This window comes from Bidens hawaiensis, unplaced genomic scaffold (assembly GCF_021521415.1).
Source record: "Bidens hawaiensis isolate Kalapana, Puna unplaced genomic scaffold, B.hawaiensis_p1.1 tig00042692_1, whole genome shotgun sequence".
In the NCBI taxonomy this organism is placed as follows: Eukaryota; Viridiplantae; Streptophyta; class Magnoliopsida; order Asterales; family Asteraceae; genus Bidens; species Bidens hawaiensis.
In genome coordinates this window covers 1-71,553 of record NW_027505795.1, presented here as the reverse complement: position 1 = coordinate 71,553, position 71,553 = coordinate 1, and the positions used below count along the sequence as shown (strand labels likewise).

The 71,553-nt window shown below is 35.9% G+C and overlaps 5 protein-coding genes and 2 pseudogenes across 12 annotated transcripts; 3 read left to right on the top strand and 4 right to left on the bottom strand.

Annotated features, from left to right (window-relative positions):
- Positions 1-24,861: 24,861 nt before the first annotated feature.
- LOC143615370 (uncharacterized) lies at positions 24,862-29,956 on the bottom strand. Its single transcript, XM_077088505.1, has 11 exons — positions 29,360-29,956; positions 29,224-29,278; positions 28,714-28,813; positions 28,395-28,620; positions 27,451-27,504; positions 27,228-27,373; positions 26,444-27,044; positions 26,166-26,280; positions 26,028-26,077; positions 25,790-25,939; positions 24,862-25,231 (listed from the first exon to the last, which is right to left on the bottom strand). Exons 1-11 carry the CDS (start codon positions 29,954-29,956, stop codon positions 24,983-24,985), a joined length of 2,343 nt encoding a protein of 780 aa, XP_076944620.1. The 3' UTR covers positions 24,862-24,982.
- An 11,160-nt stretch (positions 29,957-41,116) lies between these two features.
- LOC143615372 (uncharacterized) lies at positions 41,117-44,435 on the top strand. 4 transcript variants are annotated; one of them, XM_077088512.1, is made up of 6 exons: positions 41,117-42,673; positions 42,748-42,826; positions 42,910-43,352; positions 43,448-43,546; positions 43,988-44,173; positions 44,262-44,435. In XM_077088512.1, the coding sequence occupies exons 1-5, from the start codon at positions 41,195-41,197 to the stop codon at positions 44,048-44,050; spliced, it is 2,163 nt and encodes a 720-aa protein (XP_076944627.1). In that variant the 5' UTR covers positions 41,117-41,194; the 3' UTR covers positions 44,051-44,173; positions 44,262-44,435. The 4 variants fall into 4 exon arrangements, with proteins under 4 accessions (XP_076944627.1, XP_076944626.1, XP_076944625.1 ...); XM_077088511.1 differs by having other exon boundaries at positions 43,982-44,173; XM_077088510.1 differs by having other exon boundaries at positions 43,439-43,546.
- A 1,122-nt stretch (positions 44,436-45,557) lies between these two features.
- LOC143615375 (phosphatidylinositol transfer protein PDR16-like) lies at positions 45,558-50,748 on the top strand. Of its 2 annotated transcripts, XM_077088514.1 has the most exons (6): positions 45,558-45,585; positions 46,619-46,704; positions 47,313-47,489; positions 48,297-48,395; positions 49,010-49,255; positions 50,205-50,742. In XM_077088514.1, exons 2-6 carry the CDS (start codon positions 46,627-46,629, stop codon positions 50,496-50,498), a joined length of 894 nt encoding a protein of 297 aa, XP_076944629.1. In that variant the 5' UTR covers positions 45,558-45,585; positions 46,619-46,626; the 3' UTR covers positions 50,499-50,742. The 2 variants fall into 2 exon arrangements, with proteins under 2 accessions (XP_076944629.1, XP_076944628.1); XM_077088513.1 differs by lacking the exon at positions 45,558-45,585 and having other exon boundaries at positions 46,619-46,722; positions 50,205-50,748.
- A 622-nt stretch (positions 50,749-51,370) lies between these two features.
- LOC143615374 (uncharacterized protein At1g01500-like) lies at positions 51,371-53,682 on the bottom strand (annotated as a pseudogene). The gene is made up of 3 exons (XR_013150463.1): positions 53,505-53,682; positions 52,339-53,068; positions 51,371-51,787 (listed from the first exon to the last, which is right to left on the bottom strand). The product of XR_013150463.1 is annotated as an uncharacterized protein At1g01500-like (transcript).
- Positions 53,683-54,052: 370 nt separating this feature from the next.
- Positions 54,053-58,428, bottom strand: LOC143615373 (glycine-rich domain-containing protein 1-like; annotated as a pseudogene). The gene is made up of 5 exons (XR_013150462.1): positions 58,242-58,428; positions 55,325-55,466; positions 55,121-55,238; positions 54,795-55,040; positions 54,053-54,717 (listed from the first exon to the last, which is right to left on the bottom strand). The product of XR_013150462.1 is annotated as a glycine-rich domain-containing protein 1-like (transcript).
- Positions 58,429-60,212: 1,784 nt separating this feature from the next.
- On the bottom strand, positions 60,213-64,685 carry LOC143615368 (S-adenosyl-L-methionine-dependent tRNA 4-demethylwyosine synthase-like). Its single transcript, XM_077088504.1, has 8 exons — positions 63,758-64,685; positions 63,538-63,653; positions 63,093-63,268; positions 62,232-62,422; positions 62,057-62,143; positions 61,779-61,936; positions 61,073-61,283; positions 60,213-60,988 (listed from the first exon to the last, which is right to left on the bottom strand). The coding sequence occupies exons 1-8, from the start codon at positions 64,628-64,630 to the stop codon at positions 60,848-60,850; spliced, it is 1,953 nt and encodes a 650-aa protein (XP_076944619.1). The 5' UTR covers positions 64,631-64,685; the 3' UTR covers positions 60,213-60,847.
- A 1,792-nt stretch (positions 64,686-66,477) lies between these two features.
- On the top strand, positions 66,478-70,712 carry LOC143615371 (uncharacterized). Of its 2 annotated transcripts, XM_077088506.1 has the most exons (7): positions 66,478-66,688; positions 67,557-67,765; positions 68,659-68,795; positions 68,872-68,982; positions 69,072-69,173; positions 69,332-69,441; positions 70,279-70,712. In XM_077088506.1, the coding sequence occupies exons 1-6, from the start codon at positions 66,505-66,507 to the stop codon at positions 69,432-69,434; spliced, it is 846 nt and encodes a 281-aa protein (XP_076944621.1). In that variant the 5' UTR covers positions 66,478-66,504; the 3' UTR covers positions 69,435-69,441; positions 70,279-70,712. The 2 variants fall into 2 exon arrangements, with proteins under 2 accessions (XP_076944621.1, XP_076944622.1); XM_077088507.1 differs by lacking the exon at positions 70,279-70,712 and having other exon boundaries at positions 69,332-69,898.
- The last annotated feature ends 841 nt before the right edge of the window (positions 70,713-71,553 follow it).

The following is a 71,553-nucleotide window of genomic DNA, read 5'->3' as shown; positions in this document are numbered from 1 at the left end:
GATGATAATCTATGTCAATGGCGTTAATCAGAGGTCGTTTTGGTCCGATTTGAGACCCCGTTCATTCAAACCCTCAACACCCACTTTTCAAACTTGTTTTCACGTGGTCGTAATCAACTTGATCGTCTAGATCTCCTTAAAAACATGTTTTGTAGAGTCCACAATCACCAAATTATCCAAATCTCACGTTGTCTGGCATTCTAACCTGTTGCCGCTTCAGTTCAGGCGAAGTTACAGTTTAGGCGAAGTTATCCTTAACTTCGCCTAAGGTTTAACTTCGCCTGTGCTTTATTAACTAATTAATCTGGAGCGAAGTTGTTCAATGGCGAAGTTATGTTTACGCGAAGTTGTCCTTAACTTCGCCTCATACCTAATTTCGCCTGTTTACTTATTTCATTTGAAATTATATTAACTGTTATCAGGCGAAGTTGTAGTAAAGGCGAAGTTATTCACAACTTCGCCCTTTCCCTAACTTCGCCTACACAGAATCAATCATAACTTCTCTCATGGTGACAGGCGAAGTTGTGATCCGCTTTGACGATTCTCTAACTTAGACCGTTTGTGGTGCAGATATGGCAGCTGTTGCAGGAGCCGGTGGTGCTGGTGGTGACGAAGGGGGAGATAACCATCGTCAGTTTTTCCCGGGGCATAATATGTACATCACTTTGGACCCGGATGCGAGCGGCGTTGATGATTATCGCGAGATCATCTCTTTTCTTATCCGCTCGCGTATCTTCCACGCTATTACTACAACTCTGCCCATCTCTTTACCAAACATAGAAGATTTCTGGCAGACGGTTGAGTATGATTGCAGAGTCGAGCCCCCAGTTATGCGTGCAACGGTTAACAATCAGGAAGGGCAGTTCTCGTCAGAACAGATACGGGTTGCTTTACAGTTTGGGGATGAAACAAGAGATGATCCTACCGACTTCGTGGCTCCATTCAGAGATGGTGCTTTTTTAAGAATGGGCTATTCTGGTCCATTGGGGGATACTCAGAGACGCAAGGGATTTTTATTAGACCAATGGCGCTTTCTCATGCACGTGATGATCGTGTGCATGTCGGGTAGAAAGGCTGGTACGGATGGAATGGGTGCGACCATGCAGTCGGCAATGACAGCACTGACTTACAACAAGCGTTATAGCTTCAGTCAGATGGTGTTCTATGAGATAGACCGTCAAAGACGAGCGGTGGTGCGTGAGAGATTTTTGATGTATCCAAGATTCCTACAAATGATCTTGAATCACGTGGCTCCCACGTTACCTCAGCGCCGTCCGATTCGGTATGTGGAGAGTGTCAGCAAGAGAATCTTCGTCCAATGTAGATCATCAAGTGCTAGAAGTAAACCAGAGCTCTGTCCTCGACATACTCCGTTATTTGGGTACTTGATCAACCCGGAGTATGTTGCAGCTCGTGGGGACGAGTTTCGGGATCCGGCACCACAACAGGCTGGAGTACCTCAACCACCACCTGTGATACAGCAATCTATGCTTGCTGCTCCTGTTGTGGCACCAGAGGAACACGTTGACCTTGAAGCTGCTTTTGGCGGCCAAGGATTTTTCGATATGGAACGTGTTGATCCAGAGGAAGAGGTACATGTCTCGTCTGCATAGGTTTCAAGTGTGGATGTGTCGATGGCAGCTACGACTGTGGCTGATTCTGAAAGAACTGATTCTGATTCCTCAAATGATGATGTTGCTGAAGCAAGACAGATTCTGATTACTCAAGAAAGAATTCATGGAAAGAGAAAGAAAGACACAGATGACAGTGAATTAGATTTTGAGGAGGATTTACATCGGTTGGTTCGTCGAGCGAGAAGGGAAAGAACGGGTGATGGATCGGGAGCTGGTGAGAGCTCGAGGGTGGTTCGTTTTTCTCCACCCGCACTGTCTGGTATGACTATGGTCCCTACATCGTTGACAGTTACAGGACCGATCACCTCGGGTGTTCCCGTGTTGACTACCTCATCCTCCTTTGGCATACCACCCATTACATTTCAACTCTCGGCTCCAGAGATTGTGTCCTTGCCACCTCCAACTCTTACTCCATCGGAGGTCGTTGCAAGATTTGTTGAGTCGACGGTTGTTGCCCGCGGGATTATCTGTTACGATACCACCTGCGGTTACGTTTCCGCCTATTTCTGATGTTCCGACTACTTTTGGAATCCCTCCTCCGTACGCTCAAGACATTTCACATATGAGTTTTGACTTTGACGCAACTTTATCTGACTCAGACAGAATAGCAGCTCTTGAAAGGGTCGTGGCGGAACAGTCGAGAATAAATCTGATCCAGACTCACGCTATTCAGCGCCTTGTTGCAGAGAATCAGATTCAGCCGTCCCTCCTGATTGAGCACGGTAAAATATTTGATGCCTTGAAACAGTTCTTGGCATCTCAGGGGGAGACGAGCTGCAAGGGCGATGAGCTGAGGACGAAGAAGAGGAATGATAGAGACGATGATCCCAATGCATCGAAAGATGCAGGTGGTGAGTTGCCAAGAACTGAACAAGCTCTTGGGACTTCCACATCTCAGGGGGAGTCAACTGGTATGACAGGTGGATCGGGGGGTGATGATGTGGTGGTAGTGGATGCTGAGGAGATGATGGATGATGATATTGTAGGTGACGACGATGTGTTACCGGTTGAAGAGATTGAGAAGATTGGGGCTGAGATTGTCATTGATAGTGAGATTGAAGAGGGAGAGATTGTGGAGGAAAACGTTGAGCACGAGATTCCGGAAGTTGATAAGTCAGATATGGGTCAAGATATGGGAAGCGATGAGACGGAATGGGAAGAGCAGCCAAGATGGAAAGAAGGCTACGCTCAATGGTTCGTAAAGACAAAGAAACCGGTGGTCCCTACTATGTTCAAGAAAAGTTATAACATCAAAGGGTATGCTGAATCGAAAAAGGGGATTATTTGCTGGTTATATGATGAGCAGTTGAGGCTCTTTGTGATTAAACGTTATGATGGGGTTCAGTATTTCAAGAGATTGTTGAGGTCGTTGAATACTTTGCCTGAGTGTGAGGTGAAGGACTTAGCCAAGTTGGGGTTGATAAACAGGAGTGATGACAACATAGCTAGGATTATTGGAAAGATAGTCTGGAAAGAAAGCATAAAGGAGAAAAAGTTCGAGCTGTTGAAACCGCAGAAAGGAAAGCTCGTTGAAGATAAAGACAGAGGAATGAGAGCTGATGGCAAGCTTTGGATGATAATGAAGTATAAGCCGATCTGTTGCTTAAAATAAATGCCGATGAAACAAATGCCCAAGGATGTGCTAAAGGATCTGAAATGGTGGTATGTTGATAGTGAAACGGCTGAAGCAGTGATGGAGGATGAGGATGAACAAGAGTTGCTGAGGGTGTATGACCCTATGCACTTGGTGAATTTGTCTCAAGCAGACTTGCAGGTGCTGAACGAGAAAAAGATATTTTATATTCCTGCCTGGAAAGAAGAAGCCAAAAAATATCAGAGAGTAGTTTCGGTTTGTGTCAGAGAAGGAATACATGCTTGAAGATGGGTGACTCGAGTTTTGGGATTACAAGACACGTGATTGAAGATTGAGATATGAAGCTACTGCCAAGGGGGAGTCTGTTGGTCCATGATGTCAGTAGTTCAGTATCTAGTGTCTGTAATCGTGTTAGTTTGAATTGTATTAAGGTTTTAGTTAACTTGTCTCACAAGTTCGCCTGATATAAGCGAACTTGTGGACAAGCGAAGTTATCAACAACTTCGCCTAGTCTGTTAGGCGAAGTTGTCGATAACCATATAAGCTAGGTTACGGCTTGTATTGTGAAGTTAAGAGTTCAGTACGTGTAATTGTGATCGGTGAATCACTTGTTAAGGTTGCAATACAACGTGTCTTTTGAGTATTGTAACGTGTGCTTGTGCTTGGTATTAACGTATATCGTCTCCTACGCTCGTATCGTCTTACGTAGAGATTCCGCACCAACGTACTACGAGATATTTCCGTGTAGATCCGGCTGGGAACCTACAAAGTGCGTGCCAAAAGTGTTGACGTCTCGAAAGGCGTGCCAAGTGTGGAAGGAAGTATTGATCAAGTAAAAGTTGATAGGCGAGCGGCGTCGAAGTTCTGCCCAAGTGTCAAGGGTATTTCTAAGCCGACAAAGGTAGGCATAATGCCCGACCAAAATAATATTAAAATATTATAAAGGCTTAATGCCTAAGTCAGAATTATACTCGATGAATATAAAAGAGAAACGAAAATAACAAATAAAAGAAAGAAAATAAAATATATATATATATATGAGTATATATATAAATATATAATTATTCTTTGTTATAGAATATATTATTTAAGTATTATGAATATACTTAAATAAAAGAAATATGTTTCTTAAAGAAGAAGAACGAAGGTGGTATACCGGCACTCTAACTACGGATACTGCTAATTCCCGTATCAACAAGGAAGGACCCTCTCACAAACCCAAGATGAGAGTTACAATGCCATATGAGAAGATCCACATGCCGGCAATGACCGAAGAAGAACTTGAAAAAGAACCGAAGGAGGAACCAGAGGAAGAAACTGAACCTGAGGAGGAGACAGATCCTAAGGAAGAAGAATTCCCAGACAATCCAAATGAAGTAACTACACCGGAAGAAGAGCAACACTCCACCCCAAGCTATGGTTCTGTTGACCCGTACATGAAATTTCTCCATGAACTCAATGGTAAGGCATCATCAAGTTTCCCACCTTACCAAGGCAAGATTCCGTCCTTTGAAGAACAGGCAAAAGAAATTCAAGAACAAAATGAGGCTGCCAATGCTTTCTTCAATTACCAATCTGATGAAATGGCAACTCCATACCTTGATCCCAAGAACCACTACGATATTGTGACGATGGGTTACCGTGACCCACCTCCAAGATACGGGTATCCTACGGACATACCGCAGTCCCAGGAGGAGCATTTGGATCGAGCCTTGCAAGAAACGGATGAGTTGAAAAAGAAGATTGATGCTGATGGAAAGAAGAAAAAGAAGATGGGAGACAAACTTCTTCGCAAATGCAACAAACTTACCAAAGTTGTGAAGAAGTTTATGAAAGATTGAGAAGATAGTGGTGTGTGTACAAGATGATGAAGTTTGTGTGTAATATAGTTTCTATGATATGTGTGTATGATATGTATCATATGTAAATGTAAGGATATGACCTTATATATCGTTGAAACGATATATAAGTAAGTTGTAAAATAATATACATATCATTTATGATATGTATATGATTGTGAAATAAATAAAACTTGTATAATAAGAAAAGAAATGTGTTAAATTTCAGATAAAAGAAAATATTAAAAAGAATGTCTAGACAAAGTGATAATCGTGAGGCATCCCGAAAGGAAGCCGAGAAACGTGAAATGAAAGGTAAAGGTCCCGAGAAAGAACGAGAGGAACCAATTCCCGACAAGTATATGAATCAAATACAACAAATGATTAGAAAAGTTGTTCAAGAAGAATCTGAAAATAGATCTCGTTCTAGACAAACAAAACATACTCAATCTGAAAATCCTTCCCGAAAATCTGTTTCTAAACCCCGTACTCGACCTTCACGTGAGGAAGAGAGTGAGCATGATTCAAACGACAATAAGGGTGTTAGAAAAGAATTTAAGAAACTTAAGATAAGTGGATGCTCGTTCAAAGACTTTAAGTACTACGGGCAAAAAGAATTTCACGGCGACAAATGAGCCATCACCACGGTTAGGTGGCTCGAAGAGATGGAAACGATCGTCATTACAAGCAAATTTCCGGACGAGGAGAAGGTACAATACTCTGCCTTGATGTTCAAAGGCGAAGCGCTTGAGTGGTGGAACACGCTAGTAATGAGTAGAGGAAGGTAAGTAATGTACAAATTGACGTGGAATGAGTTTAAAGAGTTGGTGATGTCGAAGTTCTGTCCGATGCACGAGACAGATCAAATTCAAACAAAATTCTTGGCTCACAAGGTTATCGGAACAAACCTTCGTGAGTATAACACGAAATTCCACGAATATTGTCGTTTGGTACCCCAGCTAGTCACACCCGAGTCTAGCAAAGTTACACGTTACATTTGGGGTTTGCCACGAGAAATTCGTGACATGGTAAGGTCACACCTACCACAAACCGTTGACTCCGCGATTGAGTTGGCTGGATATCTGATGGGCAGAATGATCCGCAACAAGGAGGAGGATAAGAAGGTTGTGCCAGTGTAGGTCCCCCCGGGGCGTCGCTGATCGATACGAGATCCGCACGAGGTCTAGGAGTGCGGAATCCTCCTAGACTCGTTTATTGGTGTAAAGATGAAGAACACAAACACGTACACGAACAAATACAAGAACGGGATAATCAAATCTGCAGATTCTTATATAATAATCAAAACACTTACATACCAAACATGAAAACAAATGACACGGCCGACCCGAGGTGAGCTCTACCTCGGGCCGTCCCACACGGCTCACTCTCTCGGTTTCTCTCTAGCTAATTAAACTTATCACACAATACTCTGATTTCTGGATTACTAACCCTAAACACGACACACATATATATATATAAACTTCACGGGCTTGGGCCTGTAGGCGAAGTTGTTACAACTTTGCCTATGGCGAAGTTGATATAACTTCGCCTATGGCAGAAGTTGTTATAACTTCGCCTATGGCGAAGTTGTTCTAACTTCGCCTGTGGCGTTCCGCTGGTCAGAATTGCATAGCGACGGTCACAAAATGCACCAACAGACTCCCCTTTGACCGTTGCTCACAATACTAACAAACACGAAAGATCATCTGTTACAAAAACATGCACCAACAGACTCCCTCTTAACTGATGATCTTCTGTTTGCCCTTCAACCAGCCGTGTCTGAAACTGTCATGTAGCTTCACAAATCTACCAATCACCCAGCGTCTTCCATATCAGATCTCCCCTTCAGTGTAAGCTTCTCCGACTATAACGATTGAGGTCTTTGAAATGCATGCATCCTCGTGCCAATAGATCATCTCAACCAATCACGTGAGTCCATCTGACTTCACCAACACGTGAAGTTGGGCTTCCTCCGCAACTTCACCAACTCGTCGGCATACGATAAGGTTTAATCTTCAACTACTCAACATCAAGTGATCAATTTCATCACAAAACCACCTTGACAGAATCTAACACATGACCATTAATTAATCCGAAGCATCTTCAATCACCAGGGATAACGATCAAGAACATAAACACTTTAGTTCCCGATTAAATCCAACTTGTTCCAGAATTTTCACTCTAATAAATAAGCATCACGTTTCAGGATCCAATTCTCGAACGCCTTGAAAATAACATAAATAATATGCTCTGACCGCAATCCAGTAATGACAAAAACCTTCAGTTCAATTTGACTTTCTTCAGTTGGTCAACCTCGAACAACAACAATTTCATTGCCCACAAACACCCAAATATGTGTCAATATCCAGTTTCAATCAATATCCCACTCACAAACTCAACTCCATATCCAGAGTTGACACGTATTTGTTCACACGTAAGACCCAGAGATAACAAGTTTCACTCGTTGACGGAACAACATCTCCGGTTTCACAATAATCGTGTACACCTGGCCATACAGACGAAAACACCAAAATACTCTTTTTTTTTTTTTTTTTTTTTTTAAACTCGTTAACTTCGCCTAAAGTTAACATCGCTCCTCCTTAACTTCGCCTGTCCATAACTTCGCCTGGCTGATAAGCGAACTTGTGAGGTAGGCGAAGTTGTGGATAACTTCGCTTAACCTTATATCTTCGCCTAAACCCTACGAACAGTGACGGCAACTTCGCCTGATGAACAATAACTTCGCCTGCGGCGCTGTTGGGCCAGAAACGCACAGAAACGTGCCAGAAACACCAAAACGCAGATCTCGAACCATAGCATAAGAGCCTAAGGCTCTGATACCACATGTAGGTCCCCCCAAGGCGTCGCTGATCGATACGATATCCGCACGAGGTCTAGGAGTGCGGAATCCTCCTAGACTCGTTTATTGGTGTAAAGATGAAGAACACAAACACGTACACGAACAAATACACGAACACACGAAACGAACACACGTTATATATTATAACTCAAACACGTGATGTAATATCACTGTTACAGACTCTCGTCCTCACGTTACAATGAACTCGAACAACTGACACGAACTTAAACAACGATTACAAACCAAGCCGTAACCTAGGACAATTTATACACGACAACTTCGCCTGGCATGTTCAGGCGAAGTTGTCCATAACTTCGCTTGACTAACAAGTTCGCCTGTTAAGCGAACTTGTCAGTAACTTCGCTTAAACATACAAAACATAATTAAACATTACAGACTCGATTACAGACACTAGACTATGAACTACTGACATTATGCACCAACAGACTCCCCCTTGGCAGTAGCTTCATATCTTGATCTTTAAGCACTTGTCTTGTAATCTTCAATCTTGTATCTTCACGCATGCACTCCTTCTCTAACACAAACTGACACAACTCTTTGATACTTCCTCGCTTCGTCCTTCCAAGCAGGAATATAAAAGATTTTCTTCTCATTAAGCATCTTCAGATCAGCTTGCGATAAGTTTACCAAATGCATCGGATCGTAAACTCTTAGGAGCTCTTGTTCATCCTCGTCTTCCATCACCGCCTCTGCTGTCTCACAATCCACATACCACCACTTTAGATCTTTAAGCACATCCTTGGGCATTAGCTTCATCGGTACTTCTTTAAGGCACCGGATCGGTTTATACTTCATGACCATCCAAGGTTTTCCATCAGCTCTCAAACCTCTATCCTTGTCTTCAACAAGTTTTCCCTTCTGCGGTTTTAACAGCTCAAACTTCTTCTCTTTTATACTCTCTCTCCATACAATTTTCTCAATGACTCTAGCCATATTATCGTCATTTCGATTGATTAACCCCAATCTGACTAAGTCTTTCACTTCACATTCCGGCAGTGTATTCAACGATCTTAACATTCTTTTAAAATACTGAATGCAGTCATACCGTTTAATCACAAAGAGCTTCAACTGCTCATCATAGATCCAGCAAATAATCCCTTTCTTCGCTTCAGCATAGCCTTTAATATTGTAACTCTTCTTAAACATTGTAGGGACCGCTGGTTTCTTTGTTTTGACGAACCACTGAGCATAGCCTTCCTTCCACCTAGGCTGCTCTTCCCATTCAGTCTCATCGATTACTGTCTCATTACCCATATCTGCTTTCTCCACATCTGGAATGTCATGCTCCACATTCTCTTCTACTATTTCACCTTCTTCCACATCTTCTTCAATCACAATCTGAGCTCCAATCTTCTCAATCTCCTCAATAGGCAGCACATCATCATCAAACATCACATCATCATCTAGCATATCATTATCTAATTCTTTCAAAGCATCAATCACATCATCTTCATCATCAACCAACACCACCTCATCACCACCAACTGCACCTGCAGACTCCCCCTGAGCTGTGGAAGTCCCAAGAGCTTGAGTAGTTCTTGGCAACTCACCACCTGCACGTTTCGATGCATTGGTATCATCGTCTCTATCATTTCTCTTCTTTGTCCTTAACTCGTCTCCTCTACAGCTTGTCTCCCCCTGAGATGCCAAGAACTCCTTCATAGCATCTATAATTCGCCCATGTTCAACCAGGAGGGACAACTGTAGTTGATTCTCTGCTACAAGGCGCTGAATAGCCTGGGTCTGGATAAGATTCACCCTTGATTGTTCAGCCATGACCCGCTCAAGTGCAGCTATTCTCTCCGAGTCTGAGAGGGTTGCATCGAAATCAAACCTCATGTTAGATGTGTCTTGAGTATACTCAGCAGGGATCTCGAATGTAACCGGGACATCAGAAGTAGTTGTGGACGTAACCGCAGGTGGTATCGTGACTGACAACCCTGCAGTTGCAACGACTGTCGACTCTACAAATTGTGCCACCACCTCTGAAGGAGTAAGCGTTGGAGGTGGTAAAGATACAATCTCCGGAGTCGTCATCTGTAGTGTGATGGATGGGATGCCGACAGCTGATGTAGCCACCACGGGAACTTCCGCGGCGCTTAAACTTGTAACCTGTACAGATGTAGGAACAATCGACATACCTGACAGTGCGGATGGAGCGAAACGTACAACTCTTGAAGTCTCTCCAGCTCCCATACCTGCACCTATCCTTTCCCGTCTTGAACGTCTAATCAACTTGTGAATATCCTCTTCTTCTTCTTCTGACTCAGTATTATCAACTGTCCTCTTTCTCTTCCCTAACGTCCTTTCTCGTGTCACCAACATCCTTCTCGCCTCATCCATAACATCATCAAGATCTGAGTCAGCCACCGTCGTAGCTGCTCTAGTAACATTCACTTCCCGAACCTGTGCAGCAGAGACCTGCACCTTGTCTTGCGGATCAAACCGGTCCATGTCGAAGAATCCTTGGCCGCCAAATGCAGCATCAAGGTCTACATCCTCCTCAGCCGACACAACAGGCACAGCAGGTACATCTCGAGGTGCTCCTACCTGTCGTGGTTGAGGGTCTCTGAACTCATCCCCACGAGCTGGCACATACCCCGTGTTTATTAAGTACCCAAAGAGTGGAGTATGCCTTGGACGCAGTTCAGGCTTGCTCCTCGCACTGGATGTGCGGCATTGAGCGAAGATACGTTTGCTCACACTTTCCACATATCGTATTGGACGTCGTTGAGGCAACGTGGGAGCAACATGATTCAAGATCATCTGAATGAATCTTGGATACATGATGAACCTTTCACGAGCCATCGCTCTCCTCTGTCTATCGATCTCATAAAAGACCATCTGACTGAAGCTATAACGTTTGTTATAAGTCAGAGCAGTCATTGCGGACTTCATGGTCGCACCCATCCCGTCAGTGCCCGCCTTCCTCCCTGACATGCAGACAATCATTACGTGCATGAGGAAGCGCCACTGATCGAGTAGGAAACCCTTCCTCCTCTGAGTATCACCTAATGGACCAGAATAGCCCATTAGGAGAAACGCTCCATCACGGAACAGAGCCACAAACTCTGTAGGGTCATCCCTAGTCTCCTCACCGAACCGTAAAGCCACCCGTATTTGTTCAGATGAGAACTGAACCTCTTGATTGTTGACGGTTGCTCGCATAACCGGGGGCTCAACGCGGCAATCGTATTCCACAGTCTGCCAGAAATCCTCGATATTGGGTAAGGATATCGGCAGAGTCGTTGTGAGAGCGTGGAATATCATCGAGCGAATGAGGAATGTGATTATCTCGCGGTAATCCTCAACACCACTCGCTTCCGGGTCTAAGGTGATAAACATATTGTGACCTGGGAAGAATTGCCTCTGATTATCTCCATCGTCACCTCCAGCACCTCCAGCACCTGCTACTGCAGCCATATCTGCAACAAACGAACCAAGTTAGATAAACGTTAAGGCGTACCACAAGTTCGCTTGTTACCATGTGCGAAGTTGTGATAAAATCTGTATAGGCGAAGTTAAAGTTGGGGCGAAGTTGGGAACAACTTCGCTTCATCTTTAAGTTCGTCTAATAATTAAAAAATTAAAAGGTCCAGGCGAAGTTAATGATAACTTCGCCTCACCACAACATCGCCTCAGGCGAAGTTGAGCCTCAGGCGAAGTTACGGATAACTTCGCCTAAACCTTAAGTTCGCCTGAATCTGAAACGGCGACAGTAAGGATTTCGAATGACGTGCAGTTGGCGATTTTAACGATTGTGGACTCCGTAAAACTCGATTTTATGATGGTCTAGACGTTCAGGTTGTTCACAACCACGTAAAAACAAGTTTGGAAAATGGTTTCCAAAATCCGACGGTCCGAGGTTTCGTAACGGTTCGACACGTCCTTTGATAAAACACCAATGACAAAGATTATTAGCTTTGACGACACTACGAACCTTGAATCGGTAACGGAAACTGAGAAAAAGAACAAAGATGAAATCGAAAGACAAGATCGCTTGTTTATCGGATAAGTTCGCTGGAATTTTCGGAATAAGTTCGCTGATAATGAAAATAATGAACGAATGACTTTAAGTATTCTTTATATAGGGGCGGTGTTATACAGGCGAAGTTACGGTTAACTTCGCCTAGGCGAAGTTATTCACAAGTTCGCCTGTTTAACAACTTCGCCTATATTTACAAAATCAAACCTTATAATTTGAACATTTTTCAATTAACTTTTAAAACTTCCCTTTAAGAATTAAATGACACGATCAAGTCCAAGTAACCAGATATAAAATCATAAAACTACCTAAGTACGAAAAACTTTTAAAAATTAAAGTACAAGGGATCAAATTTCAGTCTCGATAGGGACTACTACGTTTTAGAAAAGATCCGAACAGGAATCATACTAATTACGTGACTGTCACATAGATCTGTGTTTAGCTGTATTATGACATAAAGAAACAGGTTGTAAGCAGGTAAATAACTTAAGATGGTTTTCATCGTTTCTTGTGATACGAGTTAGGTTCAATTATGCCTCAAAATTTAAGTGGGCAACAACTCAGAGATTATGATGCCTCCTATCTATTCTCAAAGCATATTTGGCTTTCCCCAAGTCACCCCGAATTGACCTCGACCCATAGTGTCTGATTAAGTTTGTAAGTACTCTTCATCTGCTTCCTGTTCTCTTTCTCACTCCATGATTGAGAAGTCTTGACATTTTCAGCTCTAGAATGTTATCATAACTCATAATTAATTTAATTTTTTATTTTTTATTTTTTTTTTATGATAAACATTTACATAGACTTCAGAGTAGTAAACAACTGCAAGTCCCGAATCTGGATCACTGCAGTTTCTTGAAACGCTATCTTCACGGGAATCAGAACACTTACGGGCTCGTGTATGACTGGGTAATCGCTTTTCTGCCTATCATGCGGAAAGATATATATGAAGACATGCAAAACTCGTAAGGAGTTTCCACGTAAAATCAAGTAGATTTAGTTTGTATCACATCTACTTTTACGCACCATAAAAAGCTATCATGACATACAATAACTGTCCTAAAGCCTTTTAAGCCTAATAACTTCACTAGTTAAGCACACAGAATCAGTATATTTATCATTTTCCAAGGTTGGATCAATTTTCTGTTAAACATAGCAAACGAACTTCTTACGAAGTAGCAGACTTGAAAAATAATTTCATTTCCCTTAAAAAAACAAATTTTAACATTAATCGCCCCGACCAAAACAAAGTCTTCAGGTAAACGGCTATCCCGAAGATCCAATGGATCAGCTGGACCGACCACATACAAGTATGTGTCCTTCTAACTAAGTATGATCGACTAATTTTAAGCGAAAGAATGAAAACTCATCATAAACCGCCCCGGTCACTTTCAGTCCTTTGGTTAATGGCTATCCTCAAATTTTACAAGTAGAAAATGGGGACCATAACATATCCGAAGACAAGTCCTTCAAACTGAGGCAACCGACATATTTTTAAGCGATAGTGACGTTTTTGTTTTTTTTTTTTTTTTTTAAATATAATATGAAAAGCATGGTTACTCGGGATTGATCATCCCATTCAGCTCGATAAGGTTTTGAAATCTTGTTTTGTCAAACGCTTTAGTATAAAGATCAGCGAAATTATCAAGCGTATCCACCTTTTCAAGCACAATCAGTTTCTTCTCAGCACAATCCCGTATAAAATGATGACGTATGTCAATATGTTTAGTTTTACTGTGCTTCACGGGATTGTTAGTTACTGAGATAGCAGCTGTGTTATCAATGCAAATAGGAGTAAGTAAGAAATTCAGACCATAGTCTCGCAACTGTTGTTGAATCCAAAGAACCTGGGAGCAGCAGTTGGATGCTGCCATGTATTCTGCCTCACAGGTTGAAATTACGACTGAAGTCTGCTTCTTGCATTGCCACGACACCAATCTGCCACCAAGAAACTGACATCCTCCAGTTGTTGACTTCCGACTCTGATTGCACCCTCCATAATCAGAATCTGTGTAAGCGACTAGCTCCAAGTCTCCTCCTCTCGGGTACCACAACCCCAGCTTCGGTTTGCCCTTGAGATACCTCAGTATCCTCTTCACACCCTTCAGATGAGATTCTTTTGGGTTTGCCTGAACAAAGTCACAATCAAGAACCGTTATCCACTTCCACGTATCGATGACCTATTCGATCAGCTTCAAGGTGCTAACTACTTTTCCAAAATCGATCTTCGTTCCGGCTATCACCAACTTAAAGTTCAATCCAAAGATATTGCGAAACCGCTTTTCGAACAAGGTATGGACATTATGAGTTCACGGTCATGCCGTTTGGACTTACTAATGGGCCAGCCGCATTTATGGACATGATGAACCGTATCTGCGAACCTTACTTGGATAAATTCGTTATCGTCTTCATCGACGACATACTTATTTACTCTAAGTCTAAGGATGATCATGAATTCCACCTTCTAACCCTACTTGAAATCTTTAGAACCGAGAAATTGTACGCCAAGTTCTCGAAATGCGAATTCTAGTTGCACGAAGTGCAATTTCTTGGTCACGTCATCAATGTCAATGGTATTCAAGTAGACCCCGCTAATATTGAAGCCATCTCGAAGTGGGAGATCCCAAAGTCGCCAACCGAGATTCGAAGTTTCATAGGTTTGGCCGGCTACTATCGAAGGTTTATTGAAAACTTCTCTCGAATCGTTGTTCCCTTAACTTCTTTGACACGTAAAAATATCAAGTATGAATGGGGAGCAAAGCAACAAGAGGCATTCGATGTACTTAAACAAAAGCTTGCCCAAGCTCCTATACTGGCTTTGCCAGAAGGTACCGAAGATTTCGTCGTCTTTAGTGATGCATCCCATTCTGGTTTGGGATGTGTGCTAATGCAACAAAAGAAAGTGATCGCTTATGCCTCTCGTCAACTCAAGGTGCACGAAAAGAACTACACGACGCACGATCTAGAGTTAGGCGCCATAATCTTTGCACTTAAGATATGGAGGCACTATCTCTATGGCGTAAGATTTATCGTGTACACCGATCATAAAAGCCTAAAACACATCTTTGAGCAAAAAGAGCTTAATATGCGCCAAAGACGCTGGATGGAAACTCTTAATAACTATGACTGTGAGATCATTTATCATGAAGGCAAAGCCAATGTTGTGGCCGACGCCTTAATCCGTAAAGAGCACGAAAAGCCAAAAAGAGTCTGAGCATTAAGGCTAGAACTTCAAATCGATCTTATTGACCAAATCAATCCGCTCAAGCTCAAGCAATAAACGAAAACAAGATCTCCGATGAAAAACGAAACGGCACCATTGACTCGCTTGTCAAAGGTGATGATGGTATCCTAAGAATGGGAAACTGGATTTGGGTACCGATCGTTGGAGACTTGCGCGAAAAGATCATGATTGAAGCCCATAAGTCCAAGTATACGATGCACCCCGGTAGTGACAAAATGTATCAAAATCTTAAATCGAACTACTGGTGGAACGGAATGAAAAAGGACATCGCTTCGCACGTTGCGAAATGTCTTACTTGCTTGAAAGTCAAGGCTGAACATCAAAAGCCTTCGGGATTGCTCCAGCAACCCGAACTTCCCATATGGAAGTGGGAGTTAATAACCATGGATTTTATAACCAAACTCCCAAAGATGACTCGACAACATAACGCTATATGGGTTATTTTGGACCGTTTAACTAAGTCCGCACATTTCATACCTATCAATGAGTCGTATTCAATGGATAGATTAGCGCGTATTTATGTGAACAACATCGTTGCTTTGCATGGAGTACCACTATCTATAATTTCTGATCGAGACATTCGTTTCACGTCTCACTTTTGGAAAAGCTTACAACAAGCACTCGGTACAAAGTTAAACCTTAGCACCGCCTATCATCCACAAACTGATGGGCAAAGCGAAAGGACTATCCAAACGTTGGAAGATATGTTCCGCGCTTGCGTGATTGACTTAGGTGGAAGTTGGGATGACCACTTACCTCTAATGGAATTTTCGTATAACAATAGCTATCACGTGAGTATTCAAGCCGCACCATTCGAGGCGTTATATGGTCGTGAATGTAGAACGCCCGTGTGCTGGTCTGAAACCGGAGATAATCAATTGTCTGGACCCGAAGTAGTCCAAGAGACCGCCAATAAAGTTCTTCAAATCCGCGAACGACTTAAGACGGCACGTGATCGCCAAAAGAGTTACGCCGATGTCCGACGTAATTCGTTAGAGTTTAGTGTCGATGACAAAGTTCTTTTGAAAGTCTCGCCGTGGAAAGGCGTAGTCCGATTCGGCAAGAAAGGCAAACTAAGTCCTCGATTTGTTGGACCCTTCAAGGTACTCGAACGAATTGGTACCGTCGCATACCGCTTGAGACTACCCGAGGAAATGCAAGGGATACACGACGTATTCCATGTTTCAAATCTAAGAAAATGTCTAGCCGATAAATCTCTTTCAATGCCCCTAAAAGTTGTAGAAATCAATGAAAATTTAAAATTTGTAGAACATCCCATCCAAATCGAAGATTCAAAACTAAAGAAACTTAAAAGAAGAACTTTGAAAATAATGAAAGTAAGATGGGACTCACAAAGAGGACCCGAGTATACTTGGGAACTCGAGTCCGAAATGAAAAAGAAATACCCCCACTTATTCTCATAAGCAATCTCGAGGACGAGATTTATTTCAAGGTGGGGAGGATGTAACAGCACGTAAAATTCGGGCCAAAAATGTCAAGTTTCCAAAGTCAATGGACCAATTCTGCCAATTTCTAAACTCAAAGGGCAAAAATGAAAATTATGTTTTCTTGTCCTCACGCGGTACGCGACAGGACAAAAGACAATCCCATCGCGTACCGCGATGGGACTTGGTCAAAGCTTCTAGACAAAGTCAATAGCGGTACGCGACCGCCGTTGAGCCAACGTCATCGCGATACGCGATGACGTGGCCTGACACATTGTGACACGTGTGCCACGTGGCAAGCGGTGGTACAACGTGTGCCACATGTCACAACGCATGCCACGTGTTGACACGTGGCAAGTCTATACACTGCGTCTTCAAGCCTATATCGCGGTACGCGATAGGCTTCTAAGTGACCCATCGCGTATCGCGATGGGATCCAAAAATTGCTATAAATAGGGCAGTCACGAACTCAGCCCTCTCACACCTCAAAACACACATTTACTCTCTCTCTAGCTTTCTCTCACTACCTCGAACTACGTGCCACTAATCTACCTCGATAAACGTGCCCTGAAACCTCATTTTCCGTGCCTGTCACCTCGATTTACGTGCCACTCCCCGACATCCCAAACAAGAAGGAAGTACTGCCCGACGACCCAATGAATTGCTCGAAGTGCGTGCCGAAAGTGTTGACGTCTCGAAAGGCGGGCCAAGTGTGGAAGGAAGTATTGATCAAGTAAAAGTTGATAGGCGAGCGGCGTCGAAGTTCTGCCCAAGTGTCAAGGGTATTTCTAAGCCGACAAAGGTAGGCATAATGCCCGACCAAAATAATATTAAAATATTATAAAGGCTTAATGCCTAAGTCAGAATTATACTCGATGAATATAAAAGAGAAACGAAAATAACAAAGAAAAGAAAGAAAATAATATATATATATATATGAGTATATATATAAATATATAATTATTCTTTGTTATAGAATATATTATTTAAGTATTATGAATATACTTAAATAAAAGAAATACGTTTCTTAAAGAAGAAGAAACGTCGGGTTTTGAAATATAAACTAAAAGTTTATAAAGATTATTTTTTAACTAAAGGTTTTAAAGTAAAAAGAAATAATGAACTAAAGGTTCATCGAGATGATAAGACTAAAGGTCTTAAGCCGGATCGTGTATTCGACTAATGAATGTTATACTCGTACTATAGGTGCGAGATAGCGAAGAAAGACTAACGGACGGTGTTGGAAGCCGATCCCATTGAAAAGGTGAATACGCCCCACTTTTACAAACTTGTTTTCAAACAAACAAACATATTATGTGTAAATTATGTGTAAAACTTTACACGAGGCTACGTGTCTCTAAAAACATTATAAATAAGAGTATAAGCCAGCCCTCAGGTTATGGTATACGTATGTCTGGATCCTTACATATGTGGAACGCGGTGGGCACATCGCACCACGCTTGGTCACGACCTCCAGCCACGATGGGCCGGGCCTAAGTTACGTCCGAGTGGGGAATGGCCATGTGTATATTTATGGTACCTAAGTTATGTCATAAACGCTGCGGTGTTTCGCTGAGGTGATCTCAAGCAGAGACTCGAGTTTATAATGATTTTTTTAACTTGATTATTCCTAAGCCAAGATGGACCGAGACTTATGTGGTCTCGAGGGATGATTAAGTAAAGAAACTATTTTTAGCGTCAGCATATTCACCAGCATTCGTTGCTGACGTATTTTATTAACATTTTGCAGGTAATCAGGAATAGAGCTTGAAAGACGAAGAAGCTCAAGAATCCGATGGCTCGGATAATTTTGTGTAAATATAAAATATGGTGGTTTTGTAAAAACATATAAACAAGTAAACTTAAAACGAGACTTTTGTCTCTTCTTTTGTATTGTAAATATTTTAATAACGATCATTTGTTTTTATAAAGTCTTCCGCTTAAACCCGCAACTCTGATTTATTTACAAACATGGTACCAAGTATGGTTCACACTCCTAGGCCTAGAATGGGGGTGTGACACAACATCTGATGCTAAAGCCGAAACCAAACCTGCTTCCTACAACAACAATCACCGCAACAACAACAACCACAACAACAAGCGTAAAGCCTATGCCGTTAACCAACCTCCTCCTAACCAAAACCAAGCTGCCTAAAACAAGAAGACTTACCTTGGTCCTCATCCCCTATGTGCCAATTGTAGCTTTCATCATTCTCCCCAAACCCCCTGCCGACTATGCACCCAATGCAACCTTTATGGCCAGCTTGCTAACACTGTCGTGTCCCGCATGCTCAACCCAGTACTCCTAATATCCGTGTTTGCTATCATTGTGGAGACCCAAACCACCTACGTAATGTGTGCCCTCAACTTATTCATGCCCATCAAGCCCAAACCGTGACCACACCTTACTACTTAACCCATGCTCACCAAGTTCAAGCTCAACTACCTTAAGTCCTGCAAGCTCCTCCTATCAATTCAAGTCAACCTTACTTAACCCAACTCTATCAAGCTCCTCATCCGCAAGCTCAAGCGTACCAAGCCTATGTTGCTCAAGCCTCTGCTATGCAAGCTCAACCAATTCAAGTTGTTCCAAGCCAGTCTACCTCAACTGATCCTACTCATGCAACTCTCATGGTGCTTCAAGTCAAGTCAATTAAGCTACTCAGTGACCGTGAAGACTTTTGTCGCTCTCTTTATCTATCTTGATCATTTTGTCTTTTTCTTAATTATTGTAACGCCTCTTTATGGCCTTGGATTATTTCTCATTTGAACTATTATAATCTATCTTATGAATAAAGTTACTTTTTGGTTTAATATATCACTTATTAAAGTTTACTGTTATCTTATTTGTTTACGTTCATAAATGATGCCTTCTTCAAATACTTATATTTTTGCGATGTCTTAATAAAACCCCACTGCAACTTTTGGAATAATTTTATACTTTGATGTTTTCTAATTTAAAACTCCTTAAAAAAAACCTTTGTTTCCTTAAAAATCATGTTGTACTTAAACATTTTGTAACCCACACGATGGGACGAGTCATGTGGACCATCCGACGATCTAAGTAATTATGGATGCATAAGTAATTACCAAAGTCCTCGCATGGAAATCATGATCCGAATAGTTATGTGTCATAACATAGAACCGTAAGTAGTTGAGATAACGGTACAAATGTAAATATGATAAAGACGTGGTGGATACGCCGCTGGTACATCCTATATATAAGTGCCCTTATCGGATTATCATTTAGAGCGTTACTTCAACTATCTAAAGTTTTGTATTATGTATTTTTATTTTTGTTGCTATAGTATCTCTTAATTTCGGGACGAAATTCACTAAAGTAGGGGAGACTGTAATAACCCGGGTTACTTCGTTTTTGATTTACGAACTATAACCCGACCCGTTTTAATATTCTGACTATTTTAATCAATAAGTTAAGTGCACGTTTATTACTTAATCGTATTTATTAATGTATGTTATATTATATCCATTTTATTCATCTAACCCGTTTATACTTGGATCCAAACCCAACCCGAACCCAAATTGATTAATTATCAACCCTAACTTGTTCTTAAGCCCAAATCCATCAACCAACGTCTAATTAAGTGTTCCTAAACCCTAATTCGCATCTAGCCGGCGCTAATCCCTCATTCAATTACGTTTAGAAGGTTCTAGAACTTGGGACGTAGCTTATTATCCACGCTATGAACCCTAATCTCGTTTTCTATATAAATGATGATAATTTTGCAATTAAACTCACACCTAGCTTCCTTAATCCGTCGCCCTCATTAACCCTATCATTAATTATATTATCTTTGTCGTTTACAAGCTCGTTCGTAACTCGTTTTGGCCGGCTCTGCTCTAGTCTCGTTCATCCTCAATATTAGCGAGTTAAGGTAAGATTATAATCGCGATTTGATTCTTAACAAAAGCCCCATAATCGATTTGCTTGATTGTGACAAGATTGAGCAGATCGATTTGTTAGGGTTTGTATTCAAACTGATTGTTAACTGCTTCTGTTTATATTTAAAAGGAATGAGTTCATATCGTATGTGCTGGGTAGCTCAGATGGTTAAAACAGATAAATCACAGGGGGGCAGGTTGCGGGTTCGAGACCCTGCCACCCCGATTTTTCAGTTTTATTTTTTATATTTATTTAAAACATTATGTTTAGTATATTATTAATATTAATAATCAAATAAAACTATTTTATTGAAAACCGGCTTTATGATACTTGTTTAACTCACGTTTTCGTTCGCGTATATACGTATACAAGCATATATACATATATATATATATATACTAGAAGAGTGCCCGCGTGATGCAGCGGGAAACTGGAAACACATACTTTGATAATCATGTAACAAATTTTTTGGTGTTTATTATTTTGTTTGAAATTGTGAGACCGTTCACCATTTTGGTTTCACGGTTGAAACCGGAGCTGGCCATACATATTGAAATGCTAATTATTTACCTATTTAGTATGAGATATAATATATATTAGACATAGTTAAAATATAGTTAACCAAAGTTTTATTTAATACGAACAAACTCGTCTATTACAACTTTAATTTAACCAAATTTCTATTATGGTTTTTTATAATCTTTGTTCTTGTTATGATTTCGCATTCTATTTATTCTAATAAGCTTTATTAATTATGTGACCAAAGTTATATTTGTTCATAGTATGATTCTCTTAATAACATATTAGTTGATGCTTAGTTTGAAGTGAATGTATATGTAGATTAATAATTCTTATTTTAAATTTTAAACTCAATTTTTTTTATCAAAGTACAAACTATAACGAAACCCAATCGTTGGTAATGGTTCGGTTTAGTTGGGTTTTAATTAGAAACAGGTTTTCGACAACAAAAAAAACCGTGCAAAGTTGGCTCATGGTTTAATTTAAAAAACCATTAAAAGCAAACCACAAACACTTTTGCGTAACTTTTTTTACTTCGAAAACTTTAGCAATATGATACTCAAATTAAAGATAATAAAATGCTCGTTTTTATGATGCCATTTATTTTAAAAAATATTAACATACGAAAAAGTTATGACCATTTAAAAACCGTGGGGGTAGTTGGGTTAAAAGTGAAAATAAAGTAATATATAAGTAAAAGACTAAGGACCAATGTTGTAATTTTAGGGGATGAAACTTGTAATTATTTTGAAAAATTGCAAGTACACGTGAGATTTAAGGTTATAAAGACATTTTTGCCCCTAGTTCATGTTGTACCTTATGCATTATATGTTGTAAATTACTTAAAAAAGTGTCTTAATTTGCCCATATATTATATATAGTATAGATATATATTTATAAAATCTTATATATGATATATATATATATATAATCAAAAGTAATATTTTCCAAGATATATTAAACAAACTAATTATTTTATATAATAGATCTTATATATGGTATTATATTATTATAATATTAACTTAATATTGTTTATCTAGTCGTCGTAATCAATCTTATACTTTACTTAGCGTATCCATATTTCTCTTTTCCTTATTAGGATTTATCGTCAACGTGTGATTTCCGCATATCATCATTCTTAATATTCTCATTCACTTTGTTCGTCTATCAAGGTGAGTACCACATTCCCCCTTTTACTCGTTTTTCCACGTTTTGGGGACATATGCTTAAATATATTTCTCATTATATACTTTTTTTAAAAAAGATTACCTTTTAAAAAATATTACCTTTTATTTATGCTTTGTATATAACTATTGTACATGTAAATATTTTCAAAAGAAATATGGAAAAAAGGTAGTGAATGTTTTAAATCAACAACATATTTAGTGATGAGTACAAGGCTAGGCGAGTTGGTTAGAGCAATGAAATTGAGAACTAGCCTTTAGGAGGTTGATAATTTGAATTCGAGCCACACGGGGTTTTATCCTACCTGTGTTACACTGGAGTGTTTCTGCTTTTGTGGCGGCGGCGTAACCGGTGTCGAGTGGTATTAGAGAGAAGGTTCGTCCAAAGACGCGAGAACCCAGGAACCAAGAGTTATACCCCTTGAGAGAAACTATCCAGAAGCTTCAAATCGGCGTGGGCCACAAACTGTCTGCGACAGTCATATTGAAAATTGTCATAGCAATGAGGACACTTTCAGGGACCCTTTTGATGGCCATTGACTTGATTGGCATTTAATTGAGTGATGTTTAATCGATATGACATTAAGAAGAATAAATGCATTACCGGATCAGTCTGTATCTTTTATACACTTACTTTGGAGCAATATTGTCCATCAACATATTTTATTTTTTATTTTACTTTTTTGCAACCAACCAATTTTCATTAACCATCAAAACGGTATGACAAGATACTAACTACATCAGACACATTAAACCAGCAGTTGGTATTTACATCCAGAACAAAAACAAAGTTTGTTACACATTGAAGATCCTCCATTTCTGTTCTCCCATGTTGTTTCCTCCTTATTTGACTGACATAGAACTCATATGTACGCCAACGTTTTTATTCCAACGTTTTAACAATATGCTTCCAAGGCTACTTTTTTCAAACTAGTATCGTTTTATCTTTTTGTTTATCGCGTCTCTTTCTCTACGATCTTCGAACTTGACTTCAAGTTTCTCCAATCAAAAGGTTCACGACAAGAATTATGTTAGTAGGATAAGATAAGTTGCATATCAACTAAAACATCACAATATAAACCACCATAAAGATCAACAATACACAATTTTCATTAGCGTTAAGTTAGTATAATAAGATTTGAATCTTTACCTGTTTTTATTATTTTGAAAAACTATGAAAAAAAATTGTTTCAATCGTGAGAAAGTAAGGGAAATATCAAAAGCCCATCAAGGGCATAAAGAATTAAGTCACTAAGTCAAAAAATATATAACAAAACCAGTTTTAAATGAAAGAGTTAAAATGCTTTTAATATAGCTTTTTTTAATTAAGATATTAAGAAAATTATTAGAAGGTAAAGATATTTAGATGAAAATACATAAATGAAAAAGAAAAACAAAACGAAATAAAAATAGCAATATATAAAATTGAATGATTGCGACTTGGGAGTTGGCATTTAATTGAATTGAATGAACAGGAACAAAACATTCATACTCATCCATTTAATTTTAATCAAACAGTCAGTAAGTCAAACATATTTTTTGATCGTGTCCATTTTTGCTAGTTTGTTAATATTTTGAGGTCTAAACAAATGGTGAACATAAATGAACACAAACAAATATAAGCGAACATTATTTAATCAAAATGTGAATGAACATCCAAGCAGATAACCAAATCAACAAAGCATATGTTTAGGGCTGTAAGCGAACCGGATGTCCGACGGACGTCCGGGCGTCCATTCGGCAAGAAGTTCGTTTATGTTCGTCCGTTTAATAAACGAACCGGACATGGACACAAAAATTTCGTTCGGTAAGCTTAACGGACGAACACGGACAAGGGCCAAATCCGTTCGATAGTGTTCGTGAACGTCCGGTACGTTCGCCCGATTACGTCCGGTAATGTCCGCCCAGTATCGTTAGTGTTTATATCTATCCAGTATTGTAATTTAACTGTGAAATTTCTAGTGTTATTAATAACACTTTTATATTACTACACATGTTTGATGTCTCTTATATTATAGTGATCCACTTTATGTTAATATATTAAGTGTTAAGTATATTTGGATGTTATATGGTGTAATTTCTAATTTGTATGTGAAGTTGTTTAGATTTATGCTTGGTGTTAATATGTAACCGTTTATATTTGTCCATTAGTGTTCGTTGTTCATTAATGTTCACATGTTTGTTTGTCTATTAATGTCCATTAGTGTTCGTTTGTCCATTATTATCCGTTAACGTCCGTTTAAAATATTAACGGACGGACACGGACAAACTCAATTTCTTAATGGACGGACAAGGACATGAATTTTCGTTCGGTAGAATTTTCGTTCGGTAGAGTGTTCGTGAACCGTCCGTTTGTCCGTTAAAAGCTTAACGGACGGACACGGACATGCTCTCGTCCGGTCCGGTCCGGTCCGTGTACACCCCTTGATATGTTCATGTTCACTCGTTTGATTAAATGAACAAAAGTTGCATTCATGTTCATTTAGTAAATAAACAAACATAAACAAGCTTTTTTATTTAATGGTCACTACACGTTCAAATCGTTTACATGCTAATTGGAAAGGTAAAGAAACAACATATTATCATGATTTTGAAAAAAACTAATTTGGTGCATAAATATAATAACAAACATCAAACTCAAATAACTAAAACAGTAATTCTACACTTGCAAATTATAAGAACCATCAGTAAACAGACCACTTAATCTTATTTGCCATGATTAACATCTAGAAAAACAATTAAAATGTAATAATATTAAACCCTCCCTTGAATCTTTATCGGCTTCTTGGGGATCTTAAAAGAAGCAAACACAGATTGACTAATCTCGATTTTATGATGTTGATTATGAACGTTCGATTGCAGCGAAGACTGATTCAATATCTCAAAGAATGAAGTGCTACTGCTTTCAGAAACAAGGTTTGTGCTTTGTGTGCTTGATCTGCCTTGTGACTGTGAGCTTCTGTATTTTGTTGTAACCTTTTTAGGTTGCATTTCACTTGATGCCTGCGTGTTATAAGCAATAACTTAAAAGTTAAAATTCATCATGCAATCATATGTAGTCATGTAGAGATGTAATCGAGCTAGGCCAGGCACTAGCCCAACTAAACTCGAGCAGATTCGAGTCAGGTTCATTTCAGGCCCTATTTCTAAAACCGGAGCCTAGAGATTAAGACTATAAACGAGCAGATTCAAGCCAGGTTGGGCTCAGTCTCAAAGTTAAATGGGTCAGCCCGGCTAGTAATTTATTTTACACATTGATACGTAAAAGACTAAAAATAACTTTTAACATGCAAATAATGCAATATTTATAAACAAAAGAATTTACAAGTTTGTCATATTTTTTTCATACCTTTACATGTTATTTTAAACAGCCCCTAATCAAGTTATGTGCTTTAATATTGATCATTTGTAATAAATAACTGAAGTTACATAATCAAATGTAATAAAACTATGTTGTCAGAGATAATATTTGGATGTGCATGTGCTTATGAGAACAGAACCAGTTGAATATAATGAAATGATCTCTCTTATTATAACTTGAATAATATTTGTTAAACTTACAATTGCATCTGATGTGTCCTCTGAATTCAAGATTGAACTTCGGCTATTGCTGTCATCTCTTCCAAATATAAAAGACCGGACGCCACCTGATCCTCCTTGCTTGGAAGGAAGTGAAACAGAATTGTTCGACATTCGACTCAAGAAAGACGACTGGCATTAACATCACATAAACACATTATTGAAAATCACTTTTTTTTTATTTTTGAAAACCAGACATTAAACAATATCATTAACTTACCTTAGAAGAGCTGTTGTTGTTACCTCCTATAAGTATTGTATCAACATGTGCTGCAAAATAAGTATTTAGTAAAACAAATGCAAGTGTTTTATATAATCTAGTATCAACTCAAATTCACAAATTAAGTTAACCACTTACATGCTATTTTTGCCTTCTTCCTACCCTCGGGAACCTCGTTTAGCTTCTTTATAAGACCAAAAACTTCTCGTGAATCCTCATCTTCGACAGGTGACACCAATTTGCCCTTTTCCGTCTGTGTTAGTTTTAACAACAGTTTAAATTTAAATCTTAATATAAACTATAGAACATAAAAGGGTTATTGCATAAAAGAAGAAATCAACTCTAGTCTAGTTGGCTTTCCCATAAAATAAAAACCATAAAAGGGAGTTGCAGGATAATAAAAGAAAATAACTTACATCTTTGTTACACAGATGCTCTTTAACAAGTATCTTTTCTGTTTCCTCTTCATCAGATGAAAAATAATCATCATCTTTATCATTAAACATTTGAGCAACCATTTCTTTTGCTTTTTTTAAATTCATTCGACGCGGTCGTTCCACATTTTCATCTTCATGAACATCAACATCATCCTCATCACCATTATCGATATCATCATTACCATTATCATTCATTTCTACATCCTCTTCGCCTTCATCATCATCAAGTAAAGATGCTTCTTTAAGTTTAGAAGTAACATTTAATCTTCTCAAAAGATCATCAGTTCCAGCTGCATCTTTTTCTTCAAGCCATTTTTGATGTAGTTCATTCCGAGTTTCTAAATCAATTGGTCTTTCTTTATAACCAGTTGCTATCATCTTATTGAGCTCCTCAATGTCATCTTCATCTTCATCCTCATCCTCATCTTCATCATCATCTCCAAACACCATTCTATCATTGTCACCATCGTCTTCTTCCTCAGCCTCATCGTCAAGAAATGCTTTTGCATGATCGCCTCTAGAAGGGTGCTCTTGAACATGTGGGTCAACATTCTCTTTGTCATTTTCTTCTTCATCACAACTGCAAAATTAAAGAAATCAAATGTGTAAAAACAAAAGTTGCAAAAAGAAACTTTAAAATCATATTAGACACGAGAACAATCTACAAGGGAAACAAAGATCTTGGACCAAAAAACTTTGTTCTGGTCAATCAAATATTCAAATCCAAACACATTTTAACAATTGACCATCATGTCAAACTTACGTATCATCAGGAACAGAATCAAACTTTAACTTCATAGTTAACAACGAAGGTCCCATTTCTTCTTCTTGAGAACTAGAATCATGCTCACAAGACTCTTCATTTTCAGATTCTTTACCATCACTAGTTTGAGTGTCACCAAAAAGTTCCTACAGTAAACAAGGTAACTGAATGTACATAGACAAGAAAGAGTAATAATTTGGAAAAGGTGTAAGTTTAAAGAAACCTGAGTATCATCAACTGGGGCACGTATAGCAGGTGTAGGATCCACATCCAAATCCTGTAGAAGCATGAAATGAGACGTCTTTATTTAACTCAGTCAGTTGACAACTATCATTCTAACTTTATGAATATAATCAACTTTGTATGTTTCTAATATAATCAAATCTAATATAATCAAACAATGTTCACAACAAGTATAGATTCTAGTGACTTTTGAAATAATTATAAGAATTTTCATAAAAGAATTTGTCACACAGAGCCTACTGGTGGATATTGAACAAAGTTCAATCCCAAGCACAGGTTTTTAGATCCTTAGTCCGTCCATTATGAGATGAAATCCACATAATTTATATAGGCATCAAAATCAAGTCGATATGAAAATACTGAAACTTATAATCTTGATATCTGTGTTCTTGTATAGGAACTTATCAATTTGTATCAACTAATCATAGTGCGAGCAATATGTCTGTTTTATGATTACTAGCATAGCACAGTATAGCCATTCATAACAGCATACCTAGAGTTGTTCACAAGCCAAGCCATATCAAGGCATGCTCAAGCTCAGCTCAGATTTAAAACCAAGCTAAAATCTTGAGCTAAAGCAGGGCTCAATTTATAATCAAGCCTAGCTCGACTTAGCTCAGTTTAGCTTGGTTTTAAAAAAATGACACAGCTTGGTATCGGCTTTGTTTTGGCTTAGTTAGATCGAATAATGGTGGACAACTGAGCTTAAAAGAGTGAATATCGTTTACTTGGGCTAGAAAATGTTAAAAGTTCAGGTTAATTTAAGCCAGACAAGCTAGCCAATGAGCAAGCCAATCTTGGCTCAAGCGCAGCTTGTTTACAAACCAAGATGGCTCAGCTAGGCTAGGCACATTTACAAATGAAGAAGATTCATACGAATTTTGAGCCACATGCTATTTGGACAGTTCTATCATCTATGCATACCTTCTGTGAACAAGCATTGACGTCACTTTTCGGTTCTTTACATAGATCAGGTTCATCCGTACCATCATCATCTGATACATGATCTACATTCATGACATTTGAAACGTTGTCCTCTTTCACAGATTCAGATAAATCATTAACTTCTTTTTCTACACTCTCCGGCTGATCTTTCACATCATATTTATCACCTTCCTTGTCAAAATCATCGTTGTTTGACTGGTTAAACCTAACAATTAAAAAAAAACAAAAAAAAGATTGAATACAACCAGATGCATAACCCATATCTATCAAAATACAGCAAAACAAGGTTAATACTCACTTCTTTGACATCTCAAGCTTCCTTTGTCTTATTTTCTCCAAAATAGATGATATGGGCTTTTGAACAAGTGGCACTGGCTTAAAAGAAACACCTCTAGTTTCTAACAATAGAGATGTATAAATAATCTAATCAGAATAATCAACAAATTATACATAATCAACAAATTGGATTTTAATAATCCAAATTCCAAACTATGATACACTGACCGATAATAATCCATACCATCAATTTATGTACTAGTAGTCCAAACTTTAACTTTCATAGCCATGGGCAATCCAGTAACATAATTAACATTAATTTACATCCGATTTCGCTCACAATAATAACTATGAACTAAATAGAAAACCATACACGCATAAAATGAGTAGAAATCGTATATAAATCAATTGTAAAATTATGATTTTTATGCTACTTGGATAGCCCTTAACGTAATAATTATTATCAGCCAATGAGTGATAGTTTGAATTATTAAAATCCAAATTCCAATTAAGTAAAGCCTAATGCAATCACCTCTTAAAATTCTCTGGGATTCAGCATGAAGTTGGTCAAGATAAGCTCTTCTTTCCTGCAAATCCATGAATCAAATATTAAGCAATAAACTTAATAATAATAATAATAATAATAATAATAATAATAATCTGTTTACCTTCTCTTCCCTTCTTTTGCTAGAATAAGATGTTTTCGCTTTCGGTTCGTCACCGTCACCGGAACTCTTTCGCCTCTTTTTCTTCCCTTTCTTCTCATTATTCTCCACATCTTCATCTGCCCTGACTTCCATATCTATATTATCCCCTCCATCTCCCGCCAATTGATCCACTCCACTCTCATTAACCTTAACATTAATAACATCATCATCATCATCAAAATCCAATGCTCTCTTTGTTTCCTTCCGATCTGTTCTCACAACCTCATCACCACCAGAACTCAATTCCTTTTCCGTGACGTCATCATCTTCAATTTCCAAATCATCCTTTACCGTCAAATTATCGTAACAAGATCTCAACTCCTTTACCTTCGAATCGTCGTTACCGTTAACCCTAGGGCACAATTCATCTCCGTTACCGTTACCGTCAAATGTGTGAATGTCAGAAGCTTCTAGGGCTTCTTCGGGTACTGGTTCACCGGTGGTTGACTTGACAGCAACATCCGTTGACTTTTTAAGGCGCTTGAGCCTTCGGTGTTTAGGTGAAGGTGAAGGTGAAATGGGGATCGAAAAGGACTCGTAATCGTCATCGCTTTCCATTGATAGATGGTTAGGGTTTTGGTTTAGAAGGAAGATGGAGATTGAAAGATGGATCTGAATAAGTGAAAAGATAAAGGAGGTTTTGTAAAAGCAAAAATGGTGGATTTGGCGGCAATTATTCGAAATTTGTAACAAAGGGCGCTAAAAACTCAGGTTTGCTGACACATTACAATTTATGTGATTTGTATTTGTTTGATAATTTGTGCAAGTTATCGAGTATGTTTGGCAAAACTAGCTGGTAGCTGTAGCTGGAAGCTGCTAACTGGTAGCTGTTAACTGTAGCTTTTAGAAATATTTATGTGTTTGGTAGAATAGCTGGAGCTTTTAATAAAACTAACTGGGTGCTCGCGCGATGCATTATTCTAATCCGAAACCTATTATGACTTGACCCTTTTCGACTCAAAACTGTACCAACGTGAACTGAACTAAATTAACCCTTTTTGCATTGACTCGTTTTGACCCTAATCTGGTCTTACACATGACCCGGGCTTTTCTGACTCGACTTGTTGCCGATCCTGACCAATAATCACATAATATGCTAATTTTTTAAAGTTATAGAAATATACCAATATGATACTCAAATTAAAGAGAATAAAATGCTCGTTTTTATGATGTAATTTTTTTAAAAAATATATTAACATGTGAAAAAGTTATGGATTTTTAAAAAGTCATGGGGGTAGTTGGTTTTGAATAAGGGTTAATTATGTAGTTATTATATGAATTAACAAAAGATTATGAAAGTTATAGTACCAAAATTGTAAAATATGAAATGCAAAAATTTGTTTTAATGTTTTCATGTTTTTTTTACGTTTTAATGATCAGGATCTATCATAACACACGACTCCTTTCTTATACATTGTCAACTTGCTATCGTCTAATTTGATCTTTTTACCTGTACATTGCTTACCCAACATATTATTTTCAAATTTACCTAATGCGGGTCCAAAACCCAGATAACACTCAGGTTTAAAAGTAGTTAGAATTCAAAAAGGAATACCGAAATAAAAAAAATACATAAAAAAGAAACCATAAAACTAAAATTTATTTTGATAGGTTGTAAAATTCGCATATTTTTTGTATTCGCGTATTTTTTGTATTCGCCGTCAATTCAATAATGCGGCATCTTCAGTTGACCCATGTGAGACGAGGGACTCGTAGTCTCGTTTCATTTGGCGCATTTCAAGTACGTGGGCAAGCAGTCCGTTGGCGTCATTGATAGCACGGAGGGTAGCCAAAAGTTTCACTTGTTGGGTTTCGAAACGATTGAACACATCGTATAGTCGGTCCAATTCTTCACGGCCCCCCACATCGGCTCGTGTTGACGAGGAACCCTCCACATTTTTCCCATTTTTCTTCCTTCCTCTCCCGGGAGGTCGAGCCAACTCTTGTACATCATCATCCACTAAATTAACCGCGTCTTCGTCAAAGAGATGGAAGCTATGAGCATCAGATGGTGTTGCGGGTGTGCTCGGATTTGTGGAAGACCTCCGTTTTGAAGCCCGAGATGATGATTTGGATAATGAGCCGGATTGTCGAGTGACCGGAACGGTGGGTGAATTGTCTTCCGTTTTGGTTTTGAATGAAGATGGAATATGGAAAATGGATCTGAATGAGTGAAGTGAAAAGATAAAGGAAGTTTTGAATTTATGGAGGGAGGAGTAAAAATGAGGGATTTTGGCGGCAATTATTCGAAATTTGTAACAAAAGGCGCTAAAACTGACCATTTGTTTTTGTTTGATGACGGCTACCCTTGATGACTAGCATTTTAATACAGTACAAAATATGAGTTTCAAAAGGTTAATAAGTCTTGTTTAGTTCACTTGTTTTAACTTTTAAATGTTTGATTAGATTGGTCGTGTGTGGCTGACTTAGATTGTTTACGTAAGATTAGCATTTCACGTTTATGAATCATTTATTTACAAGTTAATTACAGTTAGTTAATTCGTTTGATTTGTTAAGGTAAATACATTATAGATGTCGTGTTTATGTTATACTTTTTTAAGTGTGTTCGTATTACAGTAGACGTGTTTGATATGAATAAATATATGACGTATTAGTTCAAATTGTTAACTCAAATTTGTCATCCCAATATGATTACCAAGGCTGGCCCTTTGGGTAGGTCATGCCAGGTGGTCGGGCAAGACACGTAAATTATGGGGGGCAAATTTTGTTTATATACATATTTTTATATATATTTGTAAAAACTTATTTTATAAAATAAGTAAATATCTTAATTAGCTTAAATACATTGGGTTCAAAACCTTTTTTATCCATAATCCATTTAAACACTAAGACTCAAATTAAATTTAAAAAGTAAAGAAAAATAGCTTATATATATTTCGATACTCGTTATGACATACAAGGATTTTTTTTTCAGACATTTAAACTCTTGAAGAAGGCATGATGATTACTATTGTGATAAAACATATTTGAGCTAAGAAAACTCACATCATTAAGAGTTTTAAACTTTTAATGCATTTCCTTAACTTACTAAGTGTTTGTTTTAAGTTAGCTAGCAAATAGTTTGGGCAAACTTTATTTTTGACAAAATAAGACGAGTTTACAAATTGAAAGTTGTAATAAGTATACATACTAAACAAACAAAGGTGAACATGCTTAATATTGGTGGGAAAAAAAGTTAGTATATTATCTTCTCCGGTAATACTTTTGAATGTGATGGAATGATTAAGAACAAACGCCATGATCATGCTTTAGAGTATTCTTATCTCATTATTCATCCCTATCTTTAAAATTACACTAAAAATATTATATTTCTCTCTCTTGTTCAATTAAGTAATATTTTTTATACATTTATCATTACAGTTTTCTCACTCATCTACTCACAACCAATCCAACAAATATTAAAAAATAAATAGGGGCAAACAATGTTTCCTAAAGGTTTTCACAAATTTACAAAAAATCATTACATCTATCATATTGGAATTCTTATTTCCATTCATTTTAACTACAAAACACATTTTTATATTTTTATTATTACTAATATTGTTTACAGTAGTACTGGATGCAAGACCAAAAAAGCCAGGTGACGACACATAATGCCTTACAATATACTAGAAGGCAGACGATCTGTCCTCTAGAGAATAAAACAGTTATGGCAAAAGGGACCATTATCACAGAGGGCAAAACGAATGAGCGAAATCTCCACCAATAAGAGAGGAGTATCAAGTCGTTAAAAACGCCTCCCTGCAGAAGATTATTTTCTCTCTAAATAAACACAATATGATGTGTATAGAAAGATAAAGTAATTTTATACTTGAAAAATGATCATTTATTCTTGATAATAACAAAACACGCCATTTCTTACTGTGTACCTTAGATTAGTTCATAAGAACTCTTAACCAAACGATCCAAAAGCAAATGGTCATATTCCTCGTGTCACTAGTACCAAGCTTTATTAGTTTCTATATCACTTTAGTTTTTTTTATATCATATAAGAGACAGGTTTCTATTAAGATCATATTTATTCTCAACTTAACTCATCTTAAACTAACCCAATCCAATATTTAATAAAATATAATCTCTCTTCCTTAACATACACAACACAACCTAAGACAAGTCCCATTAGCAACCTAATTCAATCAAGTCTTTTAATAAAAAAACTAATTTATATATCATCAACAAATACAACCCAACACAACCCAATCTAAATTTTCATTCTCATTCCCAACCCCAACCTAAACCAACTTTTTTTGTTATATAATTTATGATCATTTAAAATATATAGAAAATAAAACTTTAATGGTAAGTTTACCAACAAATAATATTACATCGGAAAATTAATAAGGAAAAATACATATTTATGGAAGGCATCGTTTTTAATAAAATTTATATCGAAATGTTTAGAAAAAAATGTGGTTATGTTTTTGGATTTTTTATAAAGTTAACAATTTAAGTTATTAAACAAAAACCAATTTGTATGTTATATCAACTATTAACAAAAAAAAAGAATAAAAAAACATAGACTAATAATTGCATGACACATGCCATAAAAATAGTTTACAAGCTGGTTTGTTTTGATGAACGGTTTGTGAGAATCAACCATAAAATAATTAATTTTTTATTTTCTATTTGGCCATGTGACAACCCATTCCGTCGTTGGGTTGCTGGTGGCAATAGTCTAATCCTACTTTTTACTCTCATTTATAATCCAACTTAAATCATTTTCTTATTAAGGAAAATTGGATTTTAATAATCCCAACTTAGTGCAGTTGGCCGATAATAATTCCAACTTTAATAATCACACTATTTGTTTTCATTATACCTCCGTTAAAAAAAATTTAACGACGTTAAGTTTTTTTCAAATTTTAGATTGATATTTTAGGGCTTTTGATCAGAATGAGAATATGAATCGACTTATGTAAAACTTAACTCGAAATGGCGCTTTAAACAGTTTAATTTTTGTTAATTAAAAGTTTAAACATCGGAATTGAAGCATCATTTAGTCATTTGGACCCAACGTTTGATGGTAAGTTTTACATCATCGACTCGTATCCTCATTCCGAACAAAAGCCCTAAAATATCAGTTTGAAATTTGGAAAAAACTTAACGTCGTTAATTTGGTTTTAGCGGAGGTCCAATGAAAACAAATAGTGTGAAAGTTGGGATTATTATCGGCCAACTGCATTAAGTTGGGATTATTAAAATCCAAAGTTCCTTTTATTAAATATATGACTTAGTTTTTAATTTATCCTATAAAACTTATTATAAATAAAAATTATTGATTTTCTGTAAATAAAGTTTTCTTAATCAAGGCCCTGTTTTAAGATTTATAAATCCCAAACAATTTAATTTCTTTTCGAACATAATAATTATTTTCAAGTTAAAAAAAGAAAACTATCTTATACATTTTCTTAAAAGTATTGCCTTTTTAATAAAATGTTTATCAAAATGTTCATAAACAAAACTAAACAATATGTTTTAGATTTTAATAAAAGTTTAATAAGGTTATTAAACTAAAACTATATTATCAAAAAATCTAATTGTTCGTAAAGAAAAAGAAAAAGAAAATTATGTCGTCAACCAGTAGCATCTTGTAAAGTGTCTTTCACTGTAATTAAAAAATTCATCATTTTTGGGTTGGCGGAACGATCCGATCCGATCCGATCGAGATGTTTTAATGAACTAATAATTATTTTTTGTTTTTTTTTTACTCTTGTGGCAACCAACTCAAGGTTGAGTTGCTAATAAAAAAGTTCTAATTGAACGAATGACTCACAAACTCAGACACATCATTAATATCATGTGATGTATTTGGAATCTTGTACCGTTATTGACCTATTAAAAAACACTAAGCTTTTAATTTATAAAAAAAAATTACAACACTTTTTTTAATTGCATAAAAACAAATTTTAGAGGCAAATAAACTCAACAAGAAACGGAACAGGTTGGTTCTAAGTCCAATTTCTAAATTATAATAAAACCATGCGCAAATCTTAATCAAATATAAATCAGTATAATAATAATAATAATAATAATAATAATGTAATTTAACATAAATAAAGTACGATTTACTTAAGTTAAAACTAGACGGGTGCCCGCGCGATGCAGCGGGTGTTTGAACCTGTTAATCACGTACAAATATAAGTGTTTATGGTTCGGTTAAAATCTTGAAATCATTTAAATCGATCATTGGTTTGACTTCTTTTTTCTTTTTCTTTTTTACTTTCGATTTGTTGGTCGGTTTCAAAATTTCAAAACGTAGTGAATGGTTGGTTCGCGGTTTATATCGGCACCCGGCCATATGAAACCAGAAAAGACTGTTAATTAACCTAATTGCAATATGATTCCTTTTGTAATATTTGTTGTTATTATTTCACGTCTTAGCTCTTCCATTACTATTTACCATTTATGTGGCTAAAATTATCATTTTTTATTTATATTCATCTCAAGTATCATATTATTTTGGTTTTTAGTCAAAATTGATGGTACATTTCAATTATTAGTTATTTTAAACTAAATTTATTATTAAAGTTTAAACTGTGAAACCAAACTGGAACTAAACCGTTAGTAACGATTCTGTTTCAACTTTCAATGGTTGAGTTTGGTTTTGGACGACAAAAAATCAGTATTAACGGTTGGACTCACAAGTTTAACTTAAAAACCATCAAAACCGACACTGAACACCCCTACGTAACATATTAATTTATTTAAAATGAAAAAAAATTACAACAATATCATATCCAAATTAAAGAGAATAAAATGCTCGTTTTTACGGTGCAATTTGTTTATAAAAATATTAACGTATGAAAAAGCTATAGTCGTTTTAAAAATAATGGGTGGGAAGTTAGTTTATAAGTTAAATTAAAAACATAATATGGTTAAAGATGAGGGACCAAACTTGTAAGTTAAATGGATTGTGTTTAAAAGACATGTTTACCCTTAGGGGGTGTTTGGTACAGAGAATGGAATTGTAGAGAAATGGAATAGAGAAATGGAATTGCAGAGAAATGGAATTGGTCTGGAGAATGAGAATTGACTGTTCTGTTTGGTAGTACAGAGATTTCAGTTGAGAAATATAGCTGAGAATCGTTTCTCTTGTTTGGTACATAGAAAATAAACAGAGAATTATATCAACTTTATCATTAGCACAAGTATTTTTTTCATAACAAATATTTATTAAAAATAAAAAACATATAAAAAGATGCATAAATTCCAACCAAAATATGCATTGATCAAACCAATTCACATACAAAACATAGTTTTTAAGCAAAAAACATCAACCATAGTTAAAACCAATTCACATACAAAACATACTTCAACCGTACACAACTATCCCATTGAACCATCGGTATACAACTCGACCATCTCAATTTTCTCTTCTATTGTCAACGCAATTGGTGATAGTTTTGTAGGCCTAGTCCCCATATAGGCCTTTGCCAGCTCAGCAGGTGAAGCCACATCATCTTCAAAGGCCTGTGATGATCCAATTACAGATGAATTTCAAAACTAAAACAAATAACCACAAGCAAAATAATACAACTTACTCTTGCAATGACAACAGGTGTAGAAATTGCAGCATCAAAGTTCACAGTCTCCCTCTCTACTACATGTTTGATCAATGTCCCACTTGTAAATGCATCAGTTTTCGAAGCATGATATGATGAAAAGGGTATCTATTAACAACAAAGCAAAAGTAACTTTTGGGGGAAAAAATGTGATATGGAAAATAATAAACTTACATTTACAGCGGCTTCCTGAGACACGTTCCTTGGGTCTTCATTAGTCCCTGGTCACAGTAAAGCCTTAGTAAGGAACATAGAAAGAATTAAAAAACCATAAATATATTTTAAAAAACAGGTAGCAGCAAGGTAAAAATAAAAACTTGATTGGTTGTCCATAATAAATATAACTAACACTATAATTAAAATTTGTCTAATCTTATTGGCTGATACATACTTTGTGATTCGTAGTAATACATAATTTAAAAACTTTTGCAATGTGAATGAAATTAATGTCAGCTTTTTGAACAATAACCCTGCTATGTTTCAGTTAAAATTTTAAGCAACAATGAAGTCCATATAACTTAGATTTTATATCCCCCAACGATGTTGTAACCTCTACTGTGGGTTATGAACTTATTGGCTTAGCCATTACCAAATCAATGGCAATGATATCAACATTTTATTTATAGTCAACACAAGACAGTCACATTCATAAACAGTCCTGTAAGCTAGATACTTAATTACAGGCTCTTAACAAAAGTGAAACAAAAAAAAAGTTTTTTCATGACGATAGTCAAGCATGGTTTGGCTAGAATACATACATAATTACAGATGCCTTTTCTTATAACCAAACTTACTGAAAACCTATATTTCTATGTCAACTTAATTTACCCGTCTGTCGCTTTTGACTCAATGGCAAGCTTACAAAGCTGAACATAATGAACACAAAAGACAACCAGACAATCATCATTTATGCTGTGAGATATAATACATACGTGAAACAAAATCTACGCAATATGATGTATGATTGTATGGGACACATTCCATTATCACATATACAGAAACCTACAAAGTACATACCCCTGGTGATTTTAAAGAACATTCACAAACATAACAACAAACTTAGTATTAACAGCAAAAATTTTCCCAATTCTCATATATGAAACAAATCTCCTCTTAAATCTAACCAACTGAAGATTTCATCTAATAGCAGCTCCTCAACTATAGCAAAACTACACCCACTCAAATCAAATCTAAACGTATACCCCTACAGTTAAAACAACACTTTCTTTCTAAAACCAAAACAAACATAAGCCAATGTAAACATACAATAACAAAACAATCCACCATGATGATAGAATTACTATAAAGTGGCACCAAAAATATGCTATTTTACAAGGTAACAAATACAGTCAGATGAACCATAAGCATATCAACATAAACAACCAATAAACCATACAAGACCACATCTAATTCCAACAACAGTCGCACACAAAAATCAATTAACCAAATTCCTCCACATAATAAATTAACCCTATTAATCGAAAAAAGCTTTTAACCTGGCACACGTTGTGAAGATTTCAAATGTAAATGTATACCCTATATGATTAAAAACACACCTTTTCTTAAAACCTAACCAGATATAAACCATTGTAATAAACAATAACAAATCAATCCACCATAATACTATAACTATTATCAACTGGCACTAAAAATAAACCCTTTCACAATATATTAACAAATGCAGTCAAATAAACCCTAACTTCTTAAGCAAATAAACATAATCAGCATTCAGCAATCAACATAAACAGCCACATCTAATCCAGCACAATCATACACAAAATCAATTAACTTAATTCCACATCCAAATTCAATTAACCCTAACCTAAATACCTGATCGAGAAAAGCTTTTAACCTGTCAAACGTTGTGCAGGTTGAGAATTAAGCCGCTTACGAAACACGCCAAACAACCTATCAGCACCAGCGTATAACAGTCTAGACGCAGGGTCCACAAGCTTCGCTAATAGGCTAGAGTAATTATTATTATTGTTATTATTATTATTATTGTTTCTGATTGCAGTTGGAGGCCGATCGTACGGCGTGGCGTGAGAACTACGGCGGCTAGGTTTCTTTCGGAACTTGCCGCCGGCTCCGCCGCTATGGTAGGTGCTTACGCCGTCGGCCATTGGAGCTGTGGACAGAGGATTTGCGTAGAGAGAGAAAAAGAGAAAGAGAGAGGTAGTGGGAAAATGAGAGAAATGAAACCCAGAGAAATCCAATTCTCCGCTTTTGTTAGAGAAACAAAATCAGAGAAATGGAAATGCTTTATTTCCATTTCTCACCTCTTTCTTTCATAAACAAACAAGAGAATTCTTTCCAATTCCATTTATCACCCCTCAATTCCCTCTACCAAACACCCCCTTAGTAACACATGTACCTCATGCTTTAAGTGTTGTAAATTACTTAAAAATGAATGTCTTAATTTGCCCTTGTTTGATGTATTATATATAGTATAGAAAAACGAGGACCACGTTTACCCTCCAAAAAGAACCCCAACGTTAGACAAAATTACCGTGCCACCGCCACCACAGAGCCCATAAATACAATATATTTGGTCTGGTCTGGTCTGCTCTGGTCTGGTCTGGTCTGCCAATTCAAACCCTAGTTGCCGCCAAACGTGTTGGCCCGTTGGCGGCAGATCTAATCCAAATATATTCCTTCCCTCGTCTCCACCGCCCAACCACATCTGCCATCTTACTTCACTTCCAGCTGAAATCACAAACCACCATCTATAATCCAGGTAATAATTTGCAAAATCCTCTTCAGAAAATTTCAATCCGTTGCTTATTACATAAGTTTATTCGATAATTTGCCACGTACTTTAGATCTGTATTGATTTGTCTTGTAATTAGGGTTTCTGTTTATCTGGTTTAGGTTAATGCTGTTTAATTGATAGAGGTTTATATCGAATTCGAATAATTGGTATACGGAACTTATTTGCTTCTAATTACTTGTGGTTTTGTTAAGTCTCTGATTTAGATTTGTCAGATTCATGTTATTACCAGTGTTTACCGACTAATCCGATTGGAATTTTTATTTGTAAACACATTGTTATATGTAAACATGTAATTTACAGAGTTTGGTCAATATTGACTGGCGATTTGGTCTGGTTAGATTCGATTAGGGGTAATTTGGCCAATCAGCGACTAATTTGGTCAGTTAGCTAAAATTTAGTCAGTTGACTTTCGATTACTGGCTAGTCGACGATTTTTTTATTTTTATAACATTGGTTATTAAACTGCATCTAAGTTGATGAGATAGTTACGTACATTTATGGAGTCTTGTTATTACTAGTATGCAAACTGGTATTTATTTGAGCATTATTTGGTTATCTTCAGGATTGGGTTTGTTTAATACGTGACATTGTCAGTTCGTTAGCCCGATCATTCATTTTTTTATGAATTTAATATTGTTGCATCTAAGTTGATGAGATAGTTAGCGTACTTTTATGAATTTTGTAGGTTGGAGTATGATATCTCGACTTATGATTATTAGTTAAATAGGTGCTGTTACTGTGCCAGTATTTGATTTTTGAGTGTTAGCTTTGGGTTTTTGATCTTAAAGGTGTATTGTGTTTGGCTTATCACATGTTGTTCTAACTTGAAGCACACTGCCAGTGTTTTGATTTATAAATTGTTGTATAAAGGTTAACTAACATTGATAAGTTTTTGGTATTTTTGCTAAACTTTGATGCTTAGTTGCTTCACATGCTTAAAACTTTCATCATCATCATCATCATCATCATCATCATCATCATCATCGTACTCAGTATATCCCACCAATAGCAAAGCTATGGTAGGGTCTGAGGAGGGTAAGATGTAGACAGCCTTACCTCTACCCCATGGGGATAGAGAGGCTGCTTCCGGTGAGACCCCCGGCTCGATAGTAGTTTTGCATCAAGCCTTGGACATATTACATAAGGCACATAGCACTCAATCATCGGGACGCCGGCTGATTGGTGCATGTACCCTTATCTTTCGGCTATCAACGCCACCACATGATGCCTGATTAACCTTCCATCACTTTTAACGTTATTTTCACAAAATTAGTAAAATAACGTCAAAATTAGTGCAATTTTGAAGTCATTGTTTACCTTTTTTATTTATGAAGTCATTGTTTAATTCTATCAGGTGTCTTTTTTTGGACGTTTCGTAATATATAGCACAGTAAAAGTTTGAGTAATACTCTAAAGAGTGTGTTGGGTTGATTGCCAATAATGGCTTTAAGAGGCTGCAGTTCATCTCATTATATTTCATGTATTAATAATGGCGTAGTGAGAAAGGTTCACAACATGGATACACGTGGAAGACCAAGTCCCAAGTTCAAAGAGCTAGAAGAAATATATCAACTTTCAGATGCTGAAAATGCATCTCCGCAGTTGGCGGATAGAGAAACAAGCGAAGGAAACAGTTATGTTGTTGAAGAGTATGAAACCAGTTTTCCATCAAAAGATAATCGTCTTGAAGAACTTACATTGTCACAAATTAAGAAAAAGCTTAAAAAGAAGAAAAGGAAAGCTTCAGAGTCTGTTCTTCTGACCCCAAAAGCAGAGGATGATGATTGTGATCTCACTGAACCACTGTGTAAGTTTAGAATCAAGGGTTCAAAAAGTTCACAGTCCAAAAGGGTGTCTTCTAGAAAGACTCAGTTAGTTACATCTGAACCAAGTGAAGAATTTGTTAAGGTCAAAGTTGAAGTTCCTGAAGTTGAGTATTTTGAAAGCAGTTATGATTCAACAAGAGGGAAATCAAAATCATTTACAAATGAAGGAGAAAAATGTGAACGCAATGAAGCTATATTTGATAGTTTGGATGACATCATGGAGATGGGCGATGAGGAAACTATAGAAAGTGTGAACCAACCGCCATTAGTTCTAAGCTCCCCGACCAATGATTCTTTGTATAAAGAGTCAACAGTAAACGAATCTGATTGCTCTCAAAGTCAATTCTACTTGCAGCAGACACCTCAGCAAGCCGATCACATCTCTGTTGCTCAAGATTCTGATCCAACGGTAGATGTTGGTGATCATGATGAAGATGTGGTCTCCATGGAGGCCAAACTAACTGTTTCTGAGGAAGGTGAAAAGTGTGAACTTAACGAAGCTTTCTTTGATAGTTTGGATGACATCAAGAACATGGAGATGGATAATGAAGAAACTATAGCGTCTGATTGCTCTCAAAGTGAACTCTATCTTCAGCAGTCACCTAAGCAAGTTGATTGCATTTCTGCTGTTCAAGATTCAACTATAATACTTGATGATGAACACAATGAAGATGTGGTTTCCATGGATGCCAAAGCACCTATTATTGAGGAGAATGAAAGGTTAGCAATAGCATCAATGAATACCGATTGCGCTCAAAGTGAACTCTATCTTCAGCAGACACCTGAGCAACTTGATTACATCTCTGCTGTTCAAGATTTAACTCCAACAATTAATGATGAACACAATGAAGATGTGGTGTCCATGGATGCCAAATCATCTATTTCTGAGGAGAATGAAAGTTTACCATCAAAGAATACCGCTGCAGATTCAAATTCAAGTTCTGATAACATATCTTTAGTTTCCAAGGGCATTTCCCTTATTCAGGAGCTGATATCAACTGTCCCTGCAAGTGCTGATTCAGAAGTGAAGTTGGATTATAGTGATAAAAAACCAGAGATTCGACAACCTGAGAGGCTTCCTTTGACAAGAAAGGTATAAATAATAAGTTCATAAACAAATGGTTTATTTTTATCATGAAACAGGATTACCATGCGTGTTTTCCACAGTTTATTTCTCCAAACTCTCAGGAAAAGCTTTGTCAGGCTATTAAAACTGTAGAGTCATTAGATGACATGGATTATTTCAGTAAGCCAATAGACACAATACTCTTACATGTTCTTTTACCTTTAATATCACATGGTATATCAAATTTAATGTTTATTTTTCAGAATGCAAGGAGAAACTGAACTTTGGAGAACAAGCCGAGAACAAGTTTTTATCAACTAAATCAGATGTTGAGGATACCGAATCAAATTTACATTCTCAACAGGCTTCACAACTTATTCAGAACAAAGCTGCTTTGAGCTCCAAACATGTGTTTAAGAAACCTAGAAGTATCAAAAAGGGGTCTCCTACCAAAAAAGGCAATGCATCCAAAGGCTGTCTTGATGGGCCCCGTTTATGTCGTTCACTTCCGCGTTTTAGCTCAGGGCGTACTTCTATTGAAGGGTGTTCAGAGAGTGCTATTGCATTTTCACAGAGACAAATGCACGATATTGAGTCTCTTACATCAAAGCTAATGAGTGAATTAAATTCAATGAAGACTATTGTAGAAGAGAAAATGCTCTTTGAAGCTTATCGATCGACTTCCTTGAAAAATGAGGCTGACGAGGTACTTAAGAACTGAAATTGGCAAATTTTCTTTGTTAATGTACATGACACACATTTATGTTCAATCCTTGATATCTGGTTTTGTAGATCTTGCAGGTGAAATCAGTAATCAAGAGTGCAACAAAAACTGAAGAAACAGCAAAAAAATGGTTATCTATGATGGCTAGAGACTGCAACCGTTTCTGTAAAATCATGGTTTGTTTTTTTTTTATTGTAAACATTTCTATATTATTTTAAATTATAGCTCTCAAGTCTGAAATAGTTTTATTTGAAATATCAAGAAGTATGAAACTTGCTAAGATTAATTTTAGAAAGCAGTTCTCAGCTTGTTTTAAAAATAAAGTGTTAACTGTCTCTTTTAATTTCTTATATATAAAGGGATCAACTTGTGTTGTATTATATGGACAAATTGGGTAGAACCGGTTAAACATGTCAAATTGGGTAAATTTGGTTAAGCGGGTCAAGTTGGATAAGACTGGTTAAATGGATCAACTTGGGTAGAGTGAGTTTAACGGGTCAACTTGGGTAGAACTGGTTAAATGGGTCAAATAAGTAGAACTGGTAAACTGGTTAAATGGGTTAAAGTGTAATCTGTATACAACTTATCTTATGTTATTCTTCATGTAATAGGGGCAGAAACTGAATGAGGATAATAACACTCCGGCTTCTGGTGATCCTGTGTTGGGAAACATAAATTAGGACAAGCCTCTTGAAAAAGAAAAGAAGAAAATCAGTTTTGCTGATGAAGCTGGAGGTAAACTTTGTGACATCAAACTTTATCAGATTGAAGAAGAATCTGAAGCGTCTCTACAATAAATAACGGTTGGTTCTTATTTTTATTATGGTACAAGTTTTTGATATGTTAGTGTTACCATGTCTCAAGCAATTGCTTTATTTATTTTGTGATTAGGTTAGTTTTGTGCTGATTTGGTGGACCGAGGAAGAACGCATCAAGTGGTTTCACAATGGTGATGTATATTTGTGGTGTAGAAACTGTACCTGTGAGCCCAATTTTATAGCCGAAATAGTCATCAAGTTGCATTAAGTGCTTGGAATATGCAGTTTGAATGTTTATTGACAGTTACAAGAGTGGTCAAAACATTTTTCGTTGTAAGTGGGCAGATGTAACAAACTAGCAATGTATGGGTTGAAACAAAACCTGGTTTGCGTCAGCCTGAGAGTTTTGTTTCAGCATATGTGCTCGGCTCGCAAATTGTGGACACACGAGTTTGCTTTGTTCAAGTGGCACGAAATGGATTTGCACTATTCTCATGTGTAGGTGTGGGAGTATAACCCATCAATGATGCTTGCTAAACATGTTGGCTTCTTTATAAACTACTTTAGTACTTGCTAAACATTTGGACACCCTTTTAACTCTTTTATGGTACCCTTATAATTTTCATGCATAAAATATCAATATGCACAATGAATACATATACTTTTACATTTGCTAAAAGTTAATGAAAACCGAAGGTTTTTCATACTCTTTATCATTATTATCGTACTCAGTAAATCCCATCAATAACAAAGCTATGATAGGGTCTGAGGAGGGTAAGATGTAGACATCCTTACCTCTACCCATAGAAATAGGGAGGCTGCTTCCGGTGAGACTCCTGTTCCTGGCTCGATAGTAGTTTTGTATCAAGCCTTAAACATAAGACACATAACACCCAACCGTTAGGACACCGGCCGATTGGTGCATGTACCCTTGTCTTTCGACTATCAACGCCATCACATGATGCTTGATTAACCTTTCGACATTTTTAACGTTATTTTCACAAGGTTAGTAAAATAACGTTAAAATTATTGCAATTTTACTTTTGTTCACCCGAGATTCACACACATATATATATATATATATTATATGCGGGCATCGCAGACTGGACTTAAACTTCATATTATATATTATTATTAAAAATCTGGCGAAGTCAGAATATACCCTAGTTATCCTATTATATAATACTCGTGTCTAATCAAGTAACAAACGTCCAAAAAGATCAAAACAAATATAGAAAAAAAATGTTCATATGATTCCCACGCGTGAAGTTCAACTTTTGCAAATTCACATTCACACAGACACTCGTCTCGTCTTCCACACAACACAACGCAAGCAATTAATTAACCACAATGATTCGTTCACTTATTAAGCTCATTCATCCACTACACATCGCTTTCATCATTCATTAACACTTCTTACTTTGTAGCCTCCACAGATTATTATTTTCCTATCAACGGTGCGTACAAACGACGATTCACCTTTTTCCTTTTTGCCGTAAATATTGATGCGTGTTTCCTGCATTTTCATATTTCGACTCATCATGTTTGTAATTAGTTCGTATAGGTCTGGAATCGAGATGTTATATTGTATCTGCTATGATTGATGCTGCTTAAGATCTGTTGATTTGTTGTTTTGTTAATGTTTTCGCTTCTGTGTGTGATTGATTGATTGAATTAGGGTTTCGTAGGCTAGTTTAATCATCTGCTTGAATTAGGTGTCCAAAAATATCTAAATCCTAATTTTCCGAAATATATTTTTTTATTATTAAATAATAAAATTTTATTTTTTAAATTTGTTTTTTTAACTATTAAATAATAAAATTTTATTATATAAATTTGGGATATTTGGATATCCGATATATTTTTAAAAGTAATTCTATGAATTTTTAATTTTTTTTTCTTCAAAATTCGGATATCTGATTTGGATTGATTTGATTATCTGGTGTTAATATTATTAGTAATAGTAATGCATGTTTCTAAAATTGAGTTAGTTAGATTAAGCTAGGTCAGGTGTTGTTAAGCAACAATCGAATTCAATGACTCTGTTATTTATTTTCAAGGATTTATTATTAGTTTTTCACTCATTTGTTGAAACAATAGAAATTATCCCTAGTTATGAATTTATTTATGCTTTAAAATCCTACTGAATTTTGGATACACTTTTTTAAATCATTAAACTCTTTATTTGTCAAAGCTTTCTAGTCTTTTCAATAATATTGTTATCAATAGCTTTATCTGTTTACCAATACTGCAATACATGTGTTGCTAGTTTTCGTTATACTATATATCATATTATAATTTGCATATTGTGAGCTGAACTTTCATTTCATCAAACTAACTTTCTCCGCAGGTTAGATCCTCTATTCATCGTATTGTTTCTAACAAAAGCTTTTAAGCACATATACATCTGAAATTGATGCACAATTTAATTTTTTAATTTGTCAAAACTCTTTTACTTATTACGTATCATGTTTATTATGGATAATTTAGTTGTCAACATGTCCATCTTTTGGCGTCGCGGGTCTTCACAGCAACAGCAAGAGAAGGAGCAGCCTGAGTTGCAATCAGAATCCAAGGTAACAACAATTAGGCCCGTAAACGAACCAATCATCCGGTGGGAAGTTAGTTTACCTTCGTTTACTTAATAAATGAACTGAAGTGAACAATTTTTTTGTTCATTTAGTTAAATGAATTAACATGAACAAATGTCTTGTTTGCTTATTTATGTTCGTGAAAGTTCGTTTAAATTTATTTGCATATTCATTAAAAGATTTATGCCCATTACGAATTGTCTGGTTTTATTAGTTTTATAGGTCCAACATATTAATGTTAATGTTTATTCTTAATTAGTGTTCATGCAGTTATGTTAATTAGTTCGTGTCCGTTTATGTTCGTGAACCGTTTGTTTATACTTATTAATGAACAAACATAAACGAACAAACTCATGTTATTAACGAACGTACTAGAAACTCTGTTTGTTTAATTCTTTGTGTTTGGTTTAACTTTAAGCAAACGAACACGAATGTGCCCCGTTCTTGTTATCTCAGTTCGTTTACAAGCCTAGCAACAATCATGACAGGTTTCTGAATAATAGTTTGTTGTTAATTACATCAAAAGATTGGGTATTATAGTTTTCTTCAATTGTTTTTGTGAGTGATTATTTTCTGGTCGTGGTCAAACGCAGGTAAATGAGCTCAAAGATGCCCTCGGACCGCTTACTGGGCGTAACTTACTGTACTGCACTGATGCGTGTTTGAGAAGATATATGGAAGCCCGAAACTGGAACGTAGAGAAAGCAAAAAAGATGTTGGAAGAAACACTCGCTTGGAGATCAACTTATAAGCCTGAAGAAATCCGTTGGGTTAGTGTGTGCCTTTTATTAATTGTAATGATTAGAAAATAAAAATTAGATGTGGCAATTTTAACCGGCTTGATTCGGGTTTGTATATGGGATGTCATTTGTGTTGGTTGGGGCCCATCTATTTATTCGAGTAAAAATATCAACCCTAACCCACACATGTTTAATATTGTGTGATGCGACCTGTTTAACTTGTTTATCTTAACACTTCATACAGCTTGATGGGTAGTAATGAAGCATGTTAATTTGGTTAGTGGGTCACTTGGTTGTAAAAATGTGTTAAACAGGTCAACGTGTTTAATCTAACAGGTTGGAGGGCCTACTTGTTTAATTAAACGCGGTTAAACAGGTTCATCTGAACATGACCCGTTTATTAAACGTGTTAGACATGACAACCCAAAACTTGATTTTTTTTTGCTGGCATGTTTCAGCTTGTATTGGAAGTTTCCATCCCTATATAATTATCTGTATTGAGTCAAATTGGTAAACTCTAAAAAACTTGGTGAAAACTGAAATGTTTACAACCTCATAAATCTCTTTGTTAGAAAAAAAATATTATCCCTCTACTTTCTGTAATCATTTTTAATAAACTAACCATTTATAAATTTTAAGAAAAAGGGGAAAAATGCCCGTGGGTCAACCGCATGGCCTGTGTTGGCCCTTGTTAAAAATGACCTGTTTTGACCCGTATGTCATCTTAATCCCGTACGATTATGTATAAATATCACTACCTAAGTCATGATAAATTATTTAATATCTCCTAAAAGTTATGCCTAGTTACTCAAGTTTATCACTATATTCTACGTCTAGCATGAAGTTGCAGTTGAAGGTGAAACAGGGAAACTATTCAGAGCAAACTTTCATGACAGAGTTGGAAGAACCGTTCTGATATTGAAACCAGGGTTGCAGGTGAGTCATGTTCAATACAGATATTTTTGATACGGGTAGGGACTCGGGTTAGGCTGTATTGATCCAAAATGAGCATGTCAGACGTTACGGGTGTAACCGAGCCAAGTCGGCCCGTGAGCTACTCAAGATCGGCTCATTAAAAACTCGACTAGCTGAACGCTTAAAATACGCTTGTTTAATAAACGAGCCAGAGCCTGAGCTTGAGCTTCGCTTATCGAGCTCGAGCCGGCTTGCGAGTTTAAATGAGCCTATCATCTATATAACTTCTATTTAATACTTTAAATACATATTTATATAATAATTATCTATAAAGTTATAATGAAATAGCTGAATAATATATATTATGTTATATTAAAAATTATAATTAAAAAATATAAAAATTTAATTAAAATGTATATAAGTTAATTAATAAATAATAAATGAGCCGAATTCGAGCTTTAGAAAAAAAAAGCTCGGAGCCCTACAATCGGCGTGTTGAGAGTTGCATTCTCCATAGATTTTTTATCCTTTTATATAAAATGAAAGTGGGTCTGATATGATTACAAAAATATATCATTTTAAAAACAATAATAATAATAATAAACGAATAAAACAATTTACAAGGTTTCTTGCAGAACACAACATCAATGGAAAACCAGATCCGACACCTTGTGTACTTAATGGAGAATGCGATGCTGAACCTTCCGGAAGGTCAAGAAGAAATGGCATGGTTGATTGACTTTACGGGGTGGTCGTTTACCACTAACGTACCCATTAAAACCGCTAAAGATACTATTAATATACTGCAAGACCATTATCCTCAGAGACTAGCAGTGGCATTTTTGTACACTCCACCAAGAATTTTTCAAGCATTTTGGAAGGTCAATATAGTAATTTCACTTTTTTATTTGAATTGTTTGTTTAGACTATCTTCAACCCACGGCCCGTAGAGGGATCCGTTGGTGAGGTGTCACAATTTTGCTTGTTCAAAATTGTGGGCCCCATAAAAAAGAACCGTTTTTTTAGTTTTAACTTTTAACCCTCTCTTAAATGCAGTGTTTTGAAACCCTCTCTTATTTGAATTGTTTGTTTAGACTATCTTCAACCCACGACCCGTAGAGGGATCCGTTGGTGAGGTGTCACAATTTTGCTCGTTCAAAATTGTGGGCCCCATAAAAAAGAACCGTTTTTTTAGTTTTAACTTTTAACCCTCTCTTAAATCAAATGTATTAAGAACCTGTAGATCATGTGCTTTAACGACTTATATAACACATTTATTTTTAACTTTAAATCATTTTAAATATAGAAATTTGATAAAATAAAAAAAATATATAAAAACAATAATTGATATACTTTGTATACCATTTTTATTTCCTATATACAATGCTTTAATTTATGTATTTTATTTTAGGGAAAATGTCCAATTAGGTCACTCAAATCGAACAAAAAATCAAAAAGTGGTGGTTTTTGAGTTTTTAAAAACTGTTCTGTTTCGGTTTTACTAATTGGGCTTGTAATTTTTGGGCCCTAAAAAGTTGGGCCAAAATATGAATTTGGGTTCAAATCTTTTTGTTATTTAATGATTAGATTATTATACATCTGGGTTAATTATTTAGGTTATTTAATTTTTTATATATCACCTAAAAAAAATTTAAAAATTCAAAAATTCAGTTATGTTCATCTCGGTTTAATTTACATGCAAAACCGAACTGAAGTGATAATTCGGTTTTTACGAAAAATCAAAACCAATCCATCGGTTTTTATTTCAGTTCAGTTTTTTCACTTTCATGCATATATGATCTACTATTTATTTATACATCACGATTGCAGATTGTAAAGATTTTTATGGATCCAAAGACATTCCAGAAGGTGAAATTTGTGTACCCGAAGAATAAAGAAAGTGTCGAGTTGATGAAGTCATATTTTGACATGGATAACCTCCCGACCGAGTTTGGTGGGAAAGCAACCATGAAGTATGATCATGAAGATTTCTCAAGATTAATGGCTCAGGATGATGTCAAAGCTGCTAAATTCTGGGGATTTGACCAAAAGACCGGGCCTGCAACTGCGGGTGCAGCAGTGGCTCCTGAGCCCGCTGAGCCAACAAGTATTGGAGCAAGCTAAAGTGGTCTTATTAACCATGGTACCTGGTTTAGATGGTTAACCGAGATGGCTATTAGATCAATGACAGCTCAAACTCTTTTGGTCTGCTAATTTTTCTTATGATGCTTAAACTCTTTATTAAGTATTTTGATATTCATGTCTTCTGTCATGAAACGTTGGCCCATGTTTTTTGCATAAATTTACACCGAGGGTGTGAATTTCTGACCAGAGATGTAAATGTGCCGAGATACTTGGAAATTAAATCACTAAAAGAGCTTGAATCGAGCTGAGGTCTAGCCCAAAGTAAGCTCACTTATTGAGCTACCGTAGGCTCGTGAACTTTAACGTGCCTGTTATTTATGTATTTTTTATTTTATGTTTATGTGATAATTATCATCCATAAAGTTAACTTAGTATTATATATCAGGTTATATAAAATTTGTAGTTATAAATATACCCAAAATGTTATACGTGTATTATGAAAAAATAATAAACTAATAATAAGTTAATAACAGTCTGAAATCACAAAACTACTTACGGACCGTGCTCGAGTAAATAAATAAAATTCAAATGAGTTAAGCTCAAGTCATCACAGCCTAAACGAGCCCGAGTAAATAAATAAAACTCAAATGAGTTAAGCTCAAGTCATCACAGCCTAAACGAGCCGCCTGAACTTTTGAAGCTATCAACTGGCAGAGCTCGAGGTTGGAAAATAACGCTTGAATCAAAGTTTAAAAGTAAAGCTCGGGGCATCACATTTCACAAGTTAAACAAAGTTGATGCGAACTCGAGTTTAGGCTTTTGTTACACTCACATTTCACAACTTAACAACTTCGGGTCCGTTTCAGGTTGAACTCGCAAGCACGGGTATCACGGATCATTGGATCAACAAGTACACAAAATCATTTACTCTTTATAAAGTTATACAACAAAACCTATTTACACAAAACGACTACAAACTCAACACACAAAAACAGTACTACTTTTGAATGTCTACATGTCTATGCAGTTTACTTTTACTCGTTACAATTGAGTATCCACGCACTCTTATCACACATCATCAGTAAAAAGGTCTACAAAAGCCGCCTTTTGAAATTTCGAGTGGTAGATTGATACGTACGAACTAGAAGGCCGACGCCGATTCCAACCCCGAGACAGATCCCGAGACCTAAACCGACACCAACCCGCACACCAGCATTGAACCATGTCAGCGCTCCATCTTCACCTTCCATGTACTCGTGTTGGCCCCAATGCAGGCTATTGTTGTAATCATAACCATTTTCAGTCTTGTAAGGTCTATACTCTTCATCCTGCAAATAACAAAATTATGACAATTTTAAGTAATAAAAATAAACATAACATATATTTCCTAAAAATGATGTTTTTGTCCTAAATTTCCAACTTTTTATAATAAAAAAATCGAATGATGATAAAATATACTATATTATTTAAATAATATGATTTACAAAAATTTGACACGAACCCGAGCATGACACGAACATTCGTGGGTTGACAAGACCCCAACCAGTTTAACCCGATATTTTTTTGCATATCAATACTTTAAAATTATACTATTAAAACCAAAAATGCAAATGTATATTAAACAATTACATTGTAAATATAAACTCTTTTTTTTAAGTCTAAAATTTGCTATAAAACACCGAACTTAATTTACGACAAAAAAAGTCAAGGGGCTAAACAGGTCAACCCGTCAAGTTGACACAACCTGTTTAGCTAAATGTTTCCACGGGTCCTACCGGAAACTGACCCGTTGATAGGTAAACGAGTTAGAATTACCAACTCTAAATTAATAATGCTACCAACATAAGTACAACAAAACCTTAAAACTTCAAAAAAAAACCTTAAAATCAAGTCCATATGCAGCATCTTTCTTGGACTCACTCAAATCACCCTCGGGAATCGGATCCAACACCCCTTTCCGAGTCTGCTTCTTTCTGAAAGTAACCTGCAACGCCTTTGTCAATATAACCGGTGCACCAGAAACTGAACCTGCAACATAAACCTCAATCATCGGTGGCATCGAATCACAACCCGTTAAATACTTCCCCTTCAAAACCCGAGTGTTCGGCCCCACCATTGATTCACATCTCATACTCCACCTCTCAGCATCATTCATCTTTGACTTATTTGACTTACCAACAAAACCATTACTATTATTAATATTATTATTCTTATTCTTATTATCATTATTATTATTAGACATCTCCAAAATCCCAGAGAGAATCAGATCATCACCATCAAAAACCTCGAACTTGACACTACCCGATATTCGTATGCTGTCGGTGCTCACAAATGTAGCTTCTTCAAACTTTTTGTCCACTCGGTTTCGTTTCAAACGACAGGAGCTACCCGGTGAGTCAAGATTGCATCTTTTATTGTTGACTTCAAGAATGGTGTTTGGGTCTAATGGGATATGGGTGAGAGTAAGGTATTCGGGCGTATATCGAACCAGGATAATAATGGTTTCGTGTACGTCGGGTAAGTAGAATGTTTTATGATTGTTCCATTTGAATTCTCCATGTTTCTGAGAGCTTAATTCTCATGGAAAATAAGCTCAAAGAATATAAACACTGTTATAAAAATAAACATTATAACAAAAATCAGTTTATCAGTTGATTAATCAACAAATATTAGAAACCCCTTTTAAGTGGTAGTGAACAAATTTCTCAACTGTCCTGCTTAATTTAAAAAATAAGTGAGGAAGAGGACAAATTTAAAAAAATCATATACTAATCCTGATTACTTTTTATCAATCTGTGTTAAAAAAAAAAATCATATTGCCAAATTTAATATTAGTAACCAAAATTCATATTGCCTCATCTAATTAAAAATAATAAAAATAAAAATAAAGATGTATAAAAACAATTACATAAGGTGAGGTGATTAGTGATTAACACATACTTATATGGAAAGTTGATATTATTATTAATTAATTGGAATCAACAACTTACATACACATACTAAGCGTGAAATCACAAACAGAAAAGAGAGAGAAAGAAAACGCACCTGAATTGAAGGATCGAAACCCAATAATTGAATCTTTTGTTTGAAACGAATGATTAATAATAAGATTAATTAAGCCCAAATGAAGCTCTTGATAGATAGATAGATAATCTTGATAATCAGCGTGAAATGATGAAATTGAATAAAAGCCACAAGTAATTAATTTTGGTCAATCGTTTTCTACCAAGTACATTAACTGGTTAGCTTTAGAATTAGATCTCTTCTCCTGCTCCTTAAAATAGTCAGGATGTGGGACCCACATAGGCAAAATATCTGTATGTGATCACGAGACTTAAATGCTCAAATACGTACACGTAGATTTTCATGCCCATGGCTAGGGGATATCCGGAACCTTCCTTATTTATCCATAAGAGGGTTGGCTTTTGTTTATTATTATTTATTATTATTGAACGACGAATAAAGGCTGATTACCCGAGTAACATAAAGGCAAACAACTCATACGTTTGCGATCACAGAAAGTGTGTTGGGTAACATACTAACATGTACGAGGATGGTTCAACTTACATACTATTTTTTTTCATACCCAAGAATCAAAAACAGCAACCTAACGTTTTGACCGAATCAAAAACAAGTTCGAAGACAAGATTTCCAGTCGGTTCACACTGGAATGTAGCAACCTGCTTTTTACCAAATTCAGATTAGATATTAATCTTCCTCTTGACATCAAAGATTCCATCAGGCTGTCCCTTGCTAAAAAGGACATGAACCTTTTTGTTGTAAGTTTCTGGTAAGTTTTGAATCTCTACAATCTCCAAAACAATCTCGGTGACGTTTGTTTCACGAAGATTTATTAGCTTCTGAAACTTATTAATATCTGAAGTAACCGGTTTGCCCGTGAGTTTTGGTATGAAAGGAGTTGTGGTTACATTGTGCCTGCTTTCCAATACCTTAAACCGAATAACTCCTCCCATTGTTTGATAGTTTTAGAAAATCCAACATCTAGCTTTTGACCTTTGCCTCGGTTTTGGTCTGTGTCATCATGTTCTAGAATCTTCCCAAGTGATGTCATCAAGTCCTTGCAGTAGGAAGCAGGATGTAACTGGTGTGTATGCCAGATTAAGTCAATATCATAAGTTGGAACACAGAAACATGTTATCGATCGCTCTTTGTTTCTCTTGATCAAATGCAGAAAGCCTTTGTATCTTGCTACAGCTACTTCAAGATACTGATTAGTGTTCATGTGGGATCTTGACAACTGTCGCACCGAGCATGGTTTAAATTATAAAAACTAGACTAAATTGTGAAGATATGAACCATTGGTTTTAAGGTTACCTGGTAAAAGAATGGGATTTGTCTTTTGATAGCTAAAAGCAGGTTGTATTTGGTATGGTTTGCAGACCCGTTAACGGTTTTGAAAATTTATCTGAAAGTATTGGGTTGATGTTATACGGCCCGTTTGGAAACATGCTGTTCCAAACGTCTTCTGTTTCTTTTGTCGAGATTTCTTCAACCGAGGATGCAACATTACAGTTGTCAAGAATTCTTCCATAGAATTCTTCAGTCAGATTTGTATCTTACCTGATAACGTCACGCAAGAACACAATTCATCAAATGATCAATACATGAGTTTGAAACAAAGTTCCAGTAGTGGGACCTACCGGATTGAGCCTGTGACAATGCCAAACCCATTCACAATCAAGAGGGACAACCAAAGGCCCGTTTGTGACCCGAGACTCGGAGTGTTTAGCAAGCAATGGAAGCCAGCAAGAGTTGTACCTGAAAGCAATTAAACAATTACACGCGCGCACATAAAGAAAATAGAGAGAAGGTGAGTTGTGGTTGTAAGCCTATGAGAATCGTACCTATAGATGGCTGTTTGCAAGGTCTGATCTTCATAAAGCCAACGGTTTCTGTCTACAGTAGCAAGAAACTTGATGCAGCGGTATAAACGAAATGAAGATCGAATCACGTTGATTCGGTGAATACCCGTGACAAACTTCGAAACTCCCAAATCCCACCCAAAGGTTCTAGGGAAAATGAAGAGAAAATTGATAATTATTAAAATTCAAGTTTGCCTTTTGGAATTACATTACAAGTATATAAAAAGACTTCAAAATACGAAATGGGCCTAAAATGGGCCATGGGCCAAACACAAACCCAAAAACAAAAAGATAAAAAGTGCTGAAAAAAGATAAAAAGGCCCAAAACTTTATTTAGGTGACGTTTTTGGGCTTCGGACAGGATTTGCCACAATGGGCTCCTCGTCTCAAGCTTCGATTTGACTGGTAATAGGCCTGAAACGGAGCTTCGTGGGCCAAGTTATGCCCGTTTTCGTAGGCCACCTTTGGAGACACGATCATGGGCCTCCAAATATAACATGGCCATACTTGGGCCTTCATCAAAACTGGAGCTGAAGCTTCGCTGCAGCCACAAGATCTTCGCTTATTTTGATACTTTGTGCTGCATTCCACTTGGACTCCTGTTCCATACCCAACTAGACGACGCTTTTCACTGAGTTTTTTTTCAAACGAAGCAACCTGGTTAGTTTTTTTATGACGTGAATAACAATGGGCTCTTCACAACAAAATACTCAAAAGAAAAAATAGATAGTGGGGCCAACCACACCATTAGACGAGTTGCCTAACCTTTAACCTTCATGACAAAGTCTACCATTAGATGGGTCATCTAATACTTCAAACGTTCCGTCTAATATGAAATTTCCATATTTGTATATTAGACCCTTGACTTCACCTTTAACATATATACTATTAGGCCCCTCGACTTTTTAAGATGGTATTTAACACAAAGTTTTCAGGATGTTACGGTTATTGGTTTGGCTGGTCCTAGTATCTAATTTTTATTTAATTATATTGATGTGGTGGGCTCACTATGATAGCAACGTCATTTAAAATTTACTTGGATTAGACACCATTAGAATAAAAAGCTCTGTGGATGAAAATATGTTGAAAGTTGGGACTACTCTCGTACTTTCTTTAGTTAAGTTAGAAGGTTAAAGTATGAATTATTAAAATCCAATTTCTTTTATTTTAATAAAAAAATATATAAAACCAAACAGGAACATGTTAACCAATAGTTAGAGTTATCAATGTTTTTATTTTTCTTTCATTTTAACTTGTTTTCATCTCACAAGCTCTTTAGAATAAGGAAAGAGTTTTTTTTTTAAAAAAAAAACATTAAGTCGAAAGCTATTTTTTAAGAATATTAAATTTTAATTATCTTAAGTGACCCATTGAATAATAGTTTGAGACCACACACCTTTAAACACCATGTGTTTTTATTCATAAGAATGTTGTATAAATGGCTTTTTAGGTTTTACATCTAGTTAGTTTATATATTAAATCATCAATTATTTGCAGCTAAATTTAAGATAAAGAATGCTAAAACCTATAAGATGTAAAAAAAATCATATAAACACCTTGCGCCTAACATACTGAAATCATGCGCCTTGGGGCTTCGGTTTTAGTCCATTAAATCGATTTGATTGAAGACCCAAATTGTTTCTCACGGTTCTTGTGTATTAGATCCGCCCTGCCAGATTATGTATATATATAATGTAGTTGTAGTTGGTTTTATTGTGTAAATTAATTAAATGTACATTATATGTATGTTTGAGATCTAAAAAATTGTTGGTATATACTCCACATGTACATGTTCATTTTATCAAAGACATTTTTGGCCGATAAATACAACGGTAGAGATGATAGAGAAAGAAGAGATGAGCAAGATGAGAGATCCAAAAATCGTTTTATTCATATCATTTCATTTTTAAACATCATTGAAACTTTAATTATGTACAATAACTTAATAACTTATGTAAGTTTAGTAGTTTTCTATTTATTTATAGTTCTTAGTTGGACTTATGTGAGTCAACTTTATATACACAAAGTATCAATGATTTAAAGGGGGGCAACGACCCGCTTTTAATCTAATTTAAGCCCGTTCTTAAGTTTTCTTGGGAACAATTGGTAACCATAATTTGTAATTAAAAATAGCATAATAGTTACTATTGGTTTATGAGAAAAATTATAGTAGAACTTGAAAACATTTCATTCATTGATAAGGAAATTTAAGCTCGTTTTATATGATGAAAGTTGTGAAATTCTTATTAAGTATGCTTGAAAATCAAACACGTACCGCTATGATGTAGCTTTTATTAATTACATCAGAATTTATGAATTTCAGTCTAGAAAACAAACATTATGTAAGAGATTAATTTATAGTGTTGTGTCCCATTTAAATATAACGTGACCCCATAACACTAAAACAAGCCATTCTTATAATTTAAATTCAGCATATTTTTATAATAAACAAATGAATTAATTAGTATATATCTCAATAACGATACTATAATTTAAATAAAATTTTGACTATTCTATACACTTTTAATGTTCTTATGTAACTGACTTTATCCCATGACTATTTGTTTTTTCATAAACATTTACAAATAACAATTCAATGCGAAAGTTTTAAATCAATTATAATTGTATAATAAACAAATAAATTGGTCTGCATATATCTAAAGATGATACATTAAATTAGTGATACACTTATTATAGGAATATGACTCCTAATTATGATTAAACTCTTATATATAAATATACTCCTTTCACCATCACCAATTCACACCATCTTTCTTAGAAATCTTAAAGAGTTAAGAAGATGACGAACTTTTGCAAGAAATTTGCAGTCTTGTTGTTACTCTTCTCTCTCGTTATCACCACTGCCACCACTAATTCGCTGGAAACCGCCACCACCAACATCTTGAACCCGAAGCACATATATCATCCTTACTTAAAGTCGCACTTGGTTCATACTCGTCGGCTACTTCTACCACAACCGTCGTTGTTGCCGGAAGAAATCGATCCAAGATATGGAGTTGCAAAAAGACTAGTCCCTTCCGGACCAAACCCAATTCACCACTGAAAGCTTCAAGTTCCCGTTGCATTGATACAAGTTTTTATAATTAGATTGTTTATTTCCCTTTATTTAATCGTGATGTTTTATTTTACATGTTTTTATATTATTGTTGATTTGTGAATTGATGTGCTTTTTGTATATGTTTCATATCTTGGTTGATAGCTTGTGAATTGACATTATGTCCTATTAAAAATATATGTTTTCGTTTTAAGCAAACTTCAATTACTATATAGGTTTTACCACGTAAGAATATATCAATGTTTTGCCTGATTTTAATAAAAAGTTTAAGTTTGTCAAACCGTAGAAAGTTCAGTTATTCACGAATCATAATGCATAAATCGTTTTGTTTGATTTTACATGTTCTTGTATATAATATCATTTGTTATTTAATCGATCCAATCTAGAGGGCTATCAAAAACATTCTTTAGTTTTAAAGGTCTGTAACTTTAAGGACTGTGTTATTATTAGCATCCTTTATGTTTCAAGAGCTTGGTCAAATATTCAAAATAAATTCCTACTTAATAAAAGGATATTGTTGTTTTGCTAGGTAAAATATTCCAATTGTGTTCTGTAAATTCGAATTAAGTTAAGAGTTCTAACTAGAATTCAATTTTCAAATGTTTAATTAAATACCTATCAAAATAACAAAAGTAAATTTTATGTGGGTTCTTGGACTTGTTTTCCCTATGTTGATGCCAGTTGTAGAACTATGGATGGCGATGTGCTAACAAACAAGGTCGTTTGATGCAAGATCTGCAATCTCCCAAAAAATAAAATGTAAACAAAAAATAAACGTATCTAGTAAAACCTCACTCACAACTTACCAGTAACATCTAGGAAGGATGGGGCGAGGACAAACCTCTCTAACATACCAAGGGATAGAGACTACTGGCTCCCACTAAAACCCAACACTTTGAAATATAGAAATAAAGTGTACGTTTGGTTCTTCAGACCAAGTGTGACTTTAAAGTAAGGAAGATACGAGTGACTCACTGACTCGACTTATTTACAACATTAATAAGTAGCAACACATGAACTTGTTGAAAACAATGTATTTCATCAAAATGGTAGGCCTATAAGTTTTAAACTGGTAACATTATTGGTTTGAAATAAAAACTTTCATATCATCTGTCAAAATAACTCATTTAATTATCTCAAAACAAAGAAAAAAAGGAAGAAATCAACTTTCAATTAGTTATGAAATTGTCATCACATTAAAATCTTAATCATAATTTTAGACCTTGTCTCAAAATAAGATCATGAAGGAAATTTTGAATTCTAAGGTTGACTCAAAACACAAAAGCCATGAACAGAGGATAATGCTTTGGACAGAGGGTACTGTAAAAAGACATCCGCGTCTTATCGGTATCCAAATGAATGATGACTTTTCTTGTTCACTTGTGTTGGGTTTCCTTGGAGATGCCTATGCTTTAACTTCACTTCTTAGAGCTCTCCAAACTATGTTTAGGCCGGGTCTTATGTTTAATGATATGTGTGTGATGGATAAACCAGATGAAAGATTAAAAGCTTATGCCTAATCATATGTGCTTGAGTTATATTATATGTTACTAGTTCACCTTTGTAGCTTGTAGCAAATTGCATGCTATCATAACCTTCTAACATTGTAGTTTGCATCTTGTAGCTTGAGGGTTATCATAAAAGTGATTCATGACTGCGCAAGACGGGCCTAAAAATTAGACCGAGACACCTCCAATGAGATCATCCCACTTATATCGTGCATAGTCCATTCACTACTGAATGAAATGATCAAGCATCAAGAACTCTTGATCTGATTAGTAAGTGTCAAACACATTACACATCAGCATCATCATAACCAAAAACCAAAAATTCCTAATAAATATATGAAGGGACGTTGATACAAAACCAAATTAAAGTATAAAACTGCCAGAAACATCATAAACATTTGTACCTACTGCTTTAAATATGATAGGTAATATTTGTCCACTAATAACCAAACTATTGTAAGCGTTTAAATGAAAACTAAATGCTCTAGCAAAATTTCACCTTACTTAGAAAAGATTTTATAACCATGAGACTGGTATCTATTATCTAGCCACAAAATACGAGGGCGGAAAGCTCCCTTGGTTGCAGATAGTAAGCTTAGCCAAAATCTACAAACAAATCCGGCTTAAAATTCACAAAGATTTATGCATATATGATCGACGCCGTAACCTTTAGAGGTGGCACTTTTCACCCATTTACTTATGAATGGGTTAAATCAATTTCTTGTAAGTTGTAATCATATTTGACAAATCAATGCTTCTAACAGAAATGAAATATGTGGACAAAAGGGTTTCCGGTCAACCCAATCTTCTGACCCATAGGCCGTGCAAAAAAAAAACTACCATTTTCACTTGTTACCCAGCTAGCCCAGACTGCCACCTCTAATATTATATTATTTTCAGATGATAATATTACCTGATAAGTCAACGGTTTGACTTGTGATTCCTTTCTTTCTTAAACCGGGCCTGGTCAGGGTCAAACCCGCCTTCATTAGCTCCATAGACAGCCCATGATGGGGTAAGTGCCATGTAATCATTGCTTCCAAACGGCTTTCCAGAAGCCACCTAGATTAATTTTTGAACAAATTCTTCAGAGATCAGACGATGTAAAAATTACAAATTTTAAAATAATAAGATAACGTTACTAACCAAATCATGGAACTTATCATAGTCTATCCATGTGTACCATTGACCATCTATCTTGAACTTATCTACTTTTGCTAGAAGAACACAACACGAGTGCACATGTTCACACGCAACTTCATACGCCCCGTTGCTTTTTTCAGCTAAGGCCTCAGAAAATGCTTTCACGTCAGCGTGCCAAGGCACGTTTTCCATTGTCAACTTTGATGTGGCCGACCTGCGATAATAGTCATTTTATTATATAAATCGACAAATTACACGTGACAAAATTTGAATAATGGGTGGGTTGGGTTGACCCATGGGTTGACCCATACTATTGGTCCAAAATTTAGAATCTTGAAAAGACAAGTAAAGCCAAAGATGATTACGAAAAAAATACACTATTTCTAAACACTATTTTTTGACTAGATGATAACATGCAGTTAGTGAAAGTTTACAAGGGGATACATGCAACTCTTTCAATAATAAAAGTCATCTTAAAAGGAAATGGGTCAATCGGGGCGATAGTTGCTCAGGCGTTTGTATAATGCACCAACCCAAAACTAAGCTTCACCATATGTAGTTACCCCTTTATTATTTGAACTGCTAAAAAAACATAATATGACCCGACCTTCTCTTAAGTGAATGGCTCGATATCGATAACTTTTACTAATGATAATAAATAATAAAAAAAAAGAAAAAAAGAAGAAGAAGATGGTATTCAAATACTTACGTGCCACAATAGGTAACACCTTTTATTTCAACAAAATCAGGGTTTCCAATGCTAAAGAGGCTAGAATAGGCATCCACATCCTCTGTGTTCCATCCTTTAACAAGAGTCAAGCGATACACAGTCCGTTGCTGCTTATCTTTCAAAGCTTTCAACGAGTCCTGAATAATGAATAAGCCATTTATGATTAGAGAAACAATATTATTGCAAAAAGAATCTAGAACTTCAAATAAAACGATATAGAAGGTATGCCCCCATTTAACAACTTTGAAGATACTTACAACAAATCGTTCCCAGAAGTCCCCAAAAAGTGGTCTGTCTATTGCCTTCATGCTGTCTTTCGTTGCAGCATCTACACTAACATATAACTGCACAACTCAAGGTAACAGTTAAAGCGCATACAAATCTAACAAATTAATGTACAATACTACAATGCATAAAGAACATGCAACTAACCTGTGTGATTGGTTTTAGTGACTCAATCTTGTCTGGAAACTGTGCATTTGTCACGAGAAAAGTAGAAATTCGTCTTTTGTGCAGCTCGTCTACAAGTGAATTGATCTCAGGGTACATTATTGGCTCCCCAACAAGTGACAACGCACAATGCTTTGGTAACAGACCTTCTGACAAACGCTCGGTTGTAACACCTGCAGAAACAATATTAATTAAATCTAGTCAATGCAAATACAATTATTCACAATTAAAGAGCCTCTGTCTTGCGGCTGATTTCTAATTTTTAAAGTACAGAGACTAAACTGAAAATGTGGAAAATGGTGAGATTTGCCAACAAGGTCAAGACACAAAAACCTAGGCCTAGAAACGAACCAAATGGACATAAACAGAGCTTGTTCGCGTTTCTTCGTTTAAATTTCAGCGAACAATGATTGAACATGAACAATCAAACAAAGATGGTTTTCTTGTCCGTGCTTGTTTATGTTTGTTCGTTAACAGTATAACCGAATGGAAACACAACTAAGCTAAAATTAACTAAATGTGTTGGGTCTAAAAAGTTACTAAAACTTGACTAAAATGTAATGAACCAAAAACTTTAAATGAATATATTAGCGAACCTAAACTAACAAACTTAATCACACATAAACTAGCGAGCATCAATGAACGTAAACGAACAAACATAAATGAATTTAAATGAACGAACATAAATGGTCGTTAATGAACAAGAAATGTGTTCATGTTTGCTCATTGAACTAAATGAACATTTTTTTTTTGTTCATGTTTGTTTGTTTATCAAATAAACGAACTTCCCACCAAACACTTCACTAAATGTTTTGGTTCATTTACAGGCCTACAAAAACACACCTGGAACTCCTTTCATTTGCTTAATCATTTTCTTATGCTGATCTATGGCAGAATTCACAATCATCAGTGGGTCATCCATCTTCCACTGCCAACTTTTTCCAACAGGATTAGAGTGATGTCTCCAACAGAAAACACATTTATTTGCACACGCTAAACTCGGTGTTGCTTCCATGCACCTGTTACCATGAAAGTAAAGTTTCAAACTTTTACAACAATTATATAAAGTAGACAAAAAATCTCTAAAATACCAGTCTTAAATTCGTCACAGTTTAATAGATCAACTATTGATGATCATCTGTTTAATACAGTTATACTGAACGGTAGAGATTCACTTTTCGTTTATGCTATAACAAAGATAATATGCAGATTAACAGCAAGTGCAGAATCCTTATATACCATCTTATAGACAACACTATTACAAGTTTACATCAAATTGAATACACACCTGTGGCTCTCGATTCCATAAAATGAGTGCTTATAGCAACCTCCTCGCCCTCTGAGTTGCGATTTTGTCCACCTACATATTTTAACACCACTATGTGAACCAATGATCTTATAACCCTGCAATTCAAAAAATTAAAACAACCATTTAGCATTAAAAACTGCAATTTCAAATAAAATCATAGCCCTAAAAAGGGTACCAAATGCAATTATTATGGATATACCTGTTTCGTCAAGCTAGCCCTAATCACAGGAGTCACCATTTCCTTCTCCCCGTTCTTCTTCCCATTGCTCGCAACCACGCCGTTACTCAAATCTTTCTTCGTAGGCGCTTTGCCCGCAATATCTTCTAAATCAACGATACCAGACTCCACCTCACCTTCTTCATCCTCCTCCTCGTAATCATAATCCGATTCCTCTGCCTCATTACAATTCTCCCCACTCAAACCATTCACATTTCCACTCACCGCACCCGCTTTCAAGACACTAATCACCTCATCACTCCAGTTACCAAAAACCTCATCCAACCGACCTTCATCAACATCCCCTTCACACAACGGCAAAATCTCCGTCGCCCCAAGCGCTCGCATTTTCCTCGAAAAACCTTTTCCGACCGCATTAAACAACGTATCCCCATACGCTCTACTCCCAACACCAAACACAGCAAATTTACACTTACTAAGCAACAGTGATCCCACTCGGAAATCCTCCGCACTCTCCGATAACCAATTCGATAAAAAAACACCGTCCGAAGGCGGACTTCCGTCTTCCCATGTCGATACGATGAACAAAACTAGGGTTTCGTTAGGAAGATCTTCAGGCTCGTAAACGGCAGGGTCAACGAGGTCAAATGGGAGGTTATTGGTGGTTAGCTGGTTGAGAAGACGTTGAGCTAGGGTTTTGGAAGTGCCTGTTTGCGAGATGAAGATGAGTTTAGGGTTAGGGTTAGGGTTTGGGGTTGAGGATGATAGTTTGAGGTGGCGGAGACGGCGGGATTTGTAGAAGCAGTAGACGGTGGTGGCGGAGAGTATGGTGAGGATGGTGAGGTGTGTTGCCAGAGAGGCGGTGGTTACGGTGGTGGCGGCGGTGGAGGACATGGTTGTTGAGGTGGCGCGTGATTGGGTTCAACTGCTGGTTATTATGAAGGGTATAGACTAGAGAGAGTGGAACAGGAAACTGAAAGATTAATTTTTTACTATAAATTAACCTTATTTTGTCATGTCAGTTAAAAAGTTTTACTTTAGGTAAACTTTATTTATTTATTATTATTATTATTATTATTATTATTATTATTATTATTAATATTATTATTATTATTACTTTTAAACGCCCAACGGAATGATGGATCCTTCAAATAGCTCATGATTAAATTCACCACATCAGGATACACTCATTTTTTTATTCGGGAAACTATCACATATGGTCAATGCATGTGAACACCGGCCCAAATGCACGACAGTGCGATGAGTCAAAATCCATTTGGTTCAAGTATCCAACTAGTGAACGTTATATACTCGCCTAGTCTCCCATCGTCACCTGATGCCATCGAAATTAAATGATATGGTCATGAATCGAACCTTGGTTATCTGAAACAGACAAAACAACAAGTCTTTTCGTTACCACTCCATCACTAGTTCAATAACAGGTTAAGTTTTATTTATCAACCGCCATTAACTACTACCAATCTAAAATTAAAACATAGGAAAAACCTACCATAAATCTAACACAAAAGTACAAAACCTACCAACACTATAAAGTTGCATAATTTAAACCTCAACGCTATAAAGTTTCATGATTTTAAACCTAACAAAACCTATAAAAGGTAAATGGTTTTATATGAGACTTACTGAATGCGTGAGTCACGAGCCACTAAGTTTGTTGAAGGCTTGCTTATAGAAGTATGATGATGTCTACATTAAAATCTCACCTTATTGAGCAACTTTTATCATAACGTGGTTCGTTGCTAATAAATCTGTCAACAGACTTTGATCATCATCTATAAAGATAAAATTTTCAATATATTGGCTAAATGTCTATGCTACATCTATGTTTTAGGTTGGTTAGTGCAAGCACACGCTACTCATAAGTCAACACCATTTAGATTTAGATATAGATATGCGAGTTCTGGTGATGCCAGTGAAGAGACGATGAAGTAACATGAAACGTAAGAGGCAACGGTGATTTAAAAAATGTGAAATATCAGGCGATCATTGATTGCTCTAGTAAGAAAACCTGCTAAAAAGATATATTTGATGTAAATAATTAAAGTTATAACTAAACACATTACAATCTTACTACCTGACTTTAACAATAATTTACGATGTTCGAGAATAAATTTCGATAGCCAACAATCTAAAAAAATCACAAATTCTTTGATTAAAGTATTTACTACAACTTTTTTTTTTCTGAACGATAAGTTTTTTAAACTTTTGTCGTTTATGAAACTTGAATCCAAGACCTCCCAACCTCTCTTACTCCAAGATGTTTAAAGGTTTTACCTTTACGAATGTATAACCAACCCATTGGTTACTAAACTAATTTTTTTAACGACCAACAAATATATAATGTCTATGTACTCCATACGAGGTGACACAATGGCAAAAGGCTATCGCCAACTGACCCAACCCAGTCGTATGGAGCCTTCAAGCACCTCCAAATTATCTCCACTTTCGGGAAAACCCACCCGGCAGAAAGTCCACTAATGGTAAAACACAGACGTCCTTTAAAATCGAACTGGACATCACAAAAATCCCGGTTTTCATTCAATGAATTACCTATGTATCCTGTAAATAAGAACTGTCATGTCATTGAGCCTTAATTGAGAAATCCATACTTCCTAAATCCCTAGAAAAAAACGTTAAAAAATGATTACACTAAATATAATATAGATATTTCCAAATCGTAAAAAGTCCCAAACTTTTAGTTTTTTTGATGTTGATGATAAAGTTAGCCACAAAACTTCCCCTTATACATGTCCAGAAATAACACTTATCAGCAACAAACAACATACGTAATCAGATTTTGTTCATATTATTTATTAACTAATCAATCCCAATATAAACAATTCAATCCTGCCATTTTATTTTTGCGTGCGATCATTCCTCCGTTCACTCATTTCACCATAACTGATTCATCACCAATCATGAATAACTCTGGTTCGTCTAATCTATTCTATCCTTCAATTGTCACTTACCTACTCTATCTACTTTAATTAACCCATCCGTTATTTTCACTTATTCACTGATTCTGGTTTAATTCATCGTCTATTCAGCCGTTTTGATCGATTTTATATGATTCTAAGGGTTTTGTACTTGACGGTTATCATTATCATTTGTCTAGTATCGTGTTGTTGTTTGATGATCAGAATATGTAGGTTTGTGTAATTTATTAATGCTAAAATTTGAGGTTGGAGATGTGGTTTACTGATTATTTATGAGGAAATTTTGTTTTGGTTTGTACTGTATGTATGTATGTAGATAATTTGATTGCTTACACATGACAGTCTGTTGCTAAATTTTACCTGAAAGACAGATAAGATGTGTTGTTGCTGCTGAAATTTATTTGTATGTTAGGGCTAATTGGAGAGTTAAATCTGCCCTGTGTATGCTATATTTATGGATACAAAGGACCGTTTATTATATATATATATTTATTTTTTTATTTGGTAGTCTTTTATAAATAACACAAACCGAGCTACATCTGGATAATGGGTAAGCGAGCAACAAGCTGCGCCGCTATCCCCTTTTGAATCGCAAAGCCTATTCTACTAAATATAAATCCTTGGTTCCTCGGGTTTGCTGATTATTTATTATATCGTTTGCACCAAACATTTTAGTTTATCTAAAGTTTTATTCAGTAATCAGCCTAGTCAAAATTATTTAGAAGTAAGCAGGTCTGATTGTTGTTCTGCGTTTTAACACTTATATGTGATATTATTATGTTTGTAAGGCTTTCAGTGTAATGGTGAACATTGGTTGCATGGTTTATTGTTGTTGTTTAATTGCATTTTGTACTGTGTTTCAGGGAGTCCTCAGGAAATGATTCCTCCAGTTGAGGGGGTTGCAGGGGGTGGGACCGCATATGGATGGGGTGATGGTAGCTTACAAGATCAAAGTTTACTAAGAGGGACAATTGACCCATCTAGGGTTCCATCTTCCGAACTAGTACATGTGTGGTGCATGCCTAGCACTGCAAATGTTGGACCTCAAGAAACACCTCGACCGTTGGAGCCTGTAAGTAACTAGTTTTTGAAAGTTTTGATATTCAATGATTCAGTGTTTCTTGTTCACAACTAATCTCCTTATATATGGAGCAATTACAATTGGTTGCAAATACTTAACTATGGACAAGGTAATATTGGAGAATCACAATGCAAACATCATATATATGTCTAGTAATGAGGTGTATGAGTGTTATTGGATTATTGAACTGTAATGATGTCTAAAAGGTCTTTTGAGCTTGTGTATCTTTAAAACACCACTATGAATTAGGCCTGTAAGCAAACCGAACGTGGCATGTTCTTGTTTCTTCATGTTCATTCGTTTATTAAATGAAGGAAAATTGGTTTTAAATAATCCCAACTATGCCCTATTGGCAACAACAGTCCCCACTTCACACTTGGCTGGTGGCAGTCCCAACTAAAGGTGTATCTTTTTTCTAACGGTCCGCGACTAACAGATAGTTAACTCCGTTAGTTTTTTGCTTACGTGGCATCCCTAGTGGACTTTTGGAAAAAATACACCTTTAGTTGGGACTGTTATTTCCTTAAATAAATGAACTTCCCGCAGAACGGTTCACTGAACGTTGGGGTTCGCTTACAAGCCTACTAGGAATCATGGTAGACATGTCATATGTGGCAAGGATAAATAACAAGAAAAGAGAGAACACATTCTGTATATTGATGCATTTTCTCAATTGTTTTTGAGTTTATAATTCATATTTGGTTAAAACATGGAAGTAAGAAATTAATTATTTATCAGCATTAACTGTTTTCCAGTTTTAATGCCATCAGCATAAGTGTTGTTCTAATATACTTTATAATTGCCTCATTATATGAAATATTATTTTTAGTGTGATGATTCATTATCAAAACATAAATGCATAATAACATAATGTTACCTTGAAGGTGTCTCTTTTAGCTGCAAGAAACGAGAGAGAAAGTATACAAATTGCTATACGCCCTAAAGTATCTTGGAGTGGATCCAGTAATGCTGGTGTTGTACAAATTCAATGTACCGATCTCTGTTCAACTTCTGGTGACAGGTTAGTATTTCTTGACACGTTTTCTTCAATATTAATATATTTTAACCAAATTTTCTAATAAATTTGTTATAACCAGGTTGGTCATTGGTCAATCGGTTACTTTGAGGCGTGTGGTCCCTATTTTGGGCATTCCAGATGCACTTGTACCACTTGATATGCCAGTTTCACAGATAAATCTACTTCCAGGGTATTTGTTGATTACATTAGTGACAGAAAATTGAAGTTTGAATGTTCTTTTGTGTTGACTTTTGATTTGACTTTTTTTATTTTCTGCAGAGAAACTACTGCAATTTGGGTTTCTATTGATGTTCCAATTACGCAGCCTCCAGGACAATATGAGGGAGAATTTATTGTTACGGCTACCAAAACCGACGCAGAGTGATTGCCTACTCTCTTTTTTCAGTTAAATATTAGTTGCTAATTCCAAATATTTGGATTACGATAGTAATAACTGATTTAAAAAATAAATACTGATAATTGATTTTTCATTTTGTATCTTGTTTGTAGCTATGAATGTTAATTTTGATTCTTTACAGATGTGCAGCGCAGTTTCTTGATAAGTCTGAGAAATATCAAGTATATAGGGAACTCAGAAATTGTCTTGATGTCATTGAGCAAATTGATGGAAAAACCAGTTGAAGAAGTGGTAAGATTAGAATTGCATGCATAATGTAAATGAACCGAACGAACATGGAAAGAGCATTTTCGTGTTTGTTTATATTTAACCGAAACAAACAATCGAACACGAATAATGAACGGGGTTTTCTTTCTCGTGTTCGTTCGTAAAAAAATGAATGTATTCGTGTTCGTTTTTGTTTGTTCGCTAGTGGTATAAACGAACGGTTCACAAATGTAAACGAGTGAATGTTACTGAGCTATGACCAATTAAAAGTGAACGCGAACAACAATGTGTGGGGTCTAAACGGTTATAAAAAAATTGACTAAACTGTAACGGGCCTAAAAATTTTTAATGAATATATTAACAAAGGTTAAAAAACGAACTTAAACAAATGTAACTAACGAACATAAAGGAATGTAAGCAAACGAACATAAACGAGTTAAAATGAGCGAACGTAAACGAGCGCTCATGAACACAAATGAACGAGTTCTTTGTTCATGTTCCGGTCATTTTTTGGATAAACGAACTTCCTGCCGAATGGTTCACTACTGTTCACTGAACGTTCTGATCTGCATTTGCAGCATTTTGTGTCATACTTAGGAATGAACCAATTTGGGCTTTTTTAATCTCAACGGGTTACAGGTCAAATAAAAAAGATTTTGCCAAAACACGATTGCATATTTCGAATTCAAGCTTGAAAGTCGCCAAAAGTGCATTATTGATGCATAAACCTCCTATACCGTTTTATTCACACATTTAGATTATTATTGTTTTTAACATTGATATTGTTTTTGCAATATATTCATTATGTAATTCAAATGGTTGAAATGTGTTTCCGGGTCAACTGACCCGCCTGTTTTTCAGGTAGAAAGAGCGAAATCTGCAACTACAACTTTAAGAAGAGTTCTTCTTTCGCCTTCTTTTTATGATTTCTTTACAGAAAACGGGCCACTAGATATGATGGATGAAGACGCAAACCTTTCAATACGTTTAAAGCTAAGTTTGACCGTTTGGGACTTTATTCTCCCAACACCACCTTCACTTCCTGCTGTCATTGGTGTATCCTATATTCCTACTATTTTAATTTATGTTGAATTTCATATATACCCCTAGAAACTTATGAAATATCATATATATGCCTGGAAACTACGTAAAATATCATGTTTAACCATTTCATTTAAAACAATTTAGAACGTGACTATTACACTCTTATATTTTCTTAAAACTTTAAAATTTTGTATTTACTAAATAGTAACTTTTTAATTTTATATTTATCCAGCAATATTTTCTGAAACATTAGATTTACACCCTTAAGTGTTTTAACTACCATTTTTTTAAATCTATATGGTATTTTCAGAACTTCTAATATTAGTTGTTAAAAAGATAAGCTTAAATGTTTATTTTATATTTTAATAAATGTATGTTTAAAACTGGTTCATAAAAAAGTAACTTTTTTTTTTTCAATTTCTTTGGATCATACATGATTTTAGAGTTGCACGGCTAATCTATAAATAAATATTGTTACTATACTTTATAACGCACATATACTGGAATCAAATATAAATTTCAATATTTCAAGATGTAAAAAATCAAAACATAAAACAACTACTTTTTTTCTGTAATTCACGATTACAGAATTAGTCTAATTGGGATGAGTTCTCGAATTGCTATTGACGCAACAGATGCATTGCAAAATTTTAATAGGGTTGAAACTTGAAAGGATATTATATATGAGAAGGGTAAAATGGTCTTGTACTATATATTAATTTATAAAGGTTTTATATGATATTAGATAAGTTATTAAGAGCAATGTTGTAAAAGTAGGATTACAAGGTATGTCGCCGAGGCGAGTTTCTGTAAATCCGCCTAGTTACTAAGAATCGGTTAAATGTGGTCAACCTCAGCCAGAACCACATCTTATCGGTGAACTTGGACCGATTTTGACTCAAAAAAATAAAACAAAATTCGTATTTCAATAATATTAACGAAAAAATATCATTTTTTTAATTAATGATTAGAATTTTTAGAATATTTTATTATTTAAAAATGCATTTCTTTTATTTATATTGATATTCACCTATTTTGTTATAAATATTAGTAAACTTATTATATTTGACATATACATAATATCCAAAAATT

Bases quoted from the DNA above. Each gene is read 5' to 3' on its own strand.
- LOC143615370 (XM_077088505.1), bottom strand. From the start codon at position 29,956: ATGGAAAGCGATGACGATTACGAGTCCTTTTCGATCCCCATTTCACCT. The intron at 27,374-27,450 runs GTTTCTTTAAAC...TGTTTACTGTAG, and splicing joins CCCCAGTTGATGATACTCAG to GAACTTTTTGGTGACACTCA. The intron at 25,232-25,789 runs GTAAGTTTAACA...TATAACACGCAG, and splicing joins AGGACACATCAGATGCAATT to GCATCAAGTGAAATGCAACC.
- LOC143615375 (XM_077088513.1), top strand. From the start codon at position 46,627: ATGTCCATCTTTTGGCGTCGCGGGTCTTCACAGCAACAGCAAGAGAAG. The intron at 47,490-48,296 runs GTTAGTGTGTGC...TTCTACGTCTAG, and splicing joins AGCCTGAAGAAATCCGTTGG to CATGAAGTTGCAGTTGAAGG. The intron at 49,256-50,204 runs GTCAATATAGTA...TCACGATTGCAG, and splicing joins TTTTTCAAGCATTTTGGAAG to ATTGTAAAGATTTTTATGGA.
- LOC143615368 (XM_077088504.1), bottom strand. From the start codon at position 64,630: ATGTCCTCCACCGCCGCCACCACCGTAACCACCGCCTCTCTGGCAACA. The intron at 63,654-63,757 runs GTATATCCATAA...TTTGAATTGCAG, and splicing joins GGGCTAGCTTGACGAAACAG to GGTTATAAGATCATTGGTTC. The intron at 61,284-61,778 runs GTAAGTATTTGA...CTATTATCGCAG, and splicing joins GGTGTTACCTATTGTGGCAC to GTCGGCCACATCAAAGTTGA.
- LOC143615372 (XM_077088509.1), top strand. From the start codon at position 41,195: ATGGCTTTAAGAGGCTGCAGTTCATCTCATTATATTTCATGTATTAAT. The intron at 42,827-42,909 runs GTAAGCCAATAG...TTTATTTTTCAG, and splicing joins AGATGACATGGATTATTTCA to AATGCAAGGAGAAACTGAAC. The intron at 43,353-43,438 runs GTACTTAAGAAC...CTGGTTTTGTAG, and splicing joins TGAAAAATGAGGCTGACGAG to ATCTTGCAGGTGAAATCAGT.
- LOC143615371 (XM_077088506.1), top strand. From the start codon at position 66,505: ATGTCCAGAAATAACACTTATCAGCAACAAACAACATACGTAATCAGA. The intron at 67,766-68,658 runs GTAAGTAACTAG...GTTACCTTGAAG, and splicing joins CACCTCGACCGTTGGAGCCT to GTGTCTCTTTTAGCTGCAAG. The intron at 69,174-69,331 runs GTGATTGCCTAC...GATTCTTTACAG, and splicing joins GCTACCAAAACCGACGCAGA to ATGTGCAGCGCAGTTTCTTG.